The sequence below is a fragment of the Rhinopithecus roxellana genome, chromosome 9 (genome assembly GCF_007565055.1).
Source record: "Rhinopithecus roxellana isolate Shanxi Qingling chromosome 9, ASM756505v1, whole genome shotgun sequence".
Classification (NCBI taxonomy): Eukaryota; Metazoa; Chordata; class Mammalia; order Primates; family Cercopithecidae; genus Rhinopithecus; species Rhinopithecus roxellana.
Genome location: NC_044557.1, coordinates 29,862,361 through 29,934,449, shown reverse-complemented (window position 1 = coordinate 29,934,449; position 72,089 = coordinate 29,862,361).

Sequence of the window (72,089 nt, the reverse complement as noted above, 5' to 3'; positions counted from 1 at the left end):
CTCTACTGCCTGGGGGATCCCTGCCCTGTTGGAATCAATTGAACTGTCACACATCAGAGGGGAACCGACATGGCCTAAAGGGCATCTTGGTCAGAGCTCCACCTGTCAGCCTAAAATGAGACTTCTAGAGAAAACAGCTTTTAACCATTCAAAAGTATATATTTAGAATGACTTTAGGCCACAGAGATGTTAAACATTTAGATAGGTCATGTGTACACTTTTGAAGCCCCTCCCTAGTTGCATCACAGGCAGGATTAAAAATACCCTGAGCTCCTATTGTGTTTCTGGGCTCTGTGCTGGGAGACTGTGCTGCTCAAGGAAATTAACTTTTGAAAGTTTGACAGCTATAAGGCTAGCTGGAAAAATTTCAGACTGTGCTTTAATAAAGCGACAGTGGGAATCTATGGGACCATAGAGAAAGTCATCCTGACTACAGAAAAACTGGTGATGTGCTGAGGGCCCTGGGCCTGGCCGGGGGCTGGTTCTGGAGGAGGGTGTGATGGATGAGCACTCCAGGAACTGGCAGAGCCCTACAGACGGCACAGCATGGGGCCTGTTCAGCCACTGGAGTGTTTACCCTGCAAGTCAGGGTAAGACAGAGATCAGAGAGAGAAGGATGGATTGGAGCCACATTGCATTTTGTCATTATGAGGAGTTTAACTTAGTGAAAAATGATAGGACACCTACTTTGCTCTGCAGAAAAGACAGAATAAAATAAGACAGAATGGAGTAAATAAAACTAATGCCTGAACCCCTTCGATGGGTCAGACACTATGCAAGGCATCTCACATAGAGCATTTATTTTATCCTCACAAAAATCCAGTGACATAGGAACATATTTTATTAACAAGAATTCTGAGGCTCAGATTCAATATCATATCTGGGGCAGAGACTGCTAGCTACCTGTTCCCATATTTATCCCCAGCCTTTTCTCTCTGGTCTCCTCTATGGCAGAGCCTTCAGAATCTAAAAATTCTCTGCCTCAGCCTCCCTTGCAGGGTAGAAGTGTCACAGTGACATAATTCTAGCTGGTGAACTATCAGTCTGTTGGGAAGCTTTTTGTAAAGTTTAGAATGCTTATTAAAAGACAATGAAGCCCTGGTCCCCGGCACTGCCCCCACTCTGTGTTCCTACTGGCAGCGTGGAGGTAGTGATACCAGCTGGGAAAACCTTGGCATGACACAGTAGCCCCTGACTGCACTGCCAGAAAGGTTGTCCCTGAGGTCATGGAGAGATGGAGTCACACACCAAACTAAGACGTTGAACCTCAGAGACTTGAGTCCATCTAAAGCCTATAGTGAGAAGCAAGGAGAAAGAGAAGGGAGGAGGAAGAAAGACTCACTGAGTCCTATGTTATGACACTTGCTCACCCAGCCCCCTCTTCACCACAGCAGGCTTCTTGCTGAACCAGTGTGTCAAGCACCAGAGCTGATGATGAGCCAGGGATGTCCACAGGCAGACAGTGCCTGAAGCCAACACTTGCTGCTCTGTTGTAGTCATGCTGTGGTCCCCCTCACCACAACATCACTCCCCAGCTACCTGAAGAGCAGGCAGGCCTCCCATATACATGCCTCTGGTAGATATGTGGGGCCATATGGGTGTCACCCAGGGGAGGCTGATGTAGAAGGGCATAGCTTTCAAACCACGGGTGACATCATCTGAACCTTGTGCATATTTAAGGTCTATGTGGCTTTTCTGTCGCTATCTGTAGATAATAGTCTTCTTTATTCTGTCTCAACACATAAATATCCCCTTTGTCCTCTATCTGATGTGTCTTATGGGTTACTAATTTATAATCTATACATCTTATGATCTTCCTATGATTTACAAGCCATTTGCTTAAAATCTATACTTAATACAACTTATGAGTTACATCATCCATTTTCCTTTCTTGTTCTCTATCAAAAAATTGAATATACTCAGATAACACATGCTTTATAGATACCACCAAAGAAGACACATTTCCATTAACCATGTAGCTAGAAGCCTAAAGAGCAAATAAAAACCTGTAAGGATGGGGTGGCAAGACAGAGACTGTATCTCATGGAAGCACCGCAGTTGAGCCAGAGCCAGGAACTGCCCTCCCCAAAACTTGCAATGTGCAGAGCTGAAGCACCTATTGAGTAAACCATTATTCACGGAAATTTCTTTCATGTGCACCCACATGCCTCCTGACTAGATGCCTTGTCACCATTTATTCAACAATAATTTCTTGAGGACCAGTTGTATAGCAGACGCTTACTTTAGGAACTAGAGATATAAGAGTAAAAGTAATCTCTGTTGCTGTGAGACTTACTTTCTAGTGAAAAGAGAAAGAACATTTCTTAAAATATTAACTTTTGAATTTCTGCATGTAGCCATGATGAGGTAACTGGTACTAAATTTGCCCTGCTCCTGTAGTCAACTAGAAAACTCAAGATTCTTGCTGCAGGCAGGCCAGGTGATAAGATATGGAGGGTGGGGAATGAAGAATTTGATTTTATATTGAGGTCGAGGAGTTTTCTAAACTGACTCAGCAGGATTCTTGCTAAAACCGGGCCAAGTAGGCCACAAACAGAGTCCAAGGTCAGAGTTTTGAGGACTTAAAGGAATCTCACTAAAGCTAGGTCAAGGAGAACATCTTTGTCAACTCCCAGGGAAAGAATAAGTACAGGATGACATAAGTTGAAAAATCACTAGAGCCTGCACAGGGCTGGAAGGTGCAGTTCCAGGTAACAAGAGAGGATTCCGTTGAATAGCCAGAGCATTCAATAGAGACCCCAGGAGGGTCTTAGCAGTAAGCATTAACTAGTGCTAGACGAATCTGTTCCAAACTCACCCAAACAAAGTTAAAATCAATTTTTAAAAATGTCAAGCTATTTGGCATGTAAATAACTGCCTATAAGAACAAATTGCAACACTCATTAAAGGAAAATAATATAATCTTGACAGTTAACAATTTAATATTTACAATATTCAGCAATCAATCAAATATTAGTATATATGCAAAGATGCAGAAAAATGTGACCCATTATTATCATCTGAAAAAAATATGAATAGACATTGTTTAGAAATGTCTAGAAATGATGAAATTTGCAGATAGTTTAAAACAGTCATTATAAATTGTTCAAGCATTTAAATGAAACACAAGCACAATGAGAAGAGAAATAAAAAATATAAAAAGAATCAGATGGATCTTTTAAAGCTAAAAATGGTAATGTCTGAATGTAAAAATTTATTAAATGGGTTGAACGAGATATTTGATACAATGTTTAGTAAATTTATAGGCAATGAAACATTGTTTTTCAGTGAAAACATTCTTTATTACTAAGCAGACATTTCAAACTTTTTGATTACATACATCATGCAAAATGACTGACCTCACACATGATTATCTGTTTATTGTGACATCTTTTTTGAGATGATTATAAATTTAAGAAGAATGACTGCAGTAGTAAAAATAATTCCTGAAAATGACTCTCAATGAAGCAAAACACTACATAGCACACATGAAATACTGTTCATCCCTCCTGGATGTTTAATTCTCTCCTAATGTAAATCTCTGTTTTGGAAGACTATTATATACAAAAATGGCAGTTGTTTTTGTATGTGCATCTATAGGCACTCAACTGATAAAAACAAGAAAATTTCAAATAATTTTACTAGGTTTGGTTATTTTTCCTGTTTTGTTAATCCAAAACAGGACAATGCCCTTTGATTTAAAATGTTCGTTTCTTTTAATAAATCATTTTCTTCAGAAGATGATTTTGACCCATGAAAAGGTTGTTTTATCCCTGGTAATCTTTTTGCAATGGGGCTGGCTGTTATGCATTATCCAAATGTTTTCAGTAAGTAAAAAGGAGTAGGCCTTATTTTGAGAAGAATTCCTCTAAATTATGGCACTGAGAAAACTTCTCTGCAGTGGTAGGCTCACCACTTTCATCCTGTGGTAGTTCTGGTAGCACTCCCAGTATGAAAACCCTAGCACAGGTAAATTCACCTCTTTAAAATCAGTAATGACCCTGGAGAAAGGTGAATTCCAAATCTCCTAGTAGCATATTCAAGTCATCTGGCAGTGAAGCAGGCATAAAAGACTTCTCTAGATACTTGGGGTGCTGCTGTAACAAATACCTAAAAATGGAACAGTGGCTCTGGAATTGGGCAGTAGGTAGAGGCTGGAAGAATTCTGAGGAGCATGCCAGAAAGAAGCAAAATTTAGGCAATGAAACTGATTTGTTTTTCTAAGACCACCAGAGCGGGCACAAAAGAACCAGTGAGTAGGCAAGGGTAGGAGCAAAACTGCAAATTTATTTTTGGTCACCTAGCTTCAGGGAAGAAGGTGGGTAGGGAGAGGTCTGTCAGCCTCTGGCAAAGGAGGCCAAGAGAGTCACCCCGTGAAGCTCTGGGACGAAGTTCCTGCAGTCCCAACAGGAGTGGGGACTACGGAAGTTGGCGCAGGGCGTCTGCCGGGAGCAGCTTTTCTAGGAGTGGGAGGGGAATAGGCGGGGCACCGGCGTGTTGCGGGGGGCGTTCGGTAGGTGCGACCAGGTAAATCTTGGTCTCTTCGGATTGATGTCACCTGGCACATGCCCGGTTGGTCTGCACCTTCCCTGGCGCCGGCTGCATTTTCGCGCGCGGGAAAAGTTGGTGATGAAGAACCCGGAAGTGCGCCATCCTGCCTCCGTTCGTCCAAACAGAAACATTTTGATCTGAAGAACAAAGAGAAAAAATCTGGACAAAGTTATACGTATCTCAACGGTACGTGGGCAATATCAATACATAAAATGTGCATATAATAGACTTCCATAAATGGAAGGGAGCAAAAAAAAAAATTTAAAGAAATGTTGGAGGATGATTTTCCATGTTAGGCTAAAAAAGCAATCCACAAAAATTATAAACAATATTAAACAGAATAATTTAATAGAAAATAGAAAATTAAAGCACACCAAGGCACATCATAATCAATTTGCTTAAAATTAATGAGAAAAAAATCTTTAAAAAGCCAGAAAAAAGGACAATTTTGTATAGATATACAAAAATTAAAATTATTACTGACTTTTCAGCAAAAGCAGTACAATTCAGAATGTGATTAAACAACTTTGAAACACTGAAAGATGGAGGGGTGGCGGTGGGGGGACATCCCTGTTATCCCAGGATTCTACATGCAGAGAAAACACTCTTCAAAAATGTAGGTGAAGTAAATATAGTTTTGACAAATAGAAACTGACATAATGTATTGCTAGCATACTTGCTCTACAAAAAATGTCAAAGGAAGCTCTTTTGTTGAAGAAAAATGACACTAGATGGAAACTTAGATCTATACAAAGGAATAGACATACAAGTGGTAAATGTGTAATTTTTTTCTCTTCTTAAAGTTTCTTCAAAGACGGTTGACTATTTAAAGTCAAATAACAATATATTTTAAGGTCTGTAAAATATGTATAAGTGGAATGTATGACAATTAAAATACAGAGGTTGCAAGGTTCTGTTTTACATGCAGTGGTAGAATACTAATTGATAGTATACCATGGTAAGTCAAAGATACATAGAGCAACCATAAAAAGAAAGTAAAACCAAATGATACAAGAAATGTTCAATTAATCCAAAAAGAAGGTGGTATACACAATAAAGCTAGGAATTAACTCTTAATAAGTAAATTATTCGTTGCAGTAAGATATTTATGTATTTATTTAGTATCACCAGAAATCCTGCTATAAATATTCTAAAAGAGCAGAAACACAGTGTAAGATACTTAAATTGATTCACCATGTTACCTTCCATAGGCAGGTATTTCCCAGATTAAATAGTTAAGTACTTTTTAATATAGGGGCATGGAAATATGTTCACTCCAAGTATTGTTTTACACGCAGGGACAAGGAATTATACTGCTTTTATTTTTCCCTGACTCAGATCCAACTCTCTGACAATTATACATCCCAGACTTCCTACTACATCATGTTGTCATTTGATGGTGTCGTCATAGATTGGGTTTTTATTTTGGAATAAATTGCCTGAGAGAGAGTTTATTGACAGTAAGAAGTTTATATCTGCTATTTTCACTTTCAAATTACATGGATTTAGAAGCCAACCTTTATGCCCAGCTTAACTGTTTCTTTGGTGTTCTGGAGAAGTGTGAGATTCACAGGTGATTAAGGTGACCCACATGCTAAAATCACATTTATCACTTATTTCAATTCTGTTGTTGGTACATCTAAAACGTGCAGGACCACACTAATGTGATCATGCAAAGGCAATGATGCGCACAGAATCTTAGATTCAGTCTTGAGGATTTCTGATATTATACAACTTATCTTTGTGTTCCCTGTTTATAATTATCAGAGAGGAAGAATTATATTTTATTCATCTCTGTATTCATTGCATTTAGCACATATTTTTCCCCTTTGGGAGAGCTCAATAACTTCCATTTTAAATTTACTGTATAAAGAGGGATTAACTGGAATTGAAATTAGTGAACATGTCATCATCACTCAATGGCAACATTTTCCAGTGCAGCAAAAATTTCTAGTGCCAGAACTTTCCGTTAAGTGCTAATACAAAGTGGCTGTTCTGACACTTAGAACTGATAGAAGGCCTGTATTCATTAGGGATATTCACTTGACTACATACTCACTGTAACCGTCAGGAGGTGATAATCCACCTCATCATCATAAAAATGACCATACTATTTATATCATCCATACAAATTCATAACGTGCCATTTGCCTAGCAGTCTAGCTGTCTGGCTGGTCAATAACTTAAAAGTGTAATAATCGGGGAGAGGATGGGGCAGCAGGAAGAAACATGGAGCAAAGGTACCTGATTCCTGTGCTAACTTTTGTGTTTTAACCTGTTTTCCCTTGTGTTAAACAGTATTTTTCACTCATATCAAATCCAATTCAAAGGATACTTTCCAGCCCTCCAAATTATGATATTCACCTCTTTTCCCCTCAAGTGACTGCTAATTCAGAGAAAATTATTTGTCTCAAATTACGTCAGGTCATGTTTCCTCATTGCAGTATTTCGAGTCAGAAATTTGTTGGGTTCCAATTTACCATGCAAAAAGCATCTGAATATGCTTCACTGGTGCAAATTAGCTATTAGAACAGCTTTCTCTCTTCATTACCTGTTAACTGGATTAAAAAGAACAAAATGCCATATACTGGCATAATTCCTTAAACCAACTTTGGTATTTTTGCTTCTGAATTAGAAGCCCCTAACGCAGCAGCAGACTTATACTCAAATGGCCATAAAAAGTAATGGAAACTTCTGAAAACAATTATAATCATTAGTAAATAAACACGGTCTCCGAAAAATGATGTTCTATGGATTCCATTAATAATGATCTTCTAAGGGAAGACTTCTCTGTCAGAAAGATCTGTGAAATTGGAGATTGATATGATGTCTTTACCAATGCCCACACATGTAAAACAAAAATAGAAAACTATTTTCAGAATAAGGTTTAAGCTTAAGCGTTTTGTTTTTAGCAAAGACACTTTCTTACCAGAAAAAAAAAAAAAATTCTATTCAGATAAAAAGAAAAATAGACTTCAAGATGAAACTTTTCAGTTGTTAATTGAGAACAGTACAGTCTGGATGAATTATGCGTCCTCTGCACTTCAATACATAATAAGTGTTCTGTTGTTTATTCCAGAGCAAGTGTTCATACTACAAGAAGTATATCTCTAGAGTTGATGTAAAAGGTTCAGTAATGTCTCTTTCATTCTTAGAATATGATTAGAGTGCTGATTATTAACAGGAAATACTGAATTTAATTTGAACATATTATTCTTTTTAAGAGTGTTTCCCTGCCTTAGGAGAAAACATGTAGGAAAACAGGATCCTGTTTTCTATTTACTGTACCTTGTCTTCTTTCATTTGAAATAACCAGAAGGAGGAGAATGGAAAGACACAGAGACCACAGAGTGCAAATTTTTGAAAATAGCTCTGACATGGTGGGGCTTATTTCAGAGCCTTCATTTCACCTGGAAAGCCTTCTTAGTATACTATAAAAATATCAGTTCTGGAAAAATCTCCAAACCTCAGCTAAACATTTTTCCAAACTTCAGATTCACTCTGTTAATTCCCCTTTTCTTTGGCCTTTATCTATCCTTATAATTTCTTAAAAAGGTGAACCAATAGAAAAACAGAAATACGATTTCAGCATGGAAGCAGGCAGAAAATCAACAGCTAGAGTAGCTGAGTGTCCAGGGATTGCTGTCTTTCAGAAAGACTTCTATTATGGCATTTCTAGTTGTAGGGGAAAAGAAAAAAGTAACTATGAAGGAAAGGAGTTTCAGCCTCATAATTCTGGGATTGGGAAACTGTTTTTCTTTCACAGTTGAAATCCCCTAGTCAGCAAGAAAGTCTTATGGGAGGAAAGTTTAATTCTTTAAGCCATTTGCTCCTACAGCTCTCAATTATAGCAGCAAAAACAATATAATAGAGTTTTAAAATCCAGTTAGGTAGACTTAAAATCAAAAATTAAGAAATGAATGATTTTTTTTTGCCTTTAATAAAATCCTAAAATCACTAAAAGAAAAAAAAACTTTTCAAAAAACTTTTCTTTATAAATTTTTCCAAAAATGCAGTTTAAAAGTCAATAAACTCAGCTACTCGGGAAGCTGAGGCAGGAGGATAACTTAAGTTCAGAAGTTCAAGCCCAGCTTTGCAACACAGTGATATCCAGTCTCTATTTAAAAAAAAAATAAAAAAACAATGTTTAAGTTCATAAATTCATAAAATTAAATCCATCATTTTATTAAAAAAAGAGTTCCAGGTATTTTCGTGTGTGAATATATAATTATTCATATAGATAAAAATAACTTTTCAATTTGTGCTTTTTCAAACTGAAATTGAAAGAAAACTTTTACACAAGGTAGCTCAGAAATAATTAGGGAAAGATACTTTCATCTATGAGAGGAAATAGGAACTGTTTTCTGTGACTTTGACACTGTAGCTATGTCCTTAAACCAAGACGGGTGAAAGGGATTTCTTCCAGTGCCCTGGCTTTATGATTCATGGCACTGAGTTCATTAAGTATTCGTTGAGTACAGACTAAATGTCTCATCATCGGGCTGGGTGCTGAATGGTTGCTGGCTTCAACTGTGGCTACACCATTTCCTAAATAGGTAACCATAGGGAAGTCCATTAACTTTCTCAAGCCCTAATGTCCTCCTCTGTAAAAAATAGGTTTGTTAAAATGAGTGTCTCCCTGATAAGGTTATCACTATAATGATGTACTTACATCATTAAATAATGCACATTCTCAGGGACGTAAGAAGTGCTCACTAAATACTATCCACTAGTATGGATTCACAAGTGTATACATACAAGTGTACTTGTAGGTGTTGCTTGTTAATGAATTAATGGATAGAACAAAGAAATGGAAAAAGGAGGGAAAAAAATTAGCCAACTTTCTGTGAGCCCATAGAAGATTCCTTCCCACGTTGACCACAGTTTATCTCAAGGCCTGGACAGGGAATAGAAGCTATCTGGTGTCAGATGCAGATAAAAGTAAGTACCTTTAAATGTTCACCACAATCATAGAAACTACGAACAGCCCTTCCTTTCCAACTTTGGCAAATCTCCTCCTCTTCTGTTAGTTTTTGCTTATGCCACAGAAAACATATAAAAGAACTCATAACTCATTAACTAGCAACACCTACAAGTACACTTGTGTGTATACACTTGTGAATACATACACGTCCTCAAGATATGATTATCCGAGGTACTGACAGCCCCGTTCAGTTATGAGGATGCAGCTCAGGGTCACAGCAATGCAGGTCATGTCCACACATTCGAAGGAGGCCCAGACCCTGCTCTGCACTGCTGCTGAAGAACCCACTGTTCTATTCAACCAAGTTCCTGTGAGCTATTTCACTGGTCTTCAAATATTTCATTATTCATTGTGGTAAGTTCTCTTACATATAAGAATCAAAGAAAAATGTCACTGCCTAACCAAAAATGGAATAATCATTTGAGAAGTTATGTCCAAATGTGTGCAGATTTTTATATGCATTTAAACTGACAACTACTAAGTACCCAGGATCTACCTGGAATTCTGGATTTGAACACAAAAGAAAACTTCCAAAATGCCATACTGCGCCACCCTATAAGGGTCCGAGCCTGTCGGCAGTTGAATGATACCTGAGATCTTTAAAGAATCCATTATCAAGAAAACGATAGCATATTTCAACTCACTTTGATGACCTGCTGCTGTTTAGGTTCTATAATGTGTGTATCCAAGTGAGGGTGAGTCAGCAGCAGGAAGAAAGCTCATTAAACACTTTTCAGATTACATTATCGAAAATGAGGCTATCTGGTTGATTGTCACAGTGGGCATTACAGAGTGCTAAAGCTTCTCTGAAAACATAGGGCTGCCAGTGAGAAAAACATAGGATTAAAAATGCCACAGTTGACATCCAAACACCAGTTTTTCCATGTGACATCTGAGAAGAAAGTTTGTCACTTGACTTTAACATCATTTTAAAAAGAATAACCCATAGTTTTGAAAAATCTATGTCATGGAAAATCAAGGTCAAGTTTGAAAACAATGAGACATTTTCGCATAATGTCTTTTTCACATAAGACATTGTTCGTTGAAAGAGACTTGAACAGAATCTTCAAAACAGCAGAACATTCCTTTTCCATGTGGATCCTGAGGTTAAAAATATTCTATGAACTCAAATTTTCAAGTTTACCCATGTTTTAGTCAAGGTCCTTAGTTGTAAGCAATAGAAATTGACTGACTAATTAAGCAGAAAAAAAATACCCAGGAGTTTATTAAAACATATTGAATAGTGTACAGAATGTTTGGAAAGGCTGGAGAACATCTCTGAGGCTAAGCTGGCAAGAATATGTTTAAATCCTTCAGTGCAGAACCGGCTTGTGAGGAAACTTTGCCTGCTGCAGTTGCCACAATCCCATGATGTCACTTTGCACCCCTGCCCTTGGAAAGCCAGTTCTCTGGCTGCAAAAGGATTCCTCAGGGCGTCACTTTCATCCCATTGTTTACTTTAAAACAGCAGTCTCTGGAAAAAACTGTGATTGGCCAAACCCAGTTTACCATCTGCACAGGAGATGGTAATTATACATTTTTGGATTATACCTGGGGGGTGTGGTAAGTCTCTTTCCTCTAGAATTTTTCTACAAATAGCCCAAAATATCCTTCTGACAGAAAATATAATCCTGTATTTTGAGCGATCATCTAATTTATCCAGCAGATCAGAACACTTTTGAGAGTGAAAAACAACGTGCTATCAAATAATTACTCTAGGAAAAGAGGTATAAACTGCATCACTTCAAGTAGAAATTATCACCTGGTTATAGTGACAAAGTTTTCATGCCTGGGACACATTCTCAGTGCTGCCACAAGTTTTTTACTGTCTACCAGCTTGGCTGCACTGCTTCCAGGTACAGGGCTGCAGCTCTACAAGTATCTGCTAGAAGCTGGGCAGAAACACTAGGTACAGGACCAGAAGGGGTCATACTGTCCTAGGGCCCTTCTGACATGATCCAGGCTCTCACTGGAGGAGAGTTGGTCCTGTGTTACTCGTCACGATTATCTGCTGAGCTCTCCAAATTATGCACAGCAAAAGCGTACTAACTTAATATCAATATATTTCAAGTGATCTTGCAAAGACATTGAAAACACTTCCACAGATGCCCAGATAAGGCTATTTCTTCTGTTTGAACTGGAAGGCTAATCCAATGGGGAACTCATGTGAAGGTGGAGGAAATGGGTTTCTTTTAACCCTTCCCATTTCTATATTAATTGGTTAGTTTCTATCGACATAAGTAAAGTGGCTACAAATGGAACTGATTTGGGAATAACAGGTCAATAGCTGACGCATTGCTGAGACCATGAACAACAGGACTGGATGGGTGAGTGAGCAAGGTCGCCATAAGAAAGGGTCAGAAAAGGTTGCAAAGTTCTCGGGTTAATGTGGATGATTTAAATGCTTACTACAAAACCTATCTTTAAAAATTGATTTCCTGAACTTTACATAAACTGATCTTATTTTCTTAGTTATTCTGCTTCAAAAATTACTATGAAGACTTCCACAGAATCATTATTTTTTTCTGTCAAATTTTACTACAGTCACGTGTTGCTTAATGACAAGGATACATTCTGAGAAATGCATCATTAGGCAATTTCCTTATTGTGCTGACATCATATAGTATGCTTACATGCACCTAAATGATCACAACCTATATAACCTACTACATACCTAGGTTATGTGGCTCCTGGGCTGCAAACTTGTACAGCATGTTACTTTACTGAATACTGAGGCAATTGTAATACAATTGTAAGTATTTGTGTATCTAAACATAGAAAAGGCAATGCTTTGCATTACTACATTACAATGTTGCTAGGCAATAGGAACTTTTCAGCTCTCTTATAATTTTATGGGAACATGGTCCCATATGCAGTCCATTGTTGACTGAAATGTCTTTAGTGGCACATGATTATTCCATTTTTATATTAAGAAACATTTATTGGTTACCTGCTCTTTCTGACAGTCATGGAGGTTAAAGTAATGAATATTACAGTGTCCTTGCTCCTGAGATGTTCTCTGTCTAATGGGACAATGGATATGTCAACAAGTGTCCATCATGATGTTATAGGTGACTTGACTTTGAGCTGAGTATTATTCAAGCACACTCAAAACAACAAACTATTAGAGAAAAACCACATATACACTGAACTATATAGACAAAGGATGGAAAACACTGATACATTTAATTCTAATACCTGCAAGTAAGAACTTAAAATAAAGAAATATAGAAAAATGACTATAATTTTGGGTTAGTTTTTAAAATAAAATAACTAAAAAACTCCCACTGCTTTTCTAAAACACAGATGTGGCCATCCCTGCAATAGATTTATGGTCCTTTTACGACCCATTAAAGTCACTGTATATGACTATTCACAGACCCAGAAACCCAGGCAATGAGGGCCAAGAATTAGTCCTCCCCAGGGTCTGTTATTCTGCTTAACTGAACTGCTGTGAAAACAAGTTGCATTATCAGGGTTTTTCAGCTGATTCTAAAAATAGTTTGAAGGCAGAAAGAAAAATAAAGATATTGAATGGTTAGATTTGAAGGCTTGACTGATAAAATGAAATTTTTTTCTAAAAATCTTAAAATTAAGTATTACTATAGTTTCTCTTCAACTGTGAAGTAGCTGACACTGTTCTGTCACTTTTATGTAGGTCCTCACTTTTATGAAGGATAACTTTGTCCATTGACAGATGAGAAAACGAAGATCCAAAAGCGTTCAGGGCTTTACCTAAGGTCACAGAATTTAGTAAAATAACTGGGCAACAGAGTAGAGACAACCAATCCTCAGATAACCCAGAGTACCTTTGAACTAAACAAAAATAGATCTTAAAAATTTTAAATAAGCACAATAAATGGCCAGTGGCCTCTAACTTGCTTTTATGGAATAGGAGTGCCCATCCTGATGTTTTATTGTTTTGTCTTGTTTTTGTTTTTATTTGAGTATGGTGCTCTCAAATTTGGTTCTACACCTTGCCATACAATGATATTTAGACTTCAAAGAGGATCCTCTAAAGAATAGTGATTTGTCCTAGAATATTCAAATCTTAGACAAGGTCACACAGAATCAGGCACAGCCCAGCTATCCCACCTACTCATCCATTCAGTAATGTTTACTTAGAATTTGTGTGTCAGGTGCTGTGCCTGATAAAAGGAATGCATGACAATGTGAGTGATTTATAAAGTGTAGTTTTGTGATAATTCACAGACAGAAATTAACACTTAAGGAAATCATGAAACTAAACACTGATCCTCTTCTCTTAGGACCATAGAGATATTTAGCAAGGTGTGACAATATGCCTGCTTCTTATTTTAGGTATTGATTCACATATTCATCTAACAAATATTTACTCAACACCTGAACCAGGCCATGCATTGGCTAAACCAAGCATGCTGAGAAGTCAAAGGGCCTAACAAATGAAATGTGCAGTTCAGCTCTCACTCTTTATTTAAAGAACAAACCTTACTCTTTCTGTTAAATGTAAAATTAACTTTAAGGTAACCGTTCAAGGGTTACTTTGTGAGAATAAAAGGCAAAACAACTAGGGTGTCTACTTGCAGAGTGGAGTGGTAGAGTCGGTTACTGAGGTGAGATCAAGGAATGCATTGACTATGGATATTGCAATTGTTGTTTTGCTTTGCTTGTGAAAGAAGAGGTTGAGAACTACCTTGAGATTACCTACTAATCTTTCATCAGAAATGGTCACCATGGTATTGGTATAGCAATAAAGTCAGCATGAACTACTTAATGTATAAGAGGCCTGGGTCTCTTTTTGGGGTTCAAAAGGCTGAATAGCAGCTTATCTCTGCTGCTGAAGGTCAACACAAACATGACTATGAAAGCCCTTAAACTTTCCCAAAAAGTAGAAATATATTACATTTACCAAAGTGTTTAAAGCAAAGAAAAATGAGATCCTTTCCAGTCTGCTGCATACCTCTTCAAGAATAAAGGATTATTGATGGCTTCCTTGCTATTGGACATGTGCCTCCCCTCTCGCAGCAGCGCCATCTTCAGGTCCATTTTGCTCATGCAAATGGGATGCGCAAATGTGGACTAGCACCTCCTCTTTGCTGTGTAGTTTCAAGTCAATCCTCTCAGGCAGACCCTCTCACAAAATTGAGATATGCTGACATTTAAGATGCCAGGCTGTGTTTATTGAGCAAGAGGGTTCATAAAAGTTTATTTTGTCATCACCATTTAAGAGCCCAAACATCCCTTTGGAAGCATTGTTTGGATGTCTAAAGAGCCTCACACAAAATGTGAACTGATGAAAATTCCTGACAAAATGTTTATGGAAGCAGCAGGTCTGGTAAGGAGGCAAGTGCTCTAATCAAAATGACCACCCTGCCTGTGAAACATTCTACACTCAAGTTCCTTTCATAGGGCCAGGGCATAAAACCTGATCATGAGATGCATAGCTAATGAAAGAAACATGACTTTTAATAGGCACAGTTGACCCAGCAAACTGCATGGGGTTGGTTCATAATTTTTCACACCCATTACATCTTGCATTCATTTCCTCTCCGTGGCTCTCATCGCTGCATGATCCTGCTCAAATTCCTCTGTGAGTGGGTTCCATCCCCCCATAGAATTCACCTCCCTGTGAGCTTTTGGAACAGAGTATTTGCCCTGTGACATCATGAACTACTCTTTTTATTGTAGTGTTCTCTACCTTCAAGTAGCCTTCACGCTTCCTAAAAGCAGAAATTGTGGCGTAGAAAACTGTGAATTATCTACTCTTATGTTCAGTTCATATTAATTTACTGAATACAAGCAAATCATTTCTATGTGAATTGTTAAAAAATCATTAACAAATAAAATCATGAGGTGCCACCAATCCACACCCCATACTCATGGAACACGGCATGACCTGGGCAGGCAAGAATAAGGGTGGTGGCAGGTCATGGTGACATGAAATGGGAAAAAATGCAAGAAAGCATGGGTAGAAAACCCCAGATCTTTGGAAAACTATGGCCATTCTTGTCATTGAAAGACTTGAACACAAATAATAAATACTTGAATGTAGCAGAGATGGGGCTGTTCACTTTATGTGAGACAAGAGGACAGAGATCATTGGCTAAGCAATGGCTCTGGAGTGACTGCATTAGAAAAAGACTGAGTGTGAAAAGCTGGCACCTCACCAACATAGGAACACTGGTGTCCTCAGTGACAAAGGATGCTGGTCAAGACATAGTTCTCCCCGATGAGCTCTAAAGCCAATCTTCATCTGCTACCAAGAGACAGAATGGCCTTTCCTCTCCCATCATGGGCAAAGACAGACATATTTCTGTACATTCTGTGTGCAGACATCTCCTAGAATATGAGAGGCACAGAGAGTGAATAAGTCCAGGTTTTTTAAGTGGACTTCTGCAGGTGGTTTTTGTTTTGTTTTGTTTTGTTTTGTTTTCAAATGCATCGTATATTTGCAATGAATTATCCCCAGAATTCAACCTGACTGGACTTTTCCTGGCCTTGTTTGGAACATGTTTGCCTCACAAACGCTGCAAGTAGAGAGAAAACAATGCAGAAATAAGTTAACTATGGTAACTTAAGGTGCATATTGAATACAAGATACGGATATGAACATTTACTATTCCAATGGATGTTTTCTGTGAACCAGTCAGGGAATGACAACATGTGTTTGCATACAATTTTGCAATTTAATCAAGTGCCTTCTTTACTCAACCAATCATAAAACATTTATTGGTACTGCTTTGTCCCTGCTTTATTTTGTGACTTTCAAGCTCTATTTCTAAGCTGTCATTTTTCCCTCCATCTGTACTCCCTCCATCTTTCTTTTGGTCACAGTTTTGTGATAGCCTATGTTTCTTCTTGGCCCCCACAATTCTGTTCTCCACACAGCACCCAGAGTGCATTTTTTAAATATACATTAAATCATGTCACTGTTTGCTAAAATCCTTTCATGAATTTCTGTTGCATTTTTTAAAAATTCAAAGTCCATAGGATGGTGTACCATGTCATGTTAGTAAAATAAAACAGTAAATATTATTATTTAAGAAATGCAGAAGATGGCCGAATAGGAACAGCTCCAGTCTCCAGCTCCCAGGACGAGCGACTCAGAAGACAGGTGATTTCTGCATTTTCATCTGAGGTACTGGGTTTATTGCACTAGGGAGTGCCGGACAATCTGTGCTGGTCAGCTGTTGCAGCCCAACCAGCGAGAGCTGAAGCAGGGCGAGGCATCGCCTCACCTGAGAAGAGCAAGGGGAAAGGGAATCCCTTTTCCTAGCCAGGGGAACTGAGACACACAACACCTGGAAAATCGGGTAACTCCCACCCCAATACTGTGCTTTAAGCAAACGGGCACACCAGGAGATTATACCCCACACCTGGCCGGGAGGGTCCCACGGTCACAGAGCCTTCCTCATTGCTAGCACAGCAGTCTGCGATCTAACTGCAAGGCAGCAGCAAGGCTGGGGGAGGGGCACCTGCCATTGCTGAGGCTTAAGTAGGTAAACAAAGCCCTGGGAAGATCAAACTGGGTGGAGCTCACAGCAGCTCAAGGAGGCCTGCCAGTCTCTGTAGACTCCACCTCTGGGGACAGGGCACAGCTAAGCAAACAAACAAAAAAGCAGCAGAAACCTCTGCAGATGCAAACGACTCTGTCTGACAGCTTTGAAGAGAGCAGTGGATCTCCCAACATGGAGGTTGAGATCTGAGAAGGGACAGACTGCCTGCTCAAGTGGGTCCCTGACCCCTGAGTAGCCTAACTGGGAGACATCCTCCACTAGGGACACCCCACACCTCACACGGTGGAGTACACCCCTGAGAGGAAGCTTCCAAAGCAAGAATCAGACAGGCACACTCGCTATTCAGCAGTATTCTATCTTCCACAGCCTCTGCTGCTGACACCCAGGCAAACAGGGTCTGGAGTGGACCTCAAGCAATCTCCAACAGACCTACAGCTGAGGGTCTGGACTGTTAGAAGGAAAACTAACAAACAGGAAGGACACCCACACCAAAACCCCATCAGTACGTCACCATCATCAATGACCAGAGGCAGATAAAACCACAAAGATGGGGAAAAAGCAGGGCAGAAAAGCTGGAAATTCAAAGAATAAGAGCGCATCTCACCCTGCAAAGGAACACAGCTCATCGCCAACAACGGATCAAAGCTGGATGGAGAATGACGTTGATGAGATGAGAGAAGAAGGCTTTAGTCCATCAAACTTCTCAGAGCTAAAGGAGGAATTACGTACCCAGAGCAAAGAAACTAAAAATCTTGAAAAAAGAGTGGAAGAATTGATAACCAGAATAATTAATGCAGAGAAGGTCATAAAGGAACTGACAGAGATGAAAACCATGACACGAGAAATACGTGACAAATGCACAAGCTTCAGTAACCAACTCGATCAACTGGAAGAAAGAGTATCAGCGATTGAGGATCAAATGAATGAAATGAAGCGAGAAGAGAAACCTAAAGAAAAAAGAAGGAAAAAAAATGAACAAAGCCTGCAAGAAGTATGGGATTATGTAAAAAGACCAAATCTACGTCTGATTGGGGTGCCTGAAAGTGAGGGGGAAAATGGAACCAAGTTGGAAAACACTCTTCAGGATATCATCCAGGAGAACTTCCCCAACCTAGTAGGGCAGGCCAACATTCAAATTCAGGAAATACAGAGAACGCCACAAAGATACTCCTCGAGAAGAGCAACTCCAAGACACATAATTGCCAGATTCACTAAAGTTGAAATGAAGGAAAAAATCTTAAGGGCAGCCAGAGAGAAAGGTCGGGTTAACCACAAAGGGAATCCCATCAGACTAACAGCAGATCTCTCAGCAGAAAGTCTACAAGCCAGAGAGAGTGGGGGCCAATATTCAACATTCTTAAAGAAAAGAATTTTCAACCCAGAATTTCATATCCAGCCAAACTAAGTTTCATGAGTGAAGGAGAAATAAAATCCTCTACAGATAAGCAAATGCTTAGAGATTTTGTTACCACCAGGCCTGCCTTACAAGAGACCCTGAAGGAAGCACTAAACATGGAAAGGAACAACCGGTACCAGCCATTGCAAAAACATGACAAATTGTAAAGACCATCGAGGCTAGGAAGAAACTGCATCAACTAATGAGCAAAATAACCAGTTAATATCATAATGGCAGGATCAAGTTCACACATAACAATATTAACCTTAAATGTAAATGGACTAAATGTCCAATTAAAAGACACAGACTGGCAAACTGGATAAAGAGTCAAGACCCATCAGTCTGCTGTATTCAGGAGACCCATCTCACATGCAGAGACATACATAGGCTCAAAATAAAGGGATGGAGGAAGATCTACCAAGCAAATGGAGAACAAAAAAAAGCAGAGGTTGCAATACTAGTCTCTGATAAAACAGACTTTAAACCATCAAAGATCAAAAGAGACAAAGAAGGCCATTACATAATGGTAAAGGGATCAATTCAACAGGAAGAGCTAACTATCCTAAATATATATACACCCAATACAGGAGCACCCAGATTCATAAAGCAAGTACCTAGAGACTTACAAAGGGACTTAGACTCCCATACAATAATAATGGGAGACTTCAACACCCCACTGTCAACATTAGACAGATCAACGAGACAGAAAGTTAACAAGGATATCCAGGAATTGAAGTCATCTCTGCAGCAAGCAGACCTAATAGACATCTATAGAACTCTCCACCCCAAATCAACAGAATATACATTCTTCTCAGTGCCACATCACACTTACTCAAAAATTGACCACATAATTGGAAGTAAAGCACTCCTCAGCAAATGTACAAGAACAGAAATTATAACAAACTCTCTCTCAGACCACAGTGCAATCAAACTAGAACTCAGGACTAAGAAACTCAATCAAAACCACTCAACTACATGGAAACTGAATAACCTGCTCCTGAATGACTACTGGGTACATAATGAAATGAAGGCAGAAATAAAGATGTTCTTTGAAACCAATGAGAACAAAGATACAACATACCAGAATCTCTGGGACACATTTAAAGCAGTGTGTAGAGGGAAATTTATAGCACTAAATGCCCACAAGATAAAGCAGGAAAGATCTAAAATTGACACTCTAACATCACAATTAAAAGAACTAGAGAAGCAAGAGCAAACACATTCAAAAGCTAGCAGAAGGCAAGAAATAACTAGGATCAGAGCAGTACTGAAGGAGATACAGACACAAAAAACCCTCCAAAAAATCAAAGAATCCAGGAGTTGGTTTTTGAAAAGATCACCAAAATTGATCGACTGCTAGCAAGACTAATAAAGAATAAAAGAGAGAAGAATCAAATAGATGCAATAAAAAATGATGAAGGGGATATCACCACCGACCCCACAGAAATACAAACTACCATCAGAGAATACTATAAACACCTCTACGCAAATCAACTAGAAAAGCTCGAAGAAATGGATAATATCCTGGACACTCACACTCTCCCAAGACTAAACCAGGAAGAAGCTGAATCCCCGAATAGACCAATGGCAGGCTCTGAAATTGAGGCAATAATTAATAGCCTACCCACCAAAAAAAGTCCAGGACCAGATGGATTCACAGCTGAATTCTATCAGAGGTACAAGGAGGAGCTGGTACCATTCCTTCTGAAACTATTCCAATCAATAGAAAAAGAGGGAATCCTCCCTAACTCATTTTATGAGGCCAACATCATCCTGATACCAAAGCCTGGCAGAGACACAACAAAAAAAGAGAATTTTAGACCAATATCCCTGATGAGCATCGATGTAAAAATCCTCAGTAAAATACTGGCAAACCGGATCCAGCAGCACATCAAAAAGCTTATCCACCATGATCAAGTGGGCTTCATCCCCGGGATGCAAGGCTGGTTCAATATATGCAAATCAATAAACGTAATCCAGCATATAAACAGAACCTAAGACAAAAACCACATGATTATCTCAATAGATGCAGAAAAGGCTTTTGACAAAATTCAACAACCCTTCATGCTAAAAACACTCAACAAATTCGGTATTGATGGAACGTATCTCAAAATAATAAGAGCAATTCATGACAAACCCACAGCCAATATCATACTGAATGGGCAAAAACTGGAAAAATTCCCTTTGAAAACTGGCACAAGACAGGGATGCCCTTTCACCACTCCTATTCAACATAGTGTTGGAAGTTCTGGCTAGGGCAATCAGGCAAGAGAAAGAAATCCAGGGTATTCAGTTAGGAAAAGAAGAAGTCAAATTGTCCCTGTTTGCAGATGACATAATTGTATATTTAGAAAACCCCATTGTCTCAGCCCAAAATCTCCTTAAGCTGATAAGAAACTTCAGCAAAGTCTCAGGATACAAAATTAATGTTCAAAAATCACAAGCATTCTTATACACCAGTAACAGACAAACAGAGAGCCAAATCATGAATGAACTTCCATTCACCATTGCTTCAAAGACAATAAAATACCTAGGAATCCAACTTACAAGGGATGTAAAGGACCTCTTCACGGAGAACTACAAACCACTGCTCAGTGAAATAAAAGAGGACACAAACAAATGGAAGAACATACCATGCTCATAGATAGGAAGAATCAATATCGTGAAAATGGCCATACTGCCCAAGGTAATTTATAGATTCAATGCCATCCCCATCAAGCTACCAATGAGTTTCTTCACAGAATTGGAAAAAACTGCTTTAAAGTTCATATGGAACCAAAAAAGAGCCCGCATTTCCAAGACAATCCTAAGTCAAAAGAACAAAGCTGGAGGCATCATGCTACCTGACTTCAAACTATACTACAAGGCTACAGTAACCAAAACAGCATGGTACTGGTACCAAAACAGAGATATAGACCAATGGAACAGAACAGAGTCCTCAGAAATAATACCACACATCTACAGCCATCTGATCTTTGATAAACCTGAGAGAAACAAGAAATGGGGCAAGGATTCCCTATTTAATAAATGGTGCTGGGAAAATTGGCTAGCCATAAGTAGAAAGCTGAAACTGGATCCTTTCCTTACTCCTTATACGAAAATTAATTCAAGATGGATTAGAGACTTAAATGTTAGACCTAATACCATAAAAACCCTATAAGAAAACCTAGGGAATACCATTCAGGACATAGGCATGCGCAAGGACTTCATGTCTAAAACACCAAAAGCAACGGCAACAAAAGCCAAAATTGACAAATGGGATCTAATTAGACTAAAGAGCCTCTGCACAGCAAAAGAAACTACCATCAGAGTGAACAGGCAACCTACAGAATAGGAAAAAATTTTTGCAATCTACTCATCTGACAAAGGGCTAATATCCAGAACCTACAAAGAATTCAAACAAAGTTACAAGAAAAAAAACAAATAACCCCATCAAAAAGTGGGCAAAGGATATGAATAGACATTTCTCAAAAGAAGACATTCATACAGTCAACAGACACACGAAAAAATGCTCATCATCACTGGCCATCAGAGAAATGCAAATCAAAACCACAATGAGATACCATCTCACACCAGTTAGAATGGCAATCATTAAAAAGTCAGGCAACAACAGGTGCTGGAGAGGATGTGGAGAAATAGGGACACTTTTACACTGTTGGTGGGATTGTAAACTAGTTCAACCATTATGGAAAACAGTATGGCGATTCCTCAAGGATCTAGAACTAGAAGTACCATATGACCCAGCCATCCCATTACTGGGTATATACCCAAAGGATTACAAATCATGCTGTTATAAAGACACAGGCACACGTATGTTCATTGTGGCACTATTCACAATAGCAAAAACTTGGAATCAACCCAAATGTCCATCTGTGACAGACTGGATTAAGAAAATGTGGCACATATACACCATGGAATACTATGCAGCCATAAAAAAGGATAATTTGAGTCCTTTGTAGGGACATGGATGCAGCTGGAAACCATCATTCTCAGCAAACTATCACAAGAACAGAAAACCAAACACCGCATGTTCTCACTCATAGGTGGGAGCTGAACAATGAGATCACCTGGACTCGAGAAGGGGAACATCACACACGGGGGCCTATCACGGGGAGGGGGGAGCGGGGAGGGATTGCATTGGGAGTTATACCTGATGTAAATGACGAGTTGATGGGTGCTGACGAGTTGATGGGTGCAGCACACCAACATGGCACAAGTATACATATGTAACAAACCTGCACGTTATGCACATGTACCCTAGAACTTAAAGTATAATAAATAAAAAATAAAAAATAAAGAAATGCAGTTATTGTGGCAATTATGAGGATGGGTTGAGGAAGGAGGGGACCAGAGCAGGTTTTGAAATGAACTGATGAGCCCTGAGAAGGATGTGAACTGGAGCTAAATGTATGCTAAAAAAAAAAAAAAAAAAAAAAAAAAAAAAAAGATAGGTTGCATTAGGGGTCAGAATTGGTAGACCAAGTGGGCAATGAAAATGATAAAATGGGAAAATTAGAGAATGACTTTTAGGGTTTTGATTTTAAATAATTCATTGATTGCAAAACGCATGAGAAGGAACACATGGCACATACCACAGAGGAAGAAAGGAGAGAAAAACGAGAGTGAGAAGGGTTGCAGGGACGTGGAAGTTATTTATTAACAAACATTCAGGGAGCACTTACTGTGTGCCAGGCACTTCTCCAAGGATTAACAAATGTTAACTCATTAAAGCTCCTAACAGCCTTCCAAGGCAGCTGCTATTACTACTAGCCTATTTACAGATGAGCGAAATGAAGCATAGAGATGATACGTAATTTCTCCAAGATCCTAGAGCTTGTAACTGCTGGAGCGGAGATTGAAACCCAGTTGGGCTGGCTCCGGAGTTTATGCTGGAATCACTCTGTGGCATGGTCTCTCTGAGAGGTCTCCAGGTGGGAGAGGCTCAGGTTGTGCTCAAGGATAAGCAGAGCCAGGTCACTACAGAGGCCTGGATAGGTGTGCGTCATGCCCAAGGCGAATGGTGAGAAAGCCCCGGAGTTCAGACTACAGTCCCCTTCCAGAGTCCTTTCTGATATACCATGCTGCTGCGTGGAATCAAAATAAAAATAAATAAATAAAAATAGATAATATTTGTGAATGCCAGATATAATTTCAGAGTATTATAGATAATAGGGAACATTCATGTTGTTCAAGGAAAAAAATCGGCAATGAACTGGCAGAAAATCTTCACTGAGATCTAGTTCCCTTCCACAGAGCACTGCAGTGTGTCCGTTTAGCGAGCAGATGGGCGTAGCAGCCACATGCCTCACATGATCACAGATAGGTTTTAGATTTCGGAATCAGGTATGTTCAAAGTTTGCAGCCAATGGGGATCAGGATATATGATTTTTATTTGTTTATTTTTAAGTGTGGCAAAAATATATGAGATAAAATTTACCATCTTAACCATTTTTAAGTGCCTAGTTCACTATCAGTAACTACATTCACATTGTGTACAGCCATCTCCACCCTCCAGCTCCAGAACTGGTCATCTTCCCAAACTGACTCTCTCTACATCTTAACCCCCACCCCTCCATTACCACTTTATCCCAAGTTTCTGGCAACCATTATTCTACTTTTCACCTCTAAGGATTGGGTGATTTTTCTATTTAATCAGGTATCTTCTTTGTGAGGCTCCCAGAGTGTAAGTTGCTGAACTTGAGGGTAGAACTGAATCCTTCCTAAGGAAAACAAAAATGAATTTCACCCCATAGCAAAACAAAACAAGACACAACAAAACAGAAAACCCTTTATGGCTTCTTCCTGATAGTCTATACCTCTCCCCCATCTACCCTTTGCCCACTCCAGTAATGGTCCTGGGGCAGAAACTATGGTTAATGAGAGACTGTTCCAATGTTCAACTCCCATATACTAAGGAATTGGGAAATAAAGAAGTTTTCAATATGATTTCTCTTTTTTTTTTTTTTTTTTTTTTTTTTTTTTTTTTTTTTGAGACGGAGTCTTGCTCTGTCCCCCGGGCTGGAGTGCAGTGGCCGGATCTCAGCTCACTGCAAGCTCCGCCTCCGGGTTTACGCCATTCTCCTGCCTCAGCCTCCCCAGTAGCTGGGACTACAGGCGCCCGCCACCTCGCCCGGCTATTTTTTTGTATTTTTAGTAGAGACGGGGTTTCACCGTGTTAGCCAGGATGGTCTCGATCTCCTGACCTCGTGATCCGCCCGTCTCGGCCTCCCAAAGTGCTGGGATTACAGGCTTGAGCCACCGCGCCCGGCCTCAATATGATTTCTCTATGAAAACCTTTCATTCATGTAATCCAAAGATGCCCTTATTAATACTCGCTCTGAATTTAGAAACCTTTGAACTTCCCTAGGTACCAGGAAACTAAAGATCTTTAATTTAATAGGAGAAACCACCCTTTCTCTGAAACATCTCTGTGAAAGCAAATATATGCTAGTCACATCAAAGAAAAGATGCGTGTTGGAGATGTGAATGTTCAAAATTTGCATACTTGATAATGAAATATGCTTCAAGAAAACAGAGAACTTAGGCTTTGGAATGAGTCAGGTGTGAGTTCAAATCACGGGTCTGCCATTGAGCCATACGGTGGAGTTAGCAAGCAAGTTTATTCTTTGGAGCCTTAATTTTCTCATCTGAAAATGGGAATAATAGACTGTCCTCACAGGCCCAGGTAGAGAACAAATAGGGCAGTGTGTAGAAATGCTTTGAAACTTGGTAGGCATTCTCCAAGTGCCATTTTTCTCTAAGTGCCATTTTCCCCCAGGTTGTATTTCTAGTATGACACATTTTGGCTGCAGATTTTTATTTATTTTCTGAGGTTACATAGAAATGCTCCAAAATGAGATGATATCTTGTAATATAATTATTTTAAAATGCTAACCGAACTAAGTCCAAAGAATTTTTTTTTATTTTACTCTGAGATTTCATAAGAAACATATATATATACACACACACACACATATATATATATAATGTTACCCCATATTAAGAACTTGCCACAAAGGAACAATGTTTGCCAAGCAACTTGTGGCAATGCACCTGCTCTAAAGACAGCATCTGTCATGTTGAAAGTAGTGACACCTCAATAGGCAAGAGGAGCTTCAAAGCCCTGCTGGACCCTCAACACAGGCAGGTCTGTGGGGCCAATGCCACATTCCAGATCCCCTATATATTTTCCCTAATAAGCTGAAACTTCCTTTAGTATCAGAAAAGCATGTGAAAAACCCTTAACATTGTTTCAAGAAATAAATTAGAGTTTAAGGGATTATAGAGGAGACTCAAGTGTCTTCTAATTTCTACTTGGTTTTAATTCCACATATTGAATTTAAACCAACTTGAGTTAATTGAACGAAGGTGTAAGTTCTGAACAAATATTAACCAGGCTGAGGCTCTCGCATACCGAAAACATTGCTACAAACCACTCACTTCCCATGGATTCTTGTTTCATCTTATGAACTCACGTAGGAATGGCAGACTCCTATGGTTGTTCTGGCTTAATGAGAGCAAAGAAGCTCTTCTGTGGAAGAAATGCTGGCAATACAGTCAACAAGTTGCGTTTTAGGAAAAATTCGTATGGGGTTGAAAATGATTTAAAATGAAGAACAAGAAATAAATCACTAAAGTTATTTTAGTTTGACATAATAATAAGTCTAATGTTTGGATCTTTTGTGGTTTACATTTTCATGAACCAAGTCAGGCTCACAACGACAAAAGGGCAATGAAACCAGCTCAGATGTCAGTGTTAACCAAAGCTTCCCATTCCCGGGTGTGTGCACCAGCCCCTGCTGGTCTGGATTCCTTTCCTGCTTCTTCACTTTCCAAGTTTCCCTTCTTTTAGTCTTAGAGATCCGACTTATTCTGCTGTCAGGAAACCATTTTTATAAAAAATTTCACAAAACGGTTGCTAATGGTAGAATGATTTATCAATTTTCACAAATACAGTACCCTTTCTTCCCCAACTTGCCCCTACCATACATATATAAGATGTTAGCGAAAGAAAGGAATAAAAAACTTTTAAAATTGTCAAGTCTTTCAAATATATATGTGTGTGAGTATGTGTGTGTGTTTAGTATGTGCATATAGTACATGTGCATATAGTACATGTATATACACACTTATATTTAATACACATATGTGTATTGTTATATATATACATATATAATACATAATATATATATATAATTCAATTTTGTATGTATACAATCCTGAATTTCCTGGACTTTATTCTTTTATGTTCTTCTGTTCATTAAGAAGTTAGTTTTCTCCCCATACCCCTTCTTTTTTTGTCCTTCCATGGTATCTGGGCTAAACTTACCCTGCACTATCCATACACATCCCACACTTCCAGGTTTGAGGAGGAGGAAAGTTACCATGCTTTGATGTTGTATTTAGTTATAATAACAGAATTCAGGCAGGCCAAAAATTGATCCAAAGAAAATTACCTTTTTTTTTTTTTAATCCTAGTTCCTCAGCAACCAGGTTGCTGTGTCTGATGGTGTCTTTCTGGCATGGCACTGTTATAGTCGGTAGCTCTGCAGATGTGAGCAGGGCAGAAGAGCACCCCACCTCCCTCATTAGGAATGTCAGGATACCATCAGCTGATGGTCAAGTGGTTGTTAAGCTGTCTCTCTAAAATAATTGGTCACAGCTGCTGCCAGGGAAAGGCCGTCTCCTGCTAGATAGAAAACACCTGGAGCCAATGGTAATCAACAGCTTCCTGATAAGATCTCAGGAGTTGGACAAGTGGGCTCAGGCATGCACACTAAAAGGCAAAATGGTGGAATTTAACTGCTCTATGACCTTTCTCTAGGAACATTCAATTGGCAAGGGAAAAACACCTCAAATGAGCATGTGCACAACTTTGGTAAACATAATACACATGCGAACACTCCCAAGTGCTGGTAGACCACTGCTCATGTGGACGGCCCACTCCAAGGAAAAATCAAGGGAGGAGAGATACAAAGCCCCAGAAGCATGCCAATGTCTAAAAGCCCCACTCAAAGGTCAAACAGGACACTTGTATCTCTCAAGTCACCCACTTGGCCCTCTTTCAAGTATAATTTACTTCCTTTCGTTCCTGCTCTAAAACTTTTTAATAAACTTTCACTGCTGCTCTAAAACTTGTCCCAGTCTCTCAATCTGCCTTATGCCCCTTGGACAAATTCTTTTCTTGGAGGCAAGAATCAAGTTGCTGCAGATCTGCTCAGATTCACTGCTGCTAACAGCACCAGCTCATCTGAGTGACAACTGTGGAATATTTTGGCTCACACTAATAAGCAAGTGAGAGCGGGCTCCTGATCCCACCATAACTTCTGAAAACAAGAATGAGAGCCATCCTCTGTATGCAAAAGATCAGGATTGCAGTAGTTTCCAGTGCAGAATTTTTTAAAGGTTGATGATTTTCTTTTATTAAAATCTTTTTTTGGAAGTCATCAAATTCAACTCCATAAAGAATATCAGAGATGGCTGGCATGATTGGCTAAATGGAATATTCAGAAGGGTCTAGAGTAGACCTCTGGGGAGGGTATTAGCATTACAACTGTCTTTGTAAAGTCTTCACAAGAACTACAAGCAACTGGCCAAAACTCAAAGTGAATGCTCTGAATAACATCCTATTGTCTACTCTGAGGTTAAAGAGGGAACTTCATAAAGAATTTCTTTATAAAAGAATATTTATTTATTTTTTTGAACTGAATGATCATTTCAAGACACTAGTACCAGCTGTAAGGTAAATATGCATTTTAGGAAATTTTGTTTTTTTAATCCATCTGCCACAGTCATTGGGGATATTGCATTTCTTTACTGAGTTTGGATTTTTGAGAATACATAAATTTTATTTTTTTTGTCAAAGAACTCATTTAATTTACGTATTAAAAGCACAACTCATACTTAAGGCCTGCAGTATTTTCTTTCTGAGTGACTTTTGAAAGCAGAGATAAGCATTACTCTACACATCAATAGCTTGTTATTTTCTTATCCAGTTTAAACTGAAAATAGTTAATCTACTCTTGAGGGAAACACACATTTCCTGCTGAGATCTTCCAAGTCTAATTTTTATTCCAAGGGAAATGCACAGAACTCCTCTGATTCCAAGCCAATGCCCAGCGGTCCTGTTCTCTCCCGGCGTTAGCTTGGTTGCCCATGCTACTGTGCCTTCCCCACATTAGGATGCCTCTCCCACCAATGTTGCTGCATTGCCTGGCTTCACGTCTTCTCAATAGCACACAGCATTTGTGAGTGTCCTGATCTACACGTAACTCCAACGTATATGTCAGTCTATCAGTTAGCAGCAGCTAAGTTAGTAATTTTTTTCTTATTCTCATATTCAAGATTCTGTGATCAGATCACAGGCGACTTCTCTATCTGGACTGAGAATCAGTATTTAATCCTGATTTTATTACTTATTATCTCTGTAAACTTGCACATTCCTTAACCTCTCCAAGCCTCAGTTTTTGCATTTGTAAAATGAGTAAATTAGATTATATCTATTGTGCCACCCAGCTCTAAAATGTTATGTTTCTAATTATTTAATATCTGCAATGTGCATAGTAGCATTAACTATTATGTCATGCTCCCTCAGCTGGGTGGCCTAATTTTACCCCACACTTCTCATTAAGTCATCATCCTACAGTGTCATACTGGACTTTTCTTCCAATCATTTTCCTTTCTCTCTCAAAGGCGAATTTGACTGACTTCGGAAATCTGTCAATTCTCCTTAGTTTACTAACTTTATGGGATCCAAATTATACTGTTAAATGGTAAACTCAAACAAAAGAATAAACATGCATAGCCAGAGAATTTTGAAAAACAAAAGTAATAGAGGAGATCAGCCCAAATAAATAACAGGGGGACAATTGAAAGCTATACAATTAAAGAAATTTATAACTGATGCAAAAATACAATGTATGGGGCCAAAACAAGGCTGGAAAGAAGACCAAGAACATATGGAAACTTATACTATAATATTGAAACTTCAAATCATCAAGTAAATTATGGATCAACTGTCTACTCAATTAGAATAAATTAAAGTTGAAATACTTATACCTTATAGCAAGAGAAATTCCAAATGGTACAAAGATGTAAATATTGTTAAAAATCATAACCATCTTAGAGGATGTAAATATATTTTAAAATATAATACTAAGTATAATTTCTAAGCATTCCATGAAACTTAGAAACCATAAAAAATCAGACAAATTTGACTACAAGAATTTTAAAACATTAATGAAAAAACAAATTGAAAACAAAGTTAAAAAAAAGAAGGAAAAACAACTACATCACATATGACAAAGGCTAACTTTATTAACAAAGATCTCTTACAAATAAATGTGAGAAAACCTAACCCTCAGAAAAATGGGCAAAGATTGATCACAGGAAAAAATTATGTAGATGGCCAATAAACAGATGGGCACAGATAAGCCTGACTGATGCCTTCAGCCTCAATCAGCAACTCTGTGTGGTGTGAGAGGGATGAACAGGGACCCTGGTGCCTAATGGTTTACATTTTAACCTCCTGTCTTCAATTTTCAGCTGTATAGCTTTGGACAGCCGACTAACCAGTTCTGCGCCTTGGTTTGAAGGGTGTAATAACAGTATGTACCTCCTATGGTGGTTTGAGAATTAAATGAATCAATATTTGTTTGGGATTGAGTCAATATTTGTATGAGATTTATAGTATTCCAAATAACATAGAAGGTAATTTTTGTAGGACAATTTGTAAATGTCAATATTATAAATACCCCTACTCTGGCAATTTTTCCACTTTTAGAAACTCATTCTACAGATTTACTCTGTAGAATCATATATACAAGGTTGTTGTATGTATGGTTTTAAAACTAAAAATTAAGGAAAATATCAAAATGCTCGTGAGAGACTGGCAAAAAATAAATTTTGGTTATATTAAGGAAGGCTGCATAGTCATTAAAGGAATGAGGCAGCTCTATAGCTATTAAAACAATAAGATATCAGTTTATATTGTTTAGGGAAAAATAAAGTTGCAGAATAAAAATGTGTTGTGTGTGTGTGAAAGAGAGTAGGCTATGGGGCTAATGTTTGTGTCTCCCCAAATTCATTTGTTGAAGCCCTAATCCCCAATATGAGGATGTTTGGAGACTGAGCATTTGAGAGGTGATTAGATCATGAGGACAAAGTCCCCATCATGGGATTAGTGCCCTTATAAGAAGAGATGACAGAGATGACCTCTTTGCCACATAAGGACACAGCTCTGCAAACCAGAAAGAGGGCCCTCCCTCGGAACCGAATGGACTGGCACCTTTATCTTACTTTTCCCAGCCTTCAGAACTGTGAGGGAAAAATTGCTGTTAAGCCACTCGTAGTCCATGGTATCTTATTATAGCAGCCTGAGCTGACTAAGATGTGTTGTGTGTGTGTGTTGTGGCATCAGAGAGGATCTTCACCAGCCCTGAGGGCATTTACCTCTGAGGCTGAAACTGGCAGGGAGGAAGCAGAAATGAGGGGGCTGGGGATGCAGAGAAGGTACAGCAGGCACGGAAGACTGATAGAACTAGCAAGGAAACACGCATGCCACACTGAATAGGCCCTTTCTCCTCCAGGAAGCTTTCATTGACTACTATTTATTAATACTCACGATAATTGCAAATCTTTCTATAGCAGCCACAATCTGCCTGGAATAAGTATTTCACATATATTAACTTACTTGTCAGTACATCCCTATAGAAGAGATTCTTTGATTACTCTTCTTTTACATATAAAGAAACCAAGGGAAAGAAAGATTGAGGAAGTTGCCCAAATAACAGAGCAAGGAGGAGAAGTGCTGAGATTTCACTTGGGTGAGCTGGCACCAGCATCGACAGGACAACCCCCACAAGATAAAGTGGCCGAGGACATGGGCCCAAATCTCACTTCAACTGAAGATTCATTTTGCAGCAGTCTGCATAACAATATACCAACCACAAGTGAAAAAAAATGATATAAGGCATGTGTTACTGGATTTTATTTCTTCATATTCAACATGCATTAGTATTTTCCTAGGAAATTATTCTGGGAATTAAAATTTTTGGTTTCTGCCAGGCACAGTGGCTCACACCTGTAATCCCAACACTTTGGTAGGCTGAGGCAGGCAGATCACCTGAGGTCAGGGGTTCAAGACCAGCCTGGCCAACATGGTGAAACCCTGTCTCTACTAAAAATACAAAAATTAGCCTGCTGTTGTGGCGGGCACCTGTAATCCCAGCTACTTGGGAGGCTGAGGCAGGAGAATTGCTTGAACCCGGGAGACGGAGGTTGCAGAGAGCTGAGATTGTACCACTGCATTCTAACTTGGGGGGATAGAGCGAGACTCTGTCTCCAAAAAAAAAAAGAAAGGTTTCATGCCCAATTTGAGAGTCTTTAATAAGCCGGAGAGTCTTTAATAAGCTGGAAGCCTCTTCTCCTTCCCGGGACTGCTGTGGAGGGTCCACCAGGACTGGGTGTCTCTGTTGCTGGGGGTCCTGGGAAAACAGTAACTTTCCATCAGACTTCTCTGCTCCAGAGCAGGCCCAGCCATCCCAGCAGGGCCATGGCGCTGGCTCCACAGGGCGGTGCTGCAAGAACCACACACGACAGAGTCCCCATTTTCCCTGAGCCTCCCTGGGACTGCTGCTTTCAGAGCACACACCCTGACCCGGGCTGACTTTCCTAAAGCTCATGCAGCTTCAGCCAAAAGCACTCCAACTAAAACACATCCTGAACAGTTCAGCACCTACTAGATTCTATCCGTAGTCTGGAATTTATCATTTTTAGAAGTCGTAATATCATAAATCAATCATTGACAATGACTGATAGTCCTCCTTGGTTCCAAGTTCCTACCCTTTATAGTAAATTAGAGGCTTATCGGGGCACCTTCATTTTTTTTTTTTTTTTTTCAGATTCCTAATTTAATGCTGCGGCTATCATTACTTCACCTCTCTAAAGCATCCATCACTCAGAAGCAACTCAGATTCTGGGAAATCTTTATGTAGCTCAAACAAGTCACAAAACAATGTTTTTCTAAATTTTTAGTCTTCAGTAGAAATTTCTAAACATATATTGATGAAAAAAATAGGTGGTGGGAACTTTGAGGACTGATCCAAATGTCATACATTTCATATCAAGCCAGATCAGTAACAGTTGGTACCAAGCTGCCAGTTTGATTGAGGACATAAGTTATATTCAGCCCAGCATTTGGTTTCCAGAACTCCAGTCTCTAAGTTACTCTTATGCAGTTCAAAGAGAAACTTGTTCAGAAGAGCTGTTATGGTGCTTAAAGAGACTCACTGTAAGGAAAGCCAAGAGATGGCTGGCCAGAATTGTAAATGAAAAAAAAAAAAAAAAATGGGTAAATGTGGCTTGGCAGGAAATGCCTGGAAAATGTGAAGTGAGGAGGGAGTGAGGAGGCAGTGTCAAAGCAAAGGCAGTATTTGTCAAAAGAAGTGAAAATTATGGCATTGCCAAGCTACTTCCAAACCAAATGGACAATGAGCAGAGAATAAAACTGGCTTCTGAGGGCTTTAAATAAATTTTCTGTTTTCACAACAGCCGCCTCTTCCAAACCATTGGCTATCTTTAGTTGTAGGATCACCTGTAGTCTTATTTGCACATCTGTATTATAATTTAGGTTTATGGTTTCTATTCACAGATTCACTGCAACCTTCTATGTTTGCTGTAAAAATGAACTGAAATGAGCCTGTATTTAACTATAAGAAAATGAAATTTGGAGGACATAAATAACAATAAAGAGCATATGACAGTGTCTGTATTTATAACCAAACACTTTATTTTGGATGGGGCAGGAGGAGGAGGAAAGGAAAATTTAGAAATATCAATAAAGCCTTTTCCTATGACACGTTTTTAACATTGTAAAAAGCTCTATTTCTGTGCTTCTGGAGGTGTTATATAATTATATGGCTCTCCTAGCATTTTTGACCACAGAAAACCTAACTGTTGTCTGGGAGATCAGAAGGATAGAATCCACCCAACTCTGCAGTGTAACTTATCATCCAATATCACAGAGTTCTTCCCCTGAAAGTTTTCCTCAGGTTCCCCATCGGCTACAAACCCAAGCCCAGCAGTTCACAGACCTCCCCCAGCCCTTCATTCACTCAGCCTAGCTCTGCAGTCGTGCCTCGGCCTCTGGTCCTTCCAGCACATCCTGCTTGATCAAATCAAATCGTCTCCATCACCTGAGTGTGGCACGTGCAGATGCTGTTGTTCCCTGTGCCCACCTGGTAAATTGTCAAACAAAACATTTTCCTTCATTTTCCCATCGAGGAGTGAACTCGCGCTTCTCCTTGCTCCCTGGGGCCTCTGTTCCTCGCTCTGTTACACTCTTCTAATGTTGTAATCATCCACATATTTTTCCATTATCCCTATTAGGCCCTGAGCTTCTCAAGTGCAGGTGCTATGTCTTATTTTGAGGATAATTCAAAATACCAGAGGGGCCCGGATAAGCTTGATTTGCTTGATTCCTAGCCATGATCTAATGATGGTACTTTGTAGCATAGCAGAGTGTTATTATCTTCACCCAATGAAAACATTCTTGATTTGAGAATTTCGTCCAGTCCTCAGAGCAGGATTAGACTGAAGCCTGTTTTGAATTTGTAACACCAGACTGATTTTTTAAAATTGTAAGCCCTGTGCCAGCTGCCTGTGTATAACAACCTTCCCCGCCTTGCTAAACCTTCCCAGGAACCCTGAGCCCTTCGCTATACCTGAGGAAACTGCACCTCAGGGCAGATCACTGAGCTGACTCAAGCCTCCTGGGTAGAACTCAGGGTGCCGAGGTGGGTGCTCAGTTGTGTTTGATGCCAAAACCAGAGCTCTCCCAAGTGTTCTTGGAGATCGAGTCAAACTCCTCTGCTGGGTTTATAAGGGACATTCATTACTGGCCCCGGCTTATTTCCCCAGCACAGTTTTGCATCCAGCCCTCTGAGCACCAGGTCTACTAGGCCACCCTGAGCCAGTTTCCATTTCTGCTGTACATCAGGCTTCCCTCCTTCCCTGGGACTCAGCACAGTGTTCTCCTAGACCGGAACACCCTCTCCCTGCATGCCATCCTGAAAACCCGAAAAGTAGAGACAACATATTGGATTTTCTCTCTCATATTGGATTTTTGTATGCATCGAGGTTGAAGATTTTCAATATTGGAAGTGTATAATTATCCAAAAAAATCTTGAGTTTTTGAATCTAGTTCATCAAACTGCATTATATATTAACAAGTGTTAGATGGATAAGTCTTCAACTTTGAAATAAGATTAAACAAGCTTTATCTACATGACAGAAAAACAGCATTACTTCATTTAATTCATGCAAAAAAAGTCATCATCTTGATATTTAACCAGTGACACAACAAATATCATAATTGTCTGAAATATTAAGTAAGGTCATTGGATTATTTGTCAGTTCCTTATTTTATTGAATAGATTGTTAAAAGTTTTCTCAGGTAAAAGAGCGCAGGGACTTGCCAGTTAAGGGTGATTGTTATGGTAGTAGCACGGGTACCAAATGATGTTTTTGTATATATAAATCGTATATCTGGCCGGGCGCCGTGGCTCACGCCTGTAATCCCAGCACTTTGGGAGGCTGAGGTGGGCGGATCACCAGATCAGGAGATCAAGACCATTCTGGCTAACACGGTGAAATCCCGTCTCTACTGAAAAATACAAAAAAAAAGTTAGCCGGGCGCAGTGGCGGGCGCCTGTAGTACCAGCTACTCCTGAGGCTGAGGCAGGAGAATGGCGCGAACCCGAAAGGTGGAGCTTGCAATGAGCTGAGATCTCGCCACTTCACTCCAGCCTGGATGACAGAGCAAGACTCCGTCTCCAAATAATAATAATAATAATAATAAAACGTATATCTATCTCTCTATGCATGTAATTTTATACAAGGTAGTGATTTAAATAGTGAAAAGAATCTGACTTGTTAGTAAATACACTGCGACACTTCCTATTGAGATTCAAATGATATCAAACTTTAGGTCATTTTGGTTTGGTGTCTTTAACTCCATAGCCAACTTCCCCCACTCAGTGTCACTATCTATTCAATGTAGAAACAAATATTATTTGTAGGTAGTATTGTAAGTACACATAGTATTTGCAGGTAGAAACAAATACTATTTAACTGGTTGGGCCAGTCATCCTTATTTCTTCTGGATAAGACATGAGACATCCTGTATCCCACTGGTAATTTAAATGATCTCTCGCTTTCCACTAGGGAGCCATGAAATTCTATCCAGAGTGAAATACTGTCCTATCACTGCACGTGATCACAGAAGACAGAATTGATAGCGTTCACACTCATAACCCAACATTTTCAAAGTTATATCTTCACCAAAACTTCAATTCTGGCCTTAACTTTTGACCTGATTATATAATCTCTTGATATAATTTGTAGCTTTCTTTCTAGTAGTTTGGCAAAGAGAAAGTATATGTGTTCTTGGGTCCAAAATACACTTTTTACAGGATTCTTACAAGAAGGATCTTAAAAATCTGTTATATTTGGAGATAGACCTAAACATTTTGTATCACATCTCTAAAATGCCTTACAGGTTTTTTTGAGCATTTTCCACTTTTTTCTTCCCTTATGCAACCCTGTGAGGCAGGGCCAGTTGAATTAAGATAATTCAACAGATTTTACAGATAATTAAGTAAGCTTGGAGAGGCTGATGCACTAGCCCCGGCTAGTGAGTGGTAGAGCTAGGATGAGATTTAGATGTTTTGAGTCTTAGCCCTCAAACTCTGCCTGAACTGGGAGGCAGGTTATGAGCTGCTTTATGTAATGAATCTCTAAGCACACTAAGCTACTAGGCAGAGTCTCTAATTTATCCTGCTAAGGTTTTCATGAGGCACGAAAGTGTCAGATAACACAGTTCTCCAAAGCAAACAATACTAGATCAGTTGCCTCAATCTGCTGTGCTCAAGAGATATTCTAAAAGGTCTCTGTCTCCTGGGACTGCTAGCTTTGGAAAAAAGGATGAGAAGCAAAGAGATGAAGAACAGAGGAGGAAAAGGCCTTGATGACTGACTCCATCAGTCTTAGTTTTGCTGCAGCTGGCTCTAGGCAAACTAAATCATCACTACCCACCTACCTCAAAGGAACTAGAACAACAAATATTTAAATGTTTACAGGAATCTACAAATTGCATCCATATAGGAATGCACTGTGACTAGGTGGCTTTATTTTAAAAGACCGACAAAGCAGGATGAGGACAATTTTGCCAACAGGACTACATCTATTGCCAGTAAAAAGGTTATAAAAATTAACAAGAAAAGTCATATGTGTTTAATACAATATAAGCACATTCAGGCAGCGAATTGATCCAATTATCCTGAGGACTGAAACCAACCATCCTTCCCCACTACACCCCACACTCACTCAATGAGTACCGCCATCATTCTTACTTCGCCTCCAGACACACCAAAGAAAAAATAAAATTACTTTTAACATAATTATCTTCCTAAGTAAGACATAAAACATTTGAAGTCTGAATTATTTGGCATGCCTAACTTTGATTCCTATACTCTGATTTTGTTAGTCTCTCTAACATTTGTCAGAATTTTAGAGTTGACTGTATTGAGTTATAATAAAAACATTATGTAAAAAGTAAACCCAACAGACACCCTTAGCAGCATTACCTCATTTAATTCATCTGCTTTCCTCCTTTATTGTTCTGACATGGTTGATGATGACAGACAGCTCCTTTTGGTGCATATCAGAGATGAATATGCAAAGAGGGCTGTAGCATTTACATATTTACCCATTTACGGCACATATTACCATACTTATGCTGCCAGTTAATGTCTGCAAGACAGGAATGAAAGAATTTTCAACTGTTTTACTGCCTGAAAATCACATTTGCCTCTGCAGGCTGCTACTTAAATCCTTTCAAGAGCTTCATCTTCTTATCCAGGCCCTTAAGCCCCAGGCCATGGGCTGCTGCCAACTCCCAATGCCTGAACACAAGGTCTATGACCCACTTAAGCTGAATTTCTATTCCAATCCTTTGCTTCCTCCACTCTATGGTAGAGTTTGTTCAGATCTAGCAGTACCAGGCATTACCTCTCAAGACCCAGAGGGTCAATGACAGAGGGTGTCATTTATTTGTCTGGTGTTGGGGAAATAAAAGATGGAGAAGACTTTGAAAACAGTGTTGTAGTTTGAGGTATTTTAGCAAATGTCCTCTGGCAACATTAAGAAGAGGTGCGTGGTGTCTCACACCTGTAATCCCGGCATTTGAGGAGGCCCAGGTGGGTGGATCACCTGAGGTCAGGAGTTCGAGACCAGCCTGTCCAACATGGTGAAACCCCATCTCTACTAAAAATACAAAAAATAAGCTAGGCATGGCGGCACACGGCTGTCATTCTAGCTACTCAGGAGGCTGAAGCAGGAGAATCATTTGAACCCGGGAGGCAGAGGTTGCAGTGAGCCAAGATTCCCCATTGCACTCCAGCCTGGGCAACAAAGACAATAAGAAGGAAACTCCATCTCAGAAAAAAAAAAAAAAAAAGAAAAGAAAGAAAAGAAAAAGAAAGAAAAAAAAAGGAAGGAAGGAGGGAAGGAAGGAAGGAAGGAAGGAAGGAAGGAAGGAAGGAAGGAAGGAAGAGAGAGAGAGAGAAAGGAAGAAAGAAAAAGGAAAAAGAAAGAAAGAAAGAGAAAGAAAGAAAGAAAAAAAAAGGAAAGAAAGAAAGAAAGAAAGAAAGAAAGAAAGAAAGAAAGAAAGAAAGAAAGAAAGAAAGAAAGAAAGAAAGAAAGAAAGAAAGAAAGAAAGAAAGAAAGAAAGAAAGAAAGAAAGAAAGAAAGAAAGAAAGAAAGAAAGAAAGAAAGAAAGAAAGAAAGATTCCACCAGCTGGAAATCTGTATTACGATTTTGTTCCACTGTTGGGTGGGAAAGCTAGCACAGTAATGTGCACAGAGAAACTGCTCAAATATATATAATAAAAGAGCAAGATTCAAAGATTTGTAGATTCTGATTCACATACTGGTCAACACCAATAACCAAATTGAGCAGAAAATGTCCAAGTCCTCCCCTCACTTACGGCCACATGGTCAAGTGAATAGTGACACATGAAAAGTCAAACCAAGTAACTGAGTAATTCAGGCCATAAGATCTTCTACTATAAGATTCATGAACTTTGGTGCACAATTTGCAACATTATATTGCAGATATATATATAAAGATTTCTAAGTATTGCCAACCTTTTTATAAAATATACAACACACACATTATTATTTGGTAGCAATTCAGATTATATTTTATGGGAACACTTTTACTTAAAATAGCAACATAGGATAGTAATTACCCTTGCCTGATGTTTCTTATTAACTGCAGGTGAAGTTAATATCTGTTCAGAGTCAGCTTCTAGAGACGCGAAAGCCAAAGTAAACAAGGGCCAAGGACAATGATGTGTCTTTCTTTATATCTGGAAATAGATCAGAGCAGGAGACCACAGCAGAACACACAGTCTACTCAGCAGAGATCGTCTGGAAAAGACTCAAGCTCTCTGGGGCAGGGAGAGGCACTGCCATCAAGCCAAACAGAGCAGCAGAGGTGTACATTTACATATGTACATTACCTGTTAAGGTTGACATGCTACTTTCTCCACATATGGCCAGAAAATTGAGTTATGGTGTGGTGTTAGAGATGTTAGTAAGTCTCTCAATAACCAAGGAGAGAAGGTATATATCCCCATATGCCATATATGTGAGAGATTCTTGTGAACCCTGAAGATTTGAGACAGGTCTCAGTTAGTTTAGAAAGTTTATTTTGCCAAGGTTGAGGACACATGCCCATGACACAGCCTCAGGAGGTCTTGATTGACATGTGCCCAAGGTGGTCAGGCACAGCTTGGTTTTACACATTTTAGGGAAACATGAGACATCAATCAACACATGTAAAATGAACATTGGTTCAGTCCAAAAAGGTGGGACAACTTGAAGCAAAAGCAGAACAACTCGAAGGAGGGGAGGGGGCTTTTAGGTCACAGGTAAGTGGGAGACAAACGATTGCATTCTTTTGAGTTTCCAATCAACCTTTCCAAAGGAGGCAATCAGATATGCGTTTATTTCAGTGAGCAGAGGGATAACTTTGAATAGAATGGGAGGCAGGTTTGACCTAAGCAGTTCCCAGCTTGAATTTTCCCTTTAGCTTAGTGATTTGGGGGTCCCCAAGATTTATTTTCCTTTCACACCTATTGTATTAGTCAGCTCAGGCTGCATAACAAAATACCACAAACTGGGTGTCTTGCACACCAGAACTTATTTCTCAAAGTTCTGAAGGAACCAAGATTAGGGTGTTGGCAGGTTAGTTTCCCTTGCCTCTCTCTTTGGCTTATAGATAGTCATCTTCTCCTTGTGCTGCCACATGGCCTTTTGTCTGTGCTTGTGTCCCCCTGGTGTCTCTCTCTTATAAGCACATCAGTCCTGTTGGATTAGGTCCCACCCTTAGGACTCCATTTAACCTAAATTGTCTCCTTAGAGGTCCTGTTTCTAAATGCAATCAAATTGTGGTTTAAGGCTTCAGTGTGTGATTTTTTGGGGGGGACACAAGTCAGTCCATAACACCTATTGTAGGACAAAGCTGAACTGATCTAAATTAAACTCCTGCAGCTTCCTGTTTAGCATGTTTGGGTGTGTTGAATTCACATTTGAATATCTCCCTATATGAGTTTGGAGGTTGTGACCAGCTGTAATATTATCAATACCTGGGATTTCGGAAATATTTTGTCACTTAAAAGGCACTTTTGCACATATAGGGTATATTCAGCAGCTATGATAACCTTCACATAATAAAGAAACAGGTGGGTGGATCATCTGAGGTCAGGAGTTTAAGACCAGCCTGGCCAACATGGTGAAACCCCATCTCTACTAAAAATACAAAAAATTAGCTGGATGTGGTGGCGCACACCTGTAATTCCAGCTACTTGGGAGGCTGAGACAGGAGAATTGCTTGAACCCGGGAGGCAGAGGTTTCAGTGAGCCGAGATTGCACCACTGCACTCCAGGCTGGGTGACAGAGACTATGTCTCAAAAAAAAAAAAAAGAAACAGATTCAGTGAAACTGAAATGCTTGGTTCATATCTCCTAATTAGGGAGTGTCAGGCCTGGCGATAATTTAACTTAGTGCCATCTTTACATATGAAAGGTGCCTGGTTAAAGTGATGACTTTTCATCATGTGACTCAGAACAATGCCAGTCTTTTATTTTTTTTCCATCATCTAATTCAACAGGTTAGAGACTGGTTCTCCATGCATCGCTGTGCCCCTGAATTCAGGAGTGGGAACAGAGACAGGGGAGTACATTCAGGTGAGAAAGTGAAAGGCTGAGAAATGTTTCAATAATCATGCACCTACCATATGGCCATAGAGCCTGATACCCTCAGCAATGAGAGGTCCAGCAGCACCTTATTCTGAGCATCAGAAAGCACGCACAGAGAACATGCAACGTTGAGCTAGCCAGCTCTCCTCTTGAGCCTCAGCCTTTGCATCTGTGAAATAGATTCCTTCTTCTTCCCATTTGCCAGGGTCACAGTGAGGACCAGGCAATACATAAAATCTGATACATGGGAAATGGTGTGATATTGGCTCACTGCAACCTCCGCCTCCCAGGTTCAAGCAATTCTGCTGCCTCAGCTTCCCAAGTCGCTGGGATTACAGGTGCTTGCCGCCACGACTGGCTAATTTTTGTATTTTTAGTAGAGACGGGATTTCACTTTGCTGGCCAGGCTGATCTCAAACTCCCGACCTCAGGTGATCCGCCCACCTGGGCCTCCCAAAATGCTGGGATTACAGGTGTGTGCCACCGCGCCCAGCCTCCACCAGCCATTCTTTCTCTTTTCCACTTCTTCAATAAGTATTCTCGACATGCTTCTGAAGAAAAACTACATTAAATTAATTCTGTACCCTTCGACCAAAAATAGTAAAAAAATTTAAGAATGTAAAGTACAAATTGCAATTGTGCAAAAATATTGGGAAAATTCTCCGAAGGTAGCACGAAATATTTATCTATTTTCCTTTGAGCTCAAAGAACTGCCTCTATTTTATCATTAGTGCATGGCTTGCTGGCTCGAGTACACGCAGAGAAATGTTCCCACTTTACTTATGAAGGGAGAGATGAGGAAATAGAAACATTAAGTAACTTCAAGGGGGATTGTAGACCTATGCCAAGAGCATAGGCCCTGGAATCAAACCATCTGGGTTCTACCCCTTACTAGCTATGTCACTTTGGACTGTCTGTGTAGTCATTTCAATGTTCTCACCTTTAAAATAAAGATAATAATGAAAGCAAATAAAAAAGCTGTTACAAGGATTTAAAGAAGACACATGTGCAGAGCCCAGAACATATTATTGTCATTTATTTCAAAGAGCTAAGCGATAGCAGAACCGGCACTGGACCCTTTTCCTACTTTGCTGAGATAAACAATTATCACTGGTTGTGTTATTGCTTGTCTATAGAGGATAAAGCCAAGAGGTTGCAAATAACTAGGGAATTTGGCCTGTGAGTATGATTGCCCAGGGAGAGATCCTTAATTTGAATGACACAGCTGCAGCATTCTTTGCAGAGTGAAGGGATGGAGGTGGTCAGACTTCCCGGGAAAGTTACAGGCATGAATCAGCCTCCTCCTGGGTTTCTGTCTAATCCACATGGTAAATCTCTGCTCTGTCCATAGGTTTGCTGAAGGTCAACTCCCCTTCTCCAAAACTGCCTCTAACAAGTGCCATACTGCTCCTAAAATTCTATTATTAAAAATACAACCCTTTTAGATTCATGTATATTTTAAGCATTTTTCTGAGCCCCTTTTCCAAAGATAAATATACCCATGAATGTTATAGTAAGACTTATTTAAAAGAGCCTCAAAAAGCAACGTTGTACTTCACATCTATGACACTTGCAAAATTTATTTAATAACTTATCATCATTCACATTTTCCTTCTGAATTTTTTTCCTTAGCTTTTACCAATCTCTGGCTCTGTGTTTGAACATGACATGTCTTAATCCATATACTTGGTCCAAATCATTATTTACTTCAAGGCTCATTTCCTTTACACACAAAAAAAATTATCTCCAGGGCCAGGCAGGGTGGTTCACACCTATAATCCCAGCACTTTGTGAGGTCAAGGCAGGAGGATTGCTTGAGACCAAGAGTTTAAGACCAGTCTGAACAACATAGGAGACTCTGTCTCTACAAATAACAATAATAATAAATAATCTCTAGTTGGCCCTGTCTCAAAGAGCCTTTCTGTGCCCTTGAATTCTTGTGCATTTGAATTATCCAACACTAATTTTACTTGAAATTTCTGTGTGTGTGTGTGTGTGTGTTTGTGTGTATGTGTGTGATCAGTTTTCCTAGCTAAATGTATTTCTCAAGGGCAGAAACAGCTGCTTTTTAGTTCCATGTGTAATGCCTAATATATTACTCAAGCTCTAAAACCTGAATGGCAGTACAAACTCAGCAGTGAAATGAATATATCCTTTTAATATTTGATCTTTTAAAAAACTAACATACTCTTCAGGCAGACTGTACAAAAAGGGAAAGATGTTTATGCAATGCAGTTGATATGAATACATGTTTTAGTATTCAAATTTAGACTCGATCTGTATTATTTATAAAACTCTCCTCCCTGAACCTTGAAAAATGTTTTTGAAAAATAAATGTCCTTGTCAGTTAGCGATCTACCTGAAGCATTACAGATAGTAGTTCAGAATTTGCTTTCAAATATGCCAGCAAAAGAGAAAAAGAAAAATGGAGGGAGGATTACTGAAGCTGTGTGCTGGGAACTTGGAGATACACTCTACTTTTCTGTATGTTTGAAAATTTGCAATGTAAAAAGAGAAGAAAAAGAAAGAAAATCTGAGACAATAGTGCAATGCTATTTTAATTCACTTAGTATCTAAGTGATGGTGGAGCAGGTGAACATGTTTCTACTTTTTCCAAAGCAGTAGCCGGAAGTAGACTGGCTTCACGGTGCAATCGCAAAACTGGGACAAAACTGCATCCTGGGCTTTTAGCTCTGTTTATGGATTATTTGACGAATTTCTCTCATGACTGGTTTTATTGGCACAGAAGAGGATATTACTATATATGGGGAAAAGTCATCAGTGCAAACGTTGGCAGAGTCAGACCTTGACTTGGACAAGCAATTTATTGTGATTATATATATATATAGACAGAGAGAGAGAGAGACTCACTCTAACCTAGGCTAGAGTGCAGTGTTATGATGTCGGATCACTGTAACCTCTGCCTCCCAGGTTCAAGGGATTCTCATGCCTCAGCCTCCCAAGTAGCTGGGATTACAGGTGTGCACTACCACACGTAGCCAATTTTTGTATTTTTAGTAAAAACGGGGTTTCACCATGTTGGCCAGGGTGGTCTCAAACTCCTGACCTCAAGTGAGCCTCCCACCTTGGCGTCCCAAAGTTCTAGGATTACAGGCGTGAGCCACCAGGCCCAGCCTATTTTGTTTATATTTCATTTCCATTTATGTACATGAACAATATATCTTTTTTATATAAAAACTAAGTCTAATTAACCTAAAATATCTTCTTCTATCAGTATAACATAAATTCTAAATGATTAAAAAGAATAGTAATAAATAAACAAAATAGTGAATACTCAAATACGTGTTGAGTGCTACTGTGTGCCACATATTCTGTAGGGGCTGTGGACACATTGAGAAAAGATCTTGCCCTCTGGGACCCTGCATTCCAGTGGGTTGGAGGCAGACTTTTAAAAATAATGATTATATGGTATTTGAGAAGTATGTTTGAGTTATGGAAAAAGAATATGAAGGTAAGGGAATTACCATTGAAAGCGGCAGAGGAGGGTGCCTTCCATTTCAAATATGGAAGTCAGGGCAACAGCTTATAGGAGGTGGGAGATGAGCCTGGGGTGTACTTGGTTTGCAGAGAGGCTAGACATGACCTACAGTGACAGCACCTTCTGTGTTTCAGGGGCAGTGTGGACACCTGAGTGGCTAGAGCTGAGTGAGAACAGAAGAGAGGCACAAGGCAGAATTTTCTTAATTTTGATGGATAAAGCCTTAAAGTCACACAAAAAAATGTATCAATTACATCAAGCATAGAATGCTTGTTCAACATAGATCTTTCAACACTGGAAAATGTTAATTCTAAAAATATGTATCAGCTGAGTGTGGTGGCTCCTGCCCATAATCCCAACTACTAAGGAGGCTGAGACTGGAGGATCCTTGAGACCAGGAGTTCAAGATCAGCCTGGGCAACATAGCAAGACCTTATCTCTTAGGAAACGTAAATTAAAAACATTAATTAATTAATTAAAAAAACAGAATCCAAAATTCTGATTTAATTAAGTACATATATATATATGTATATGTACTTATACATGTGCAGGGATGCCTGGGAGGAATGGCTCAACCTTCTGCTTAGTTTTGCTGTGAACTTTAGCTTTGCTCTTAAAAAGTAAATTTATTAAAAATATATATAAACCTAGTTTTATATAATATATTTACATATATGTAGGCGTGTGTGTGCTTGTATGTATATATATCTGATATATATGTATATGTGTGTGTGTATATATGCACATATATACATAGATATAGATATAGATATATATCTGATAATATCCAGGGAAAATTTCAGGACTTTGATAGTGCTAAAAATTCATGCAAGTGAAAAGATTTTGAAGAATTCATTTTATGGAAAATACTACTTATATAATTATTTTCAATTAACTGTACTGTGTTTTAAGTAGCAGCTTTCTTTTTTTTAGGCTTGTTGTGTTACTTAGAGGAACTATTTCATCATCTTTCAATATCTATTATTTTATATGTTTACATTTATTATGTAAATAACATGCCACACATACTTCAAAATTAATTATTGACTGATCCTTAATAGTAAATATTTACATTTCACGGCTTTATAAAAGTAACATATGTAGAAAAATTTGAGATGAAATCTGTGTAGTTTTATAAGACATAATTATTTCAACCTTTTAAAATTATGAATATTATATACTTTTGTGGTAATGTTTTGGATTCTGTTTTAATTCATTTTTTAGTCTTTTAATTGTAATAATTACATATGTGAACAGGGACTGTTTGTTTAATCTTTTTTCTCTTTCTTTTTAAAACCTATTTTTTCTTCATCTGCTAATTAGAATAATAATACCTGGCTGATATGTTTCATAGAATCTAGTGAGAATCTACAAACACTGTGCTGTTGAATGATTCTTTGACAACTAGAAAATGCAAGACTAAGGTTGTGTTTTGTTAACAATAGTCACCTAATCCATTTGGTGCCATATGCAAATACTATTTAAAATGTAGCTGAATCTCCTTAGTAAATTACTGGCATGTTTGTACTCACAGACCTGTCTTCTCTGGGTCTGCCCTTAAAGACTGAAGATGTCATTGAATATGCACAGTCCACTTAGCATGTCCACTCACCCCAGGTCGAGGTTCAAGATGATGACTCGGCCACCTTACGCTTCCTCACACATACCTCATGTGCTATAAACTGCTGGCCAGGACCACTGTAGAATGTAATCTTTAGGCTGGACAGCTCTACTTGAGAGGACTGTTGGAGGGAAGATATGCCCTAAATTATTCAGCAACTCTAAGGTTTACCCCAAATCTATAAAACCCTAAGGGTTTTCATCAACACCTAAGGGATGCTTTCAGATCATTTGTTGGGTTCCTGAATTACACGTAATTTTCAAATAACTGTTTTGACACACAAATTTTCCATTCACAAAATGATGTTAAAATGTGTCAACAATTGAAATGAGACTCAATGATAAGGCTGTCTTTAGGATTTAAACATAGCACAGTGCTCCAAATGACCAGACAAGGTCCATTTGTTTGAACCATGTAGCACTAATTATATCTTTAATCATCACATCCATGCCATGAGGCACATCTCCAAGTCACGACGTGGGCCAGAGTCACATAAGAATTGAGGTCATACAACAAACGCTGGAGAAGATTGTCAAATCCTTGATTTATTTCTGTTATTACATGTAGCCTGGAAACAGTGAAAACTCTGTAATCATACTGCCAGGCAAGAACTGGTCATAAGCAACGAATCTTTTCCTTCTTGGTAAAATGGAGGAAGAAATCTTCTGGGAGAAGTAGGAAATCAATCATATTTTCAATGCTCTTGAATAGAGGTTTCAGAAGGGATTTCTTCATTTCAGGAAAAATGCCTTTAAAAGTGAACAACCCTACACTCTGCGTAAAATCCACCTGGTGGGGCTGGTTGGAGACATGTTGGTCAAAGGACACAAAATTTCAGTTTAGAGGAGGAAGAAGTTCAAGAGATCTATTGTATAACATGGTAATGATAGTTTTGTTTTTGTTTTTGTTTTTATTTTTGAGACAGGGTATTGCTCTGTCTCCCAGGCTGGAGTGCAGTGGCATGATCTCCGCTCTCTGCAACCTCCGCTTCCTGGGCTCAAGCGATTCTCTCACCTCAGCCTCCCAAGTAGGTGGGGCTATAGGCACATATTCTTGAAAACTACTAAAAGATTAGATGTTAAGTGTTCTCACCACCAAAAAATAAGTATGTGAGGTAATGCATATGTTAATTAGATTGATTTAGCCATTCCACATGTATGCATACTTTAAAACAGCATATTGCACACAACAAATACACATACTTTTTATTTGTCAATCAAAAACTTTAGAAGAGCTCCTTCCTCTCCCAAAATTTGACACTGTTAATAAGGACCAATCCACAGGGCAGTTATGCCAAAGCTTTCGTTCTAGTAGAACAGGATGCCAGCTTATGTTTTCAGAACCCCCACATTAACCATAGGAAGTCGCATGGAGCCTGTTACGTGTTAAGTCATTCACAGTTGTTCACATTTTCGGGGCATTACTAGTCAGTCACATTAATCTGCCTCAAGAAAAGCATGAGTAACTTTCTCTGACCTCCTGTGGCATTTTCTTTTCCTCTCTACCATATGCAATGTCTGGTCTCATTGTGACTCCTCTCCAAAGTGACAATGAACCTCACATATGACCAAAACCCCTGCCTTCCAACACTTGACCAATCAATCATGCCTTACTGAAATGGAAAAAGTGTTTCAGGTATTTCATTCCAATAATCCACTGTTTCTATTTTTTAAACCGCTAAATAGATAGGAGAGGAATAGATATTTCCTGAAATAAACCATACAGTTGACCCTTGAACAATATGAGTTTGAACTGTGCAGATGCACTTATACACAGATTTTCTTCAGCCTTTGTCACACCTAAGACATCAATGTCAACTCTCCTCTTCCTCTTTCTCCTCAGCCTATTCAATGTAAAGACCATGAGGCTGGAGATCTTTATGATGATCTGTTTCCATCAAATGCATGGTAAACATACAGTATTTTTTCCTATGGTTTTCCTAATAACACTTTCTTTTCTCCAGCTTACTTTATTGTAAGAATACAGTACATAATACATACAATATACAAAATATCTGGTAAGTGGTAAGGCTTCCAGTCAACAGCAGGCTATTTAGTAGCTATGTTTTTGAAGAGTCAAAAGTTATACATGGATTTTTGACTGCCAGAGGCAGAAGGTCAGCACCCTTATAGCCCTTTGATTGTTCAAGGGTCAACTGTATATATAATACATACATACATATATATACACACACATACATTCACACACACACACACATATATATATAAACACAGATATATGCATACATACACACCTTAGTATTATAGACTATTTCCTTGCTGTGGATAGATAAATAGATACATATTGCTATGGGAATATCTATACACGTATACATGTTATATATATAAAATATATAAAGTCCTTGTAGAGATCATGTGTGTATTTTATATATAAATTTAATAAAACATAAATATATAATATATAAATATATATTTCATATATATTAAATTATATGTATAATCTCCATAACAAAGCAATACTCTTGAATACCAGTATTATGTAAATTTCAAAACCTTCCCTTTTGCCAAGCAATGCTTAAAATTCTAAATATAGTTTTATCAGGAGTTAGGATGTATGGTTTAACCATTAGAGCAGCTTTCTCACAACTAGGCAGGAACAATGGCACTATCTTGTTATGAACCATGGAAGGCACTCTTATGGGATGAATTGCAACCCCTCCAAGTTCATATGTTGAAATTCTAACCTACCAGTACCTCAGAATGTGACCTTATTTGAGATAGGGTCTTTACAGAGGTAATATAATTAAAATGAGGTCGTTAGTGTGGGCCCTGACTCGATATAACTGGTGTCCTTACAAGAAGAGAGCTGGAGGCACACGCACACAAGGGGAATACAAAGACAGTATCTACAAGTAAAAGAGCAAGGATTAGAACAGCACCTCCCCTAAATGTGAGTTTGTTCAAAAACGACAAGTCCTACCAATACCTTCATTTTGAATTCCAGGCTCCAGAACTGTGAGACAATACATCCCTGTTGCTTAAGCCACCCAGTTTATAATACGTTGTGAAGGCAGCCCTGGCAAACTAATACAGACACTTAGATTCATTCAACAAACCTGAATTAAAGGGCCTATTATGCACAAAATCCAAGCTGGGCTCTGGGGTTAGAGATATAAATGTGTTTTCTACCCTCATAGAACTTACACTTAGTGGAGAAGACACCAAGCAAACAATCTTATAAATAATTGGGATTATGATTTCTTTCTAGCTACAAAGCAGTATAAAAACCACTGTGATGACATGAAGGGTCTTTTCCCCTTTCTTTTTTAAAACGTCAGTCTTCTCAGGGAAAAATGTCATGCTTTGCCCACTTATATCTGCTGTACCTTTGACCTGCATAGCACTCAGTGCATCTGTGACCACGTGGGGCTCCTTAGGGCTCTGGGGCCAGGGAAAGCCCGTTAAGCTGAGACTTGAAGGATGAGAATGATATCTAGATAAAGAGTAAGGAGAGTGTTCTGAAAAAGGGATTATTTGTTCATACTCCTGCAGCTCTCCAAAGTTTGCCCAGGAAATTCAGCCCAAGTGCATGTGGCTAAGAGTTTCAGAGCTGAGGTGCACAGCCTCGTCTTACTCCTAGGCCATTGGCTTAGCCCTTACTGTACACCGTGTGCCAAGTTTATAGGATAGTGTCCTCAGGAGGAGATCTGAACGAGGGGAGCTGGCACATTGCACTTGTGTCTTCATGAAGCATTGTCTGGTGAGTTCAGCATCAGGGACAGGCAACCGTAAAGCAGCCATTTATTGAGTGCAAATTACATGCATGACACTCTGCTGAAAGCCATCAGGAACATAAAGATGAATGAGATATACTCTTCCCTCATTCAAAATCTGCTTGATTCTGACTAAGATGAGGACACTTCTTAGTCATTGACTTGGGGCTGATTCAACTCCCCACACTCCCAATGTGATCTTGCTTAGTGTAAGCATTACCTTGAGCCATGTGCATCATATATGATCACCCAGCGTCTATGTGAGCAGCAGCTTTGGTAGTAAGATGCTCAGAGGAGAAATTTCAACATAGCTGGTGGGCCTCAAGCCTGATCCAGTCTCACTGAACCACATAAGCAACTGAAGTGGCTAGATGGGCCTCTGTATTTTTGGTATAGTTAAGCATCCCTCATCATTCCAGGCTTGGAATTTGTCTAGATGATCAGGATCACAGATAATAAGATCTCATTTCAAAACCAAAGATATGATTTCAGCATTTAATTAGATACTACTCTAGTGGGTATTCAGGTACCAATAATAATGAATTGGAAATATATAAAATACTTTACAAAAAAATTTTGTCTCTCTAGGATATGTATGCTAATGGTGATATTACAAGTAATTCAAAAATAAACTATGCAGAGGAAATCTTTCTCAAGCTTCATCTAAATTAACGTTTGTTTATAGTCAGGAGAGCACTTTCTCCACTTCCGCAGCTCAAAGTGAGCACTAAGGACTTTCGATATATCCCCCAGCGATTTAATTAAAAGATAAATGGAAGCTAGGAAATGGGAAGAAAAACACTTCGCTGGAAAGAAAATGCAGAAATGTGAAGGGAGGAAAGGCAAGAAGCAGGGGACAGAAATACAGAGCAACAGCTTCAGTAGAGAGGAATTAACTAACAGAAAGTAGCATAAATACATGACTGGAGAAACATCACTTAAGACCTACCCAGATGGATGACCAATGCATCTTGAAACAAAGATTAGGAAAATTTATTGCTTTTAAAACATCAAAATTATGTCAGTCTTTTTCATCTTTAACGATGTAATATGCTTATTCAGCTTCTGTTATTTTGCTTTGTTTCCTTACCTGCTTTGCACATAAAGTACCAATGCGAAAACTCTAAGAAGTGATTCTGTGACCTTGCATGCACACATCCGTGGGCTGAGCTGGGTGTGAGGCCTCAGCATTCACTTGCTTTGAGGTGGAGACATGAGGTGGAGATATGAGGCAGAGCAAGGCCCAGGATGGCAGCCCCTTCAGGACTGGGCTCCCTCCTTTTTAGGTCATTTGCTAAGTTAAATGCCCCTCACACCCTGCGGCCACTTTGATTTCTGTAATTCCCTCACTCTCCAGCAGAGATCATAGGGCTGCCCTTGAGAGTGAGGGACAAGCTAAGCTGAAGCCAGATTGGGACTTCTCGGAGTGTCACAGGTCACCTTCCAGTCACGTGCAAAGCTAAGGAAAATAATCAACAATACATTTCTCCAGGTGCCAAATTAAATCCACTTTACATGTGAATGAATGAAAACATAGATGACTGTACATATTTCTCAGTTTTTTTTTTTTTTTTTTTTGAGACGGAGTCTTGCTCTGTCGCCCAGGCTGGAGTGCAGTGGCCGGATCTCAGCTCACTGCAAGCTCCGCCTCCCGGGTTCACGCTATTCTCCTGCCTCAGCCTCCGGAGTAGCTGGGACTACAGGCACCCGCCACCTCCCCCGGCTAGTTTTTTTGTATTTTTTAGTAGAGACGGGGTTTCACCGTGTTAGCCAGGATGGTCTCGATCTCCTGACCTCGTGATCCACCCGTCTCGGCCTCCCAAAGTGCTGGGATTACAGGCTTGAGCCACCGCGCCCGGCCTATTTCTCGGTTTTATTCAGTTTATTGTAAGTGACCTTTGAGGTAACTTATGAACACTTTGAGGACATAATTATGCCCTGAAATTGTGCTTAAGTCACAAAGGGCAACATTTAGATGATATTTATATCTAAGTAGCTCACATTAAAATTGTACCAAGACCATGTCATAAACTTTAAATTATAGGGAAGTTTGTCTACTCATTGAAATGAACTCTATGCAACTTATTAATTTTTCTGACATTATTCAACATCCCATTACTGGTACATTTGTGATTATAATAATTATCAAAGCAGCATTGTTCTAATTCTATAATATTTCAACTAGATTTTACAAACTAGTCAACTCTGCTGGGAATATTCAATATTGTAATATTGGACATAAATAATTGTAGAGTTGGGATATGCATTAAAGGAAATATGTAAAGGAAAACATCACTCAGGATTACAAATAAGTATACGAATTCATAGAAAGCAAACAAAATGCCTCTCTAATGTCTCACAATACAAAGTATTGCCACACTCTTGATCCATAACTCCTAAAGAAGAATTTATGCTAGAGAATAGCAAAGTAAACAAATAATTTCCAGAATCATCTACATGATTGCTTTTAAACAAGATTAGCCTGGGAATTCCAGTATTCTTGAACCTCCTGACTGTCAGCTCCATCCCCTGAACTCTGTCACATCTGTCTGGGTTCCTCCTTCCTGAGCAGTGACCTGGGAAACTTGGTAAGGCAGCAAGCCAAGGCAACTGCAGGGCTCACCTCATTTGCTTCCCATCTCTCAGGAATCAGTGTTGTTATTACCTGATGCAGAGTACCTTAAAAATTTATTGTTTCACATACACTTTGCCTGGTTATTTTGTGGTTTCAGGAGGAAGGGTAAATCCAGCCTCTGTTACCCCATCTTGGCCAGAGGTGAAAGTCAGAGAAGAGATGAAAACATGTATGCAGAAAATATTTACAAGAGTATAAACATATATAATTTCCTTTTGAAAACTGTTAATCTTTTATAGATAAAACAGGTTTTAAGTCTTTTAATCATTGTCATACTTCTAAGACCAGAGGCATCTTTTTCATTTTTTTTTCAATGCGTTTTCAGAGATGGGTCTTGCTTAGTCACCTAGGTTAGAGTGCTGTTGCCTTGAACATACTTTGCTGCAGCCTAAAACCCTGGACTCAAGCAATCCTCCCACCTTAGCCTCCTGAGTAGCTGGGATCACAGGCACATGCCACTGTGCCTTGCTAATTTTTGTGTTTTTGTGGAGATAAGGTGTTGCTATGTTGCTCAAGCTGGTCTCGGATTACTGACCTCAAATGATTCTCCCACCTTGGCCTCCCAAAGCTCTGGGATTACAGGCATGAGCCACCATGCTCAGCCAGTTTTTTTCTTTCTTTGTGGAATGGAACGAAAGAGGAAATCAGATGCCTTGTAGAAAATCAGGACATTTGGCCTGAGAGACCAAATGGTTGCTCACTATGACTGTCTACATGTAAGCCTTAGTAATGAGACAGAAGCATTTGAAAAATGTCAGTAATGAAATTGATACTTGAAAGATGCTGATCAACAAAAAATTTTATTCAATATATACTGTCAGTCTTCTGAGCCCAAGCCAAGCCATCGCATCCCCTGTTACTTGCACATATATGCCCAGATGGCCTGAAGTAACTGAAGAATCACAAAAGAAGTGAAAAAGGCCCTGCCTCGCCTTAACTGATGACATTCCACCACAAAATAAGTGAAAATGGCCAGTCTTTGCCTTAAGCGATGACATTACCTTGTGAAATTCCTTTTCCTGGCTCAAAAAGCTCCCCCACTGAGCACCTTGTAACCCCCACTCCTGCCCGCCAGAGAACAATCCCCTTTTGACTGTAATTTTCCTTTACCTACCGAAATCCTATAAAACGGCCCCACCCTTATCTCCCTTCGCTGACTCTCTTTTCGAACTCAGCCCACCTGCACCCAGGTGATTGAAAAGCTTTATTGCAATTGTCAATTTTGGCTTTTGCTGCCGTTGCTTTTGGTGTTTTAGACATGAAGTCCTTGCCCATGCCTATGTCCTGAATGGTACTACCTAGGTTTTCTTCTAGGGTTTTTATGGTATTAGGTCTAACATTTAATTCTCTAATCCATCTTGAATTAATTTTCGTATAAGGAGTAAGGAAAGGATCCAGTTTCAGCTTTCTACTTATGGCTAGCCAATTTTCCCAGCACCATTTATTAAATAGGGAGTCCTTTCCCCATTTCTTGTTTCTCTCAGGTTTGTCAAAGATTAGATGGCTGTAGATGTGTGGTATTATTTCTGAGGACTCTGTTCTGTTCCATTGGTCTATAGCTCTGTTTTGGTACCAGTACCATGCTGTTTTGGTTACTGTGGCCTTGTAGTATAGTTTGAAGTCAGGTAGCGTGATGCCTCCAGCTTTGTTCTTTTGACTTAGAATTGTCTTGGCAATGTGGGCTCTTTTTTGGTTCCATATGAACTTTAAAGCAGTTTTTTCCAGTTCTGTGAAGAAACTCATTGGTAGCTTGATGGGGATGGCATTGAATCTATTAATTACCTTGGGCAGTATGGCCATTTTCACGATATTGATTCTTCCTATCCATGAGCATGGTATGTTCGTCCATTTGTTAGTGTCCTCTTTTATTTCACTGAGCAGTGGTTTGTAGTTCTCCTTGAAGAGGTCCTTTACAACCCTTGTAAGTTGGATTCCTAGGTATTTTATTCTCTTTGAAGCAATTGTGAATGGAAGTTCATTCATGATTTGGCTCTCTGTTTGTCTGTTACTGGTGTATAAGAATGCTTGTGATTTTTGCACATTAATTTTGTATCCTGAGACTTTGCTGAAGTTTCTTATCAGCTTAAGGAGATTTTGGGCTGAGACAATGGGGTTTTCTAAATATACAATCATGTCATCTGCAAACAGGGACAATTTGACTTCTTCTTTTCCTAACTAAAGAGCTTCTGCACAGCAAAAGAAACTACCATCAGAGTGAACAGGCAACCTATAGAATGGGAGAAAATTTTTGCAATATACTCATCTGACAAAGGGCTAATATCCAGAATCTACAAAGAACTCAAACAAATTTACAAGAAAAAAACAAACAACCCCATCAAAAAGTGGGCAAAGGATATGAACAGACATTTCTCAAAAGAAGACATTCATACAGCCAACAGACACATGAAAAAATGCTCATCATCACTGGCCATCAGACAAATGCAAATCAAAACCACAATGAGATACCATCTCACACCAGTTAGAATGGCAATCATTCAAAAGTCAGGAAACAACAGGTGCTGGAGAGGATGTGGAGAAATAGGAACACTTTTACACTGTTGGTTTGATTGTAAACTAGTTCAACCATTATGGAAAACAGTATGGCGATTCCTCAAGGATCTAGAACTAGATGTGCCATATGACCCAGCCATGCCACTACTGGGTATATACCCAAAGGATTATAAATCATGCTGCTATAAAGACACATGCACACGTATGTTTATTGCGGCACTATTCACAATAGCAAAGACTTGGAATCAACCCAAATGTCCATCTGTGACAGACTGGATTAAGAAAATGTGGCACATATACACCATGGAATATTATGCAGCCATAAAAAAGGATGAGTTTGCATCCTTTGTAGGGACATGGATGCAGCTGGAAACCATCATTCTTAGCAAACTATCACAAGAACAGAAAACCAAACACCGCATGTTCTCACTCATAGGTGGGAACTGAACAATGAGATCACTTGGACTCGGGAAGGGGAACATCACACATCGGGGCCTATCATGGGGAAGGGGGAGGGGGGAGGGATTGCATTGGGAGTTATACCTGATATAAATGATGAATTGAGGGGTGCTGACGAGTTGATGGGTACAGCACACCAACATGGCACAAGTATACATATGTAACAAACCTGCACGTTATGCACATGTACCCTAGAACTTAAAGTATAATAAAAAATAAAATAAAATAAAATAAAAAAAGCTTTATTGCTCACACAAAGCCTGTTTGATGGTCTCTTCACACGGACGCGCATGACATATACTTTTTGCGTTTTGCTTTAAATGAAGAATACATTGAGAAAAGCATTTAAGAAGTCCAATGCAACTCTCCTGGGAGCTCTGAGATCTGCCCACAATTAAGAAGGACGTGGACAAAATATGCCATGAGGATTTAAAGCTAAGTTTGGCTGGTTAATTTTATGACAACTTGACAGGGTCACAGGATGCCCAGATATGTGGTTAAATATTATCTCTGGGTGTGTCTGTAAGGTTGCCTCTGGATGGGATTAGCGTGTGAATTGGTGAACTGAAGGAAGCAGATGGCTCTCCCTGGTGTGGCTAGGCATTCTCCAATCAATTGAGGGTCCGAATAGAACAAAAAAGCAGACTAGGGTCGGATTTGCCCTCTGTCTGACAGCTTGAGCTGGGGCATTGGTCTTCTCTTCCCATGAAACTCCTAGTTCTCAGGCCTGAAGACTCAGGAATTTACACAATTAAAGGAATTTACTACTTTAATTTACAATCAGCCCTTCAGCTCTCAGGCCTTTGCAATACACCACCAGCTTCCCTGTGTTTGCAGCTTGTAGACAGCAGATTATGAGACTTCTCTGCCTCTATAGTTGTGGGAATCGATACCTCATAAATCTCTCTCTCTTTCCATATATGTATACGTACATGTATATGTATATGTGTATGTGTGTGTGTGTGTGTGTGTGTATTTCTATAGGTTCCATTTCTCTGGAGAAGACTAAGTTAAAAATAAATACTAAAATGTCGATCCAGATAGTAGTCTCAAACAGGGTGAGGTCATTGAAAAAGATAAGGAGGGAAAGTATTCTCAACACTTCTGCCCCTACGTTTCTATTTGGAACAAAATGTATCAGGAAAATCTAGGCCCATCAACTTGGAAAGAGATGGAATAAAACCATAGTAGAAAAGCCTCATTCCCTCCAGAATACCAAGGGCTGCTCACAGGGGAGTCTGTTTCCGGTATTGCACCCCACGAAGTTATACAGGGCCACTTGGCATTTTTAACATTCTGTCTGCTCTGAAGCTGATGTGCAGGAGTGAATGGTTTTGTTAGTGAGCACATTTAGCCTTTCACTCACTCAGTAAATATTTATAGAGTGACGACTCAGTGCAACCGTGGGGTTCTCTACTCCTTATATTGAACACAGTTACTTGATGACATTTTTTAAAAAACTGATTTCTTTGTGAAAAACAAAAATTGGCCAAGAAAAGAAGGCCTTATTGGTGCTCATGAACTAATGAAAAGAAAAAGAAGTTAAAATGTCTAAAAATGTGTTATGATAAGCCAGAAATTTATATTTTTAGATAAACTGAAGGAAGAATTCTAAATGGAATATTCCTCACATCTGTGGCATTAATCATCTACTTTTTATATAGATTTTTGTATCTCTTTCACTAGATATTTCTACCAGTACAAAATGTCTCCTCTGCTGAGACATCTGTAGCAACAGGGAAATGAGTGAGGACATTTTATTCCCCAGGCTCCCTCTGAGGAAAAAATTCGTTGTGTCGACCTAGAAGAAGGTCTTGGTATGTCTCTGGTGTAGGATGGGAGAGGTAGGCCCATTCAGTTCAAAGGCCAAGACTTCAGAGGAGGGGAGAATTTATCTTCATGTGACAAAGCAAGGCATTTTGTGGTTTTTCTCCTGAGTATGAAGATGGAGAGAAGAGAAAGAGGTGAGATAAGAGACAAAGAAGTAGCTGAGATGAATTGAGTGGCCAGTGAGGCATATTATGTTTTTATATGAATACTCACAATGTTAGTGAGCTTCATTTCTATTATTTGGCATAAGGCATTGCTTAATTCCCACACGAAATCTTCAGGGCAGTCTACACTGCTCACAAATGGTTTATGTAAATGAATTCTTTCAGTCAAAGTTTGAGTTTCATATTTAGATCCAAGTAGTGCAGCCCGAAGACAGCGTACACAGAACAAACAGCTCAGGAGGCCAGGAAGGCCATAAAAAGTAAACTTTTATTATTTGGAGAAATACAAAGGAAAGATTTTGTATTCCCATATGCTATGAGATTGACAGGTTTCTGAGGAAACTAATCTAGTTTTCTGAATAATCAGAAAATTGCTCAGAAAATTCCAATTAGTATCAGAATTGCTTGTAAATAAATGTGATTCTAAAGAAAACTAGAAATTTGTAAAATATTTCTTTCATTTTTAACTGGATGTTTGAAAAGTGTTTATTTCCAATGAATGCCAATAATGCCTTATACTTAAATTGTATTTTGGTTTCATTTTCTCAGTAATAAAATTGGAAACAGACATGATTAAGAAATTCAAAATAGAAAAGGGTATAATAAAAAGTCACTACCTTTATCGAATCACCAAGACCTAAGCAAACACATCTAACGAATTTAAAACATAAACAAATGACTTTGTGGAAAAGTAATTTGTAGTTTTTGAAAGATTATGGGAAAGAATCTCACAAAACATTGAATCTGGAAAACATGAGACCACAGCTTGAAGTCTACCCTCCTCCAGAAAACTGTTAGAAAGTGTTATCAGACCAATGATTTGAGAAGACACGAAGAAAAAAATAATTACTAGGAATCTCTAAAAATGAACACTTTGGAAGATGAAAGAGGATTAGCATTCTGGGACTCTTTTCTGACATTAATGATTAAACAGAAAAATGAAAATCAGTCAAAAAAGTTATATTTATTCACTTTATGTAATCACAATCTACCCTTAGATTGCAAAGGACTCAACTTTCTCATGGGAGATGAGGTCAGAGAACAAAGGTGAAATGTATACAGGTGGATCTCCTCCCACCTTTCCCCTTTCATGCAACTGCTCCTCAGTGTCCTGTCACTCTCACACCTGAAGACCCGAATCTTCTGAAGCTCCTGCTGCTCTGAATGGATGACTATAATTCTTCTTGGAAAAGTCTCTCGTGGGTTTGGAAATGTTAGCTTCGCAGAGAGGCCATGTATGGCTTCAGCCACGGCCCCTGTCAGAAGGGTCCTGCTGGTGACTGAGAAATCTTTTGATGACCTTCAAGATTCTTTGTCTGCCCCAAAACAGTCCACTTGGTCCTCACCTCCTGTCTCGCTTGCTACCCAGTGTGAGAGCACTTCGCCTGCCCTGAGGTCTGTCTGCCACGACTCCAGGCCTAGCCTCCCATGAATGGCCAGTCTGTTATATCCTGAAGCCCCCAGGTTGATTCCTCCTCATTCATGACCACCTCTTGTACTCTGGATGATTAGCTTAGGTGCTTCCCAGCATTGATCTAGGCCAGGTGTCCTGTGCTATGCCTCTTTTCACACAAACATATTGCTAGATCCATTTTGCCTAAATCAAACACTCCCAATATCCTGGCCCTTGCCAGGAAACTGGGATACTTAAATCCATCTACCTCCAGTCCTAATAGGGAAGTATTTTATTTCCAACAAAAATAGAAAATGTAAATCATGTAATATAATCACATGTGGCAGTGAAAAATGGCTGTGACTTCAAGTCCCCTCTACTTTCCTGCATGGAACAAACTATATGGCAAATAATTTTCTAGAAATGCATCCCATACTCTTGAGGTTGAAAACTATTAGGCAAAATTTCAATATATGATTTGTGTTCTGTTAGAAAAGAAGGCATATTTTAAGCTTCATGCTTTGGGATGCTGCAGCTTAATGTAAATGCCCAAAGATCTTTTAGGATAAACACACATTCCTACTTAGAAGTCAACTGTATTTCACATTTTCTTTTTTCTTTTTTTTTTTTTTTTTCTTTTTTTTGAGACGGAGTCTTGCTCTGTCGCCCAGGCTGGAGTGCAGTGGCCGGATCTCAGCTCACTGCAAGCTCCGCCTCCCGGGTTTACGCCATTCTCCTGCCTCAGCCTCCCGAGTAGCTGGGACTACAGGGGCCCACCACCTCGCCCGGCTAGTTTTTTGTATTTTTTAGTAGAGACGGGGTTTCACTGGGTTAGCCAGGATGGTCTCGATCTCCTGACCTCATGATCTGCCCGTCTCGGCCTCCCAAAGTGCTGGGATTACAGGCTTGAGCCACTGCGCCCAGCCTATTTTTTATTTTTCACGTTTGTTTTTTAGAAAGTGAGAAAGAAAGGAAAAACAAAGCAGTCTAAATATTCATTCAGTTGACTATCTCAAATACCACCTCTACACCATTGTGTTTGAGTCAGTACATTGTTCAGCATAGTAAGTTTAAATGCAGCATTCCCAAAATGGAATAAAATAAGGATGCTATTTTCATGGACTAATGTTAGGACACAGAACTATTTAACTTATCTTTTAAAAAATAATAGTATATAGGGCTGGGTGCGGTGGCTCACGCCTGTAATCCTAGTACTTTGGGAGGCTGAGGTGGGTGGATCGCCTGAGCTCAGGAGTTCAAGACTAGCCTGGACAACACGGTGGAACCCCATCTCTACTAAAATACAAAACAATTAGCTGGGCTTGGTGGCATGCGCCTGTAATCCCAGCTACTTGGGAGGCTGAGGCAGGAGAATCGCTTGAACCTGGGAGGCAGAGTTTGCAATGAGCCGAGATCGCGCCATTGCACTTCAGCCCAGGTGTCACAGCAAGACTCTGTCTCAATAATAATAATAATAATAATAATAATAATAATAATAATAAATAGTATATAATACTGGAAACAAGTAAACCAGGTTTACTGTAGCTATGAATAAACACAAAACACCTATGAAATAAAATTAGAATAGGTTGTTACAGACATAGATGCCTTTTGTTCAAAACAAAAGCCGAGCTTTAATTTCAAACACATGTGTACACATAAAACACATGCATGTGCATGTATGTTCACACATATACATATTTAATGCCCCAATTTACTAGACTTGTAAGCTTGATTACTAACATAGCATGAGGATTCTCCCAGGTTGGCATACTTCGCTCATGAGCAGGGAGACATCATAACTGGCAGATAGAGTGAAAAGAAAGAACCCTGATGACAGAACTGAAGAGCAAAATGTTCTGCCATCTCCAGGTATCCCATCTCAGCACTTGGCTCTATTCAAATGAATATAAAAAGGTAAGCAAATTGTGTTTTTGTTTGCTTGTTTTTGAGACAGAATCTTGCTTTTGTTGCCCAGGCTGGAGTGCAGTGGCACGTCTGGGCTCACTGCAACCTCCGCCTTCGGGATTCAAGCTATTCTCCTGCCTCAGCCTCCTGAGTAGCTGGGATTACAGGCGCCCGCCAACATGCCCGCCTATTTTTTGTACTTTTAGTAGAGACCAGGTTTAGCGATTTAGCCCAGGCAAATTGTTTTAAAACTATGTGGGATTAGGCATCACCTCTAGCAAGGTTCTTACCGCTGGCTTCACTTTAGAATCAACTAGGATGCTCCAAAAAAATACCTGACTCAGTATGATCAGTTAATTCAGACATCTTTTTAAGGTCAGCCTAGGGATCAGTATTTTTAAGTTTCCAAATGATTCTATGTAGTAATGGCTGAAAGCTACACTAAATTTATCAAGTGCATTTAATTTGCAAAGCAACAGCCAGGCTGTGCCTTCCTCATATCCTCCCACTCAATTAAGAATGTCAGAAAAATGCTTGTTTCATAAGCAATAACAAAACAAACAAAAGATCTATCCACAAAAGAGTACAGCCATGGCTGGGCGCGGTGGCTCATGCCTGTAATCCCAGCACTTTGGGAGGCCAAGACTAGTGGATCACGAGGTCAGGAGATCAAGACCATCCTGGCTAACACGGTGAAACCCCGTCTCTACTAAAATACAAAAAAAAAATTAGCTGGGCGTGGTGGCGGGCGCCTGTAGTCCTAGCTACTCGGGAGGCTGAGGCAGGAGAATGGCGTGAACCCGGGAGGCGGAGCTTGCAGTGAGCCGAGATCGCGCCACTGCACTCCAGCCTGGGCGACAGAGCGAGACTCCATCTCAAAAAAAAAAAAAAAAAAAAAAAAAAAAGAGTACAGCCATGTATATATATGTAATAAAATGATCTAGAGTTAAATGTGGAAGGAGATTTAGAAACTATGTGCCCACTCCTATAAGGTACAGATGAGAAAACTGAAGTTCTAAGCTGGAATGCCTTGGATCAGGTCTCACAACAAATGAGTGACAGAACCAGTGCCAGAAAAGAATTCCTAAGCCCCAGTTCAAAGTCCCTAACATCTTGTGACCTTTATCTTTTCAACAGATATTTACTATCTATCTATATCATATGTCAGACTCTACCCTAGGCACCAGGGTTAGAAAAGTGAACCAACTACAGCACTTATCCTAAAGAATTTATTGGTAGTGGGGAAAACAGTTTGAAAAGAGATTTTTTTAAAATTATCAATGAAATAGTAGAGGAGATACCAAACATGAAACAGCTAATTTTAATTCATAGCTTCCTATGTTCAAGCGCTGTTCTAAGCAGCTTAGATGGATTCTCTCATTTAATCCTTACAATGATCTTTAGACCAATGTTTCTTAAGTTTTCACATGAATGAAAATTTCCTTGGGACTTGACTAAAATGCAGGTTCCGATTCAGTAGTTCTGGCGTGGAGCCTGAGAGTTGACTTTTCTAAAAAGTTCCCAGGTGATGGTGATGCTACTTCTTGACCGCTCCTTGAGTAGTTGGTTCAAGGGCTGGTTCTCAACTTTAGCTGCACGTTACATTCCCCTGCAGATGGAGAGAGTGAAACACACTGGTTTCTGGACCCCATCCCAAAATAAGAAAGTCCCAAGTTTTGGAAGGAGAGCCCAGGTATCTGTATTCTTTAAAGTGATGATTTCCAAGGAAAGCCAGGAGTGGGAACCACTTCCTCTCAAGTAGGAACTTCCCCGTTTTACAGGTAAGAAAACTGAAGTTTCTTAAGGGTCAGTACATTGCCTGAGGTCACACAGGACTCGGAAGCGCTAGGCTTGGTATTCAAATCTAGACAATTGATTTGCTAGGCCCCTGCTCTTAGCTACTGTACTAATGCTTTCCTTTTTATATTCTATGCTACTAGAGCATTGGGTTTTGAATAAGAAAATGCAGCATCATCACTTTTGACTAGTGTTGATTTGCTGTATTTTTATATTTGAGTAGCAAAACTAGTGATCTTATTAGAAATGGGATTATTTCTTTCTTTTTTTTTTTTTTTTTTTTTTTGAGACGGAGTCTCGCTGTGTCGCCCAGGCTGGAGTGCAGTGGTGCGATCTCGGCTCACTGCAAGCTCCGCCTCCCGGGTTCATACCATTCTCCCGCCTCAGCCTCCGAGTAGCTGGGACTACAGGTGCCCGCCACCACGCCCGGCTAATTTTTTGAATTTTTGGTAGAGACGGGGTTTCACCGTGTTAGCCAGGATGGTCTCAATCTCCCAACCTCGTGATCCGCCCGTCTCGGCCTCCCAAAGTGCTAGGATTACAGGCTTGAGCCACCACGCCCGGGCAGAAATGGGATTATAATAATGTATCATCTTCCTCAACCCCTGAAAAAATAAGAAAATGTTCCCATAACATGCATATGGGTTTTCAGTCTCTGTGTGAGATGAGGCTGGGAGACACCTGAGGATGATGATGATTTGAGGAATAAAGGGAGAACTCGAGAAAGACCTTTTGGGCAATGTCCCCTTTTGCCTTAATCATTTTACAGAAAACCACCAATTACTTTACTGGTCAATCACATTTTAAAACCAATTTTCTTATAAATTTACTGATTTATAGACTAATTGTCACAAAAAACCACTAATGACAATTAAGTTGACCCAACTGTGAATAGCCATTACACACAGCATGTGACACCTTCAACTTCAATAGCCTTTAAGCTTTTGCATTACAGCGTCACAAGAAAACAAACATCAAATCGCATGTTTTTGTCCTAAGAAAAGCTAATATATGTTGCTTACAGTAGTCTATTTTATCTCATGATGTGCTAAAACAGACCTATCTCTATCACAGAAGCCTAAAAAATTCTCTCTTCCAGATAAAATTTGATGTTCTTCAAGACTTTTAAAATCTGAAAGCCAAAGAATGTAAGGCTCTAATTTCAAAATGAGATAGGTCACTCCTAAAGTAAAAAAGGAAATCATTATCAATATTATAAAAATAATGTTTCTATTTTGTTAGCACCAGGGTCTTATCTATCAGCTTCCAATGAGTACAGAATGAAATTTCAAATGTCCCTCCCAGCCAGAATTCTTTTGAAACCTGATTTCCATGAAACTCTAAAGCAGCCAACATTCCCAGTTGGCATGAAGAGAAACTTCTGGAATCCACTGTGGCATACCCTAAATTTAACTTGGCTCTGTGATTATCATCTGAATGATGAAATTCTGTTTTAGCTGTCAAGATAACATTTTGAACTTAAATAAAATTATACCTATATTTTTACCATCTTTCATTTATTCAGGCATGGAATGTCCAAAAATATTATTTTTACAGATATACAATTTTCTATCTTCCCCCATGATTATTATTTTGATGAAAACATTGTTGAAGAGCAATGGATTAAAAAATAGTGTCCTAGTTGCTCCTCCAAAAATATTTTCTGTTCCACTTTTTAGCTAGTTCAGATAAAATAAGTTGAAGACATTGATGTTTTGAATTTTAGACAAAACTTCTTTCAGCAACAGAAATGACTAAAGAAAGGAGTGATAATCAAAGAGAATCACTGTGAAGTGCCAGCAAATAAACCAGTTAGAGAAATGGAAGATACCCTCAAAAAAGATACACATGCATGCTGGAAATTCCTCTCCATGTGTCATCACCTTCCTACAACCTTAGTGCATTTTTTTTTTTTTTTTTTTTACCATCCAAAGACTATAGAAACTTCCCGTTCTGCCAGGATGCAGTAGCCCTCTTCCTCCCCTGTGCTCCCTCATACAACGAGAAAACCTAGATAACATAACAACAAGGCTTTTGAAGATAGAAAAAAAAGAAAGCAGGCTGCTTAGGGTCATTGGGACACAAATAATAACCTGGTATTGAATCTCCTGTCCTCCTTATCTCCTCCCATATATCTCCAAGAGGGTGTTACAGAATTGCCAATCCAGAACTACTAGCAGTACACACAGAAAAGCACAATAAAAAGCAAAAAGCTCCAAGAAAAACTAACAACCAACAATCTTGGGCCATATGCATTGGGAAGGCCCAGCCCAGGCAACTCTGGGTGACAGCAGCCTGCCTGTTGAAACCAAGGTGGTGATTTCACCCTTTGAAACCAAGACGGAATTGCCTTGCTCCCCAGGCCTGGGCACTCTGAGCCTATGGTGGGAGTGGCATTTCCTGTGATCTCTGAATTGTCTTCATGGCCTTTCTTCCCTTTCTTTGAAAAACAATGCTTATTCATGGCCAAATAGCTGTCTTGGTCCCATTCTGTAAAATCCAAGATGTTTGGTAGGTTTCTCATTTATCCCCTTTAGTTCCCGTTAGCCTCCCATGTTCATCGTCTTTAGTTCAAACTGGCAATGTTTCTGCTTGTCTAATTTCATAATCTCTTTATCAGGTAATAGTGTAACCACACCCTTGGTGTAATCTCTTCAGAACACTTTCTCATTTTTACAATATGGGCAGACTGAGAATTTTACAGATCTTTAAATTATGGTTCCTTTTTGCTTAACAAAGCCTTTTTCAATTCACCTCTCTCTTTTGGCATTTCACTATGAGCAGTCAAAAGGACCCAAACCACACCTTCAATACTTTGTTTAGAGATTTCCTCTGCTAAATATTCAGTGTCATTACTTGCAAATTTTACCTTCTACAAAACACTATAACACAATTCAGCCAAGTCCTTTGCCATTTTACAATAAGAATTCCATTTCCTTCAGTTTCCTATAACCTGTTTCTCATTTCCATCTGAAGCATCTCCAGAATTGCTCTAACGTACATGTTTCTACCAACAGTGCGTTCATTATTATTTACATATTATCTAAGATAGACGCTTTCTCTTCAACTTTCTTCTTTTCTTTCTAAGCCCTTGCCAGAGTTAACTTCAATTTCCATATTTCCACCAACTACCCTTCATGGCAATCTAGGCTTTTTTAAGCATGTACCTCAAAACTCTTCCAGCCTTTATCCATTACCCAGTTCCAAAGATGCTTCCACATTTTTAGGTATTTGGTACAGCAGCACCCAACTTCACAGAACCAAAATCTATACTACTATGCTCAGGCTACCATAAAAAAAAGCTACAAACTGCATAGCTTAAACAACAGAAATTAATTATCTCACTGTTCTGGAAGCTGGATAGTCAAAGATCAAGGTTCAAATAGAATTTGGTTTCTGGTGAGTACTCTCTTATTTGCTTGCAGGCAGACACCTTTTTGTTGTTGTACCTGGCCTCTCTCTCTGTATGTGCACAGAAGACAGTTCATGTGAAGATACAGTGAAAAGGTAGCCGTTTACACTATACCCTGCCTGAACATTGATCTTGAACTCTCCAGCACCCAGAACAGTGAGAAAATTAATTTCTGCTGTTGAGTTCATGAGATCTGTGGTATTTTGTTATGGCAGCCCAAGCAGACTAATATACTCACCCTACTCCAGCCAAACACCAATGGAAACACACCCCTCTTCTTAGGAGTGCCTAGTAAGAAGCTGATCTTCCACACACATCTTCAATTCCATGGAAGGGGTGGTACATTCCAGTCCCCTCACTTGGTGATATCCGTTAGGCTTAAGTGGGAGCTGATCTTCCATACCCACGTGGTGATAATAGATGATAGCAGTCTGATTTCCCAACTGGGGAAGTATCTCTGTAGGAGACCAGCAGCTCTTTTATCACTCCCCTGGCAAAAGCCAATCATGTTCTGATTTTCCCACCAGGTTAGTGTCAGTGGGGTCCACCAGCAAACTGAGACTCAAGAAGACTAAACCAGGTGGCTTAAGTGAGAGCTGGTCAGCACTACCTTTCCAAATTGCCCAACTTGTGTCCAGCAGGGCCTATGGGGAGCTGGGCCTCACCCCAACATGGCATTGCAGTAGAAGGAGGTTGTGGAGGGCAGGGCTAGCTGACACTCTGACGCTTTCTCCACTCCCCTCCACTGGTGTCAGTGGGGCAAGGTGGGGAAAACTAAACTCTTACTCCACTTGCTGCAATTAGGCAATGTGTGAGCCCCACTTTTGCTAGTGTGGTGTCAGCAGGGCCCAGCAGGAAGCTGAACATGTACTCCTACTTTGCCTTTGGGATTTAATTCAACTGCTTGCTGAAAAAGATTAAGTAGAATCCAGATTATCATAAAATAATATCCAGAATGCCTAGGATACAATGGGAAATTACATCATACCAACAACCAGGAAAATCACAGCCTGAATGAGAAAAGGCAATCAGCAGACACTAAAGCTGAGATGAATCAGATGTTGGAATTAGGTGGCAAGGTGTTTAAAGCAGTTGTCATAAAAATGCTTCGAAAAACAGTTATACACTCTTTTGAAATGAATAAAAATAGCAAACCTCTGCTAAAATATTGGAATTACAAAGAAGAACCAAATGGAAACTATAGAACTGAAAAAATTTAATAACCAAATGTTTTCAAAAAACTTTCTAGATGAACTCATTAGTAGAGTGAATGTAACAGAGAACAGAATTAGTAAATTTGAATACTGATCGATAGACTTTACCCAATCTACACAACAGAGAACACAGGCAACAAAAATAAATAGTCTCAGGGACCAGTCGTACGATAATAAAAGAGTTAACATTGGTATTTTCAGAGTCCCACAGAAAGAGGAGAAAGAGATCAAGACTGAAAAAAATGTTTACCGAAGAATCGATACAAACTTCCCAAATTGAGTGAAAGATATTAAATCTACACATTCAAGAAACAGAAAATTCCAAATAGGATAAATCCAAAGAAATCCATGCCAAGAAACATCATAATTAAACCTCTGTAAGCTAATGACAAATTAAAAATTTTGAAATCCACCAGGGAGAAACAACACATTATTCATAGGACACCAATTCAAATGGCAGTGAATTTCTCATCAGAAACCACAGAGGCCACAAGGAAGTGCCACAGCAGTTTTCAAATACTGAAGAAAAGAACTGTCAGCTGCAAGTACTATATCTGGTGAAAATATCCCTCAGGAATGACAGAGAAATAAAAACATTCTCAGCTGTAGAAAATACAAGAGAATTCAATTCATTGCTAGCAAATAACTGTAGATGAAGTTTTGCCCTGCCTTTCTCTGCTTTTTATGATTAACTTTATGCTTGCTATTGCCTTCTCTTCCAAATTGTCTCTTTACTAAGAAGTCGGAGAGCTGCAAGGGAGTTATGCAGGTCTTTCTATATTTGTACAATAAATATCTGTTTAGCTTCCAGAATTACCATGGGACAAAAATGATGCCTAAGCAAAGTATTTGCTTGACTGCCTTTTGGCTTTTTATACCTTCTCTTTGGAAGCACATTTGTAGCTATTGAAGTCAAATCTTTGGTAGGTAGATTAGAAACTTTGTAATCTAAAAATTAATCTGTAAAGAATGTTTAAGATTATGAAACATACCACCTGTCTTTTGATTTTTGTTTTAACACCACTCTAGTCATTATTTAAAAATAAAGACTTGGGTTTAGCAAGGAAAAGGTGCAAAGTAACAACTGGGAGAGAGGGTGAGGTTCCCACACCTATGGTTAGTGATAACGATAGACAAATACTCAGATGAAAGTAACCTAAATCAGAAAAAGACATGTATAGGCAAACTTAATCATGGATGAAAGAGAAGGCTGAGAAGAAAGAGGAAGGCTTAGAAGAAAGGTGTAGCCAAAGGCTGCTAGGGTCTGGCTTGGCCAGTAAGGTTGGCATCACCTTGCCATCCTCACACATGGGAAAGCACACACTGCACTTCCTGCCTGCCCCCAACTCCACACACAGAAACACACATGCACACAGAACCACACACAGAGACACACAAGGCTTACCTGCATGACATTTGCCACCTTTCCTTTAGGAGATATATCCGAAGAGGAATGCTCATTTTATATCTTTCTATGTCCTCTGTGGAAAAAAAAAAAAAAAAAAAAAAATGTTATTTGGACCAAAAAGTATATTCCTCATATTCCTCTCAGCCCCGTCCTGAAAAAAAAAAAGTAAGTGCCTGATGCTGCCTGCAACCTAAGCTTCTCTAGATTCTGGTTTAAGAACTTGTGAGGCCGTCCACGTCCTTTGGGACTGTTGTTGCCCTTCTTTTATTCTGTCTTCACCAAAGTATGACAATCGACTCACCTTTGTCCTTAAAATATTCATTTTTTCTGATATGTTGTGGGGTTTAGATGAGAGCTGGCCCTTTCCTTGGGGTTATCTTTACCCTCTGGGGCACCATGGCTTCAGGTACCAGGCTGGGATCTACCCTATGAAAAGTATCACAATCTCTGTTTATGGAAGGTTTTGAAGGATTTGGGATAGAGAGCAGCATAAGCCAAACAAAATCCTAAGCCCCTCAACCAACTGAACAGACCCCTTCTGGGCCAAGGGAATCCTGAAACACTGAGTTCCAACCATGATGGGAAGGGAAGTTTGACATGCCTCTTTATACCCTCTCCCTGTTGGGGTTTAGGCTCAACTAACCATCATTAACATTAAAATAGAGACCATAAGACTGACAAAACACAAGGTTCTTTGTGGCAATAAGATACCAAATTTCAACCTGACTCTGGTATAGCATCACTTGCTCTCTGAAAGCTACTACATAGGAGACTTCATCTATGTAATGAAGGCCTTGGTTTACACAACCCCATTATCTTAGCTCAAGCTAGTGACTTCTTAAGTCTTTAGATAAAGCTTAACCCTTTCAACCAATTGCCAGTCAGAAAATCTTTGAATCTGCCTATGAACTGTAAGTGCCCCCTCAAGATATCCCAACTTTTTAGACTGAACCAGTGTACACATTCCAAGTACTGATTTATGTCTTTGGTTGTAACTCCTGCCTCCCTAAAATGTATAAAACCAAACTGTAACCTGAGCACTTTGGGCACACTTTCTCAAGACCTCTTGAGACTATACCTTGATAATGGTCACTCATATTGGCTCAGAATAAACTTCTTTAAATATTTTACAGATTTTAGCTTTTTCATCAACAGCAACATGACCAGAGAGGAATCATATGCTTCCTAGGCATGCAGCCACCTGAGCCATGTGAATTGTAACAGCAGACACCACAATAAGGCTCTGAAACCCAGTGGTTCTCACTGTGTGTTTCCTGCTCCAGGATCTCTAGTGTCTCCTGGGAACTTACTAGAAATGCAAATTCTTATACCACTTTCCAATGCCTCAATAAGAAACCAGGTATGGGACCCAGTTTAATAAGCCCTCCAACTGTTTCTGCTTTTTTTTGTTGTTGTTGTTGTTGGTTGTTTATTTGTTTTTGTTTTTTGTTTGTTTGTTTGTTTTTTGAGACGAAGTCTCGCTCTATTGCTCAGGCTGGAGTGCAGTGGCATGATCTGGGCTCACTGTAACCTCTGCTTCCCAGGTTCAAAAGATTCTCTTGCTTCAGCCTCCTGAATAGCTGGAATTACAGGCACATGCCACCACACCTGACTAATTTTTGTATTTTCGGTAGAAACGGGGTTTCACCACATTGTGGTCTCAAACTCTTGACCTCAAGATATCCTTCTACCTTGGCCTCCCAAAGTGCTCGGATCACAGGGGTGAGCCACCATACCTGGCCCCGACTGTTTCTGATCACCTCCAGTGGTTTCCCTGAGAACCGCTGCCTAATGCATGTTTCCCCTATGCTTGCGGTGGGTCTTTATCATACAGACTGTCAGGCCCCTTGGCAGAATAGTTTGATTTAGTAGTCCTGGGTAGGGTATAAGAATGCATTTTTCACATGTGTCTTGGGTGATCTTTACCATTAGGCACAATTTGAGGACATTGCCCTTTCCCTTTCTTGAGAGCTGTGTGCATCTACATCACCCACTAAGTCATAGTTAACAAATATTTATCGGTTATTTTTATGTAAAAGAAATGTTTTAAATCAAAGTGCTAAAGGTTGCTTTATTTTGTTACTAAATAATATTGGTCATCATTACTATGCTCTCATTTTCTTCTTCATTGGCTGTGGAGAAGGAAAGATTCATGGTATCCACTTTCTCCAAGTTCTTATGGGTGAGAAGGAGGTCTACAGACAGCTCAATCATGTGTCTCTTTGGAACACCAGTCTGATAGGACTTACAGCAAAAAGAAAAGCTGATTTTGTAAACATCCAGTTTTAAAGTTACATATATTTTTAAACCTAGACCATTTTCACACGTCACTTATGAAAAGATGATAGGATATACAATTACAGAAAGCTTACCTACCATTCTTGCATCAATTTGAGCCAAAATTATTTTCTAGCCAAAACAACAGCTCAGTGTCTATTATCTAAACTCCTTCTGTTTCAGTATCAATTAAAATTCAGTAAATGTCTCAACTACAGAAAAGCTCACATCTCTTTGCTATACCATCTAAAGGTCCATATTTCAACTGCATCTCTATTGCTACCAGATAGGTACAAATTCAGAGAAAAAGCAATTTTCAGTATAGTATGCTAATGAATCTGTGCCAGAAATCTAATTATCCTCTAGTGAACTAGCTTAAATACTTTTCTAGAAGGATACAATCAAACTTAAATAAACATTTGTTGACCACATCCGTCAACTTTTTTTATCTGTCTTAACATCAGCAATTACTTTAATCCCTGAACCACATTATCATAATACTGACCTGGCTCTGCAAAGGGATGATTTATTTCATATATTCTAATATACAAGCCTGAAGCATGGAGGCACCTGACTAAAGTTTATGGTGATGTTTGCTGCATTTTTGAGTTAGAAGACTTTCCCTAAGAGTAATCATTCCTGTGCAAGCAGGGTTAATCCCTGGGAGTCCTATGTAGGGGTTCTGTCAGACAAGAAAGCAGCAAGCAGAAAGCAGGCAACAAAGGATATTGTGAGTTAATGTAAAAAATATCAGAGACTCCTCTGCATCTATAATGGCCTATAGAGAATGCCATGACGTGGGAGAAGGAAGATGGGCTGTCCCTCTCTCCAGTCCACTGACACTTCTACAGCAATAAGCTACCATCCACAATGTCTTTTTTTCTATTAATGCTAACTGACATTGTTTTTGATTTTAGACACGTTTCACCCAAGAGAAAATGCTTAGTAAGGATTCACAAGCAGGACCAGCTACATAATTTGCAGGACCCACAGCAAAATAAAACTGTGTGAGCCTTGATCAAACATTAAGAATTTCAAGATGGCAGCAGCTGAGCACTGAAACAAGTACAAGGTCATTCTGAGGACAGGGCCCTGGTGCCAGCCCAGGTCACAGGCCCAGGAAGCCAGCTTGAGTCACAGTGTGTGTTACTAGAACACAACACTTCCAATGGATCACTGTATTGTAACAATAAGTCCCTGTCTTTTTGGATGCCTTTGAGCATAACCACATAAAATTAATTTATTAAGACTTAGATTGTTATGTATTTTGTCACTTTCTACTACCAATGACAGGAAAAGGATTGGAAAGATAGCACAGACTATAACTGGCAGTTGGTATGACAGCTGATTAACTGATACTGAAGGCTTGGAGGAGCATATGTTTTCAGAGATGGCTATGGCATTTCTTGGAGAAAAACGGTGAAAAGTCAAGTCTGGAACATGGTGTTTGTATCACACAATAATTGACCATTCAGGAA